Raw genomic sequence first — 72,089 nt, 5'->3', positions numbered from 1 at the left:
CTATTATTTGAACATGAATGATCCAACCTACCTAAGTTAGAGAAGGAAAGAGGATTTTACACTCTTCTTTCGTTTGTATATGTTCACCATGCCATGCATATACTCAGCCTCTTAATAATTTTACAAAAAATATCTTGGGGAAAAATGAAAAAAAATTTGTACGGATATAAGAATTAAACTCAATGTAATCCTTGCGAACGTCGTCTGTAATATATTTCTAGATATCAATGAATGTCAAACAAATCCGTGTAATGTAAATGCAAATTGCACTAATATTGATGGTTCATATAATTGTACTTGTCGCATGGGCTATGAGGGCAATGGTTACAACTGTACAGGTAACGTAAATATTATAAATTATCCGTTTATTAAAAGTATTTGTTATGTATATTTTAAAGAATATATTTTTCCCTTGTTTTCTTTGGCTAAGCCAAAATCTCAACGCAGTGATATTCCAACTGCTGTTTCGAGGACAGCTACCTTGCTCACATGATTACTTTAATTCCTTTGTTCGATCGTGTAGTTCTATTATTTGCACATGAATTATCCAACCTACCTAAGTCAGAGAAGGAAAGAGGATTTTACACTCTTCTTTCGTTTGTGTATGTTCACCATGCCATGCATATATTCAGCCTCTTAATAATTATATAAAAAAAATCTTCGGGAAAAGTGCAAAAAAATGTGTACAAATTATAAGAATTAAACTCAATGTAATATATTTCTAGCTATGAATAAATGTGAAACAAATCCTTGTGATGTGAATGCAAATTGTACCAATATTGATGGTTCATATAATTGTACTTGTCACATGGGCTATGAGGGCAATGGTTACAACTGCACAGGTAACGTAGAAATAGAAAAAACCGCATATTCAACATTATTTGTTTTATCCATTGTCAAGATATATTTCTCTCTGGTTCCCTATCGCAAAGCCAACATCTGAACCTGTGCGATATTTCTACTCCTGTTTCCCCGACAGTTACATAGACCACAGATTACTTTAATTTCCTTGTTTTCTCCTGTAGTCTTTTTATTGTACATTCATTAGACTTTTTTTTCCAATACGCCTACGTTAAAGAAGGAAACAGGAATTTACATTCTTTTTTCATTTGCATTTGTTTATACCGCGCCATATTTTCAGCTGATTAATAATTATTTAAAAAAGTCATTTTTGGGAAAAGTGCAAAGAGATTTGTAGGGATTATCAAAATTAAACTGAATTTAATCCTTCCGAACGTAATCTGTAACGTCTTTCTAGATATCAATGAATGTCAAAAAAATCCTTGTGATGTAAATGCAAATTGTACCAATTCTGATGGTTCATATAATTGTACTTGTAACATGGGCTATGAGGGAAATGGTTACAACTGTACAGGTAAGATGAAGACAGACTATCGCAATTATTTGTTCTATGCACAGTCAAAATGTATTTTTGTTTCCAGTATGCCTGTAAGTTGAAGATTGAAAGAGGATTTTAGATTCTTTTTCATTTGGAAATGTTCACGATACCATATACTCACTTGTTAATTATTATTTGATAAAATATTTTATTTTCGAGAAAAGTACAAAAAGATTTGTACAGATTATCAAAATCAAACTCAATGTTCTCCTTGCCAACGTCATCTGTACTATGTTTCTAGATATCAATGAATGTCAAACAAATCCTTGTAATGCAAATGCAAATTGTACCAACACTGAAGGTTCATATAATTGTACTTGTCACATGGGCTATGAGGGGAATGGTTACAACTGTACAGGTAACGTAAATGTTATAGAATATCTTTTTATTAAAAACTATTTGTTATGTCATATGTAAAAAATATATTTTCCCCTTGTTTTCTTTCGCTAAGCCAAAATCTCAGCGCATTGATATTCCAACTGCTGTTTCCAGGACAGCTACCTTGCTCACATGATTACTTTAATTCCTTTGTTTTAACTTGTAGTTGTATTATTTGCACATGAATTATCCAACTTACCTAAGTTAAAGAAGGAAAGAGGATTTTACACTATTCTTTCATTTGTAATTGTTCACCACGCCATGCATATACTCAGCCTCTTAATAATTATACAAAAAATATCTTGGGGAAAAGTGCAAAAAAAATTTGTACGGATTATAAGAATTAAACTTAATGTTATCCTTGCGAAACGTCGTCTGTAATATATTTCTAGATATCAATGAATGTCAAACAAATCCGTGTAATGTAAATGCAAATTGCACTAATATTGATGGTTCGTATAATTGTACTTGTCGCATGGGCTATGAGGGCAATGGTTACAACTGTACAGGTAACGTAAATATAATAGAATATCCGTTTATTAAAAACTATTTGTTATGTCCATGTTAAAGAATATATATTTCCCTTGTTTTTTTCGCTAAGCCAAAATCTCAACGCAGTGATATTCCAACTGCTGTTTCGAGGACAGCTACCTTGCTCACATGATTACTTTAATTCTTTTGTTTGATCGTGTAGTTCTATTATTTGCACATGAATTATCCAACCTACCTAAGTTAGAGAAGGAAAGAGGATTTTACACTCTTCTTTCGTTTGTATATGTTCACCATGCCATGCATATATTCAGCCTCTTAATAATTATAGAAAAAAAATCTTCGGGAAAAGTGCAAAAAATATGTACAAATTATAAGAATTAAACTCAATGTAATCTTTGCGAACGTCGTCTGTAATATATTTCTAGCTATGAATAAATGTGAAACAAATCCTTGTGATGTGAATGCAAATTGTACCAATATTGATGGTTCATATAATTGTACTTGTCACATGGGCTATGAGGGCAATGGTTACAACTGCACAGGTAACGTAAAAATAGAAAAAACCGCATATTCAACATTATTTGTTTTATCCATTGTCAAGATATATTTCTCTCTGGTTCCCTATCGCAAAGCCAACATCTGAACCTGTGCGATATTTCTACTCCTGTTTTCCCGACAGTTACATAGACCACAGATTACTTTAATTTCCTTGTTTTCTCCTGTAGTCTTATTATTTGTACATTCATTAGACTTTGTTTTCCAATGCGCCTACGTTAAAGAAGGAAAGAGGAATTTACATTCTTTTTTCATTTGCATTTGTTTATACCGCGCCATATTTTCAGCTGATTAATAATTATTTAAAAAAGTCATTTTTGGGAAAAGTGCAAAGAGATTTGTAGGGATTATCAAAATTAAATTGAATTTAATCCTTCCGAACGTCATCTGTAACGTCTTTCTAGATATCAATGAATGTCAAAAAAATCCTTGTGATGTAAATGCAAATTGTACCAATTCTGATGGTTCATATAATTGTACTTGTAACATGGGCTATGAGGGAAATGGTTACAACTGTACAGGTAAGATGAAGACAGACTATCGCAATTATTTGTTCTATGCACAGTCAAAATGTATTTTTATTTCCAGTATGCCTGTAAGTTGAAGATTGAAAGAGGATTTTAGATTCTTTTTCATTTGGAATTGTTCACGATACCATATACTCACTTGTTAATTATTATTTGATAAAATATTTTATTTTCGAGAAAAGTACAAAAAGATTTGTACAGATTATCAAAATCAAACTCAATGTTCTCCTTGCCAACGTCATCTGTACTATGTTTCTAGATATCAATGAATGTCAAACAAATCCTTGTAATGCAAATGCAAATTGTACCAACACTGAAGGTTCATATAATTGTACTTGTCACATGGGCTATGAGGGGAATGGTTACAACTGTACAGGTAACGTAAATGTTATAGAATATCCGTTTATTAAAAACTATTTGTTATGTCAATTGTAAAAAATATATTTTCCCCTTGTTTTCTTTCGCTAAGCCAAAATCTCAGTGCAGTGATATTCCAACTGCTGTTTCCAGGACAGCTACCTTGCTCACATGATTACTTTAATTCCTTTGTTTTAACTTGTAGTTGTATTATTTGCACATGAATTATCCAACCTACCTAAGTTAAAGAAGGAAAGAGGATTTTACATTCTTTCATTTGTAATTGTTCACCACGCCATGCATATACTCAGCCTCTTAATAATTATCCAAAAAGATCTTGGGGAAAAGTGCAAAAAAAATTTGTACGGATTATAAGAATTAAACTTAATGTTATCCTTGCGAACGTCGTCTGTAATATATTTCTAGATATCAATGAATGTCAAACAAATCCGTGTAATGTAAATGCAAATTGCACTAATATTGATGGTTCGTATAATTGTACTTGTCGCATGGGCTATGAGGGCAATGGTTACAACTGTACAGGTAACGTAAATATTATAAATTATCCGTTTATTAAAACTATTTGTTATGTCCTTTTTAAAGAATATATTTTTCCCTTGTTTTCTTTCCTAAGCCAAAATCTCAACGCAGTGATATTCCAACTGCTGTTTCGAGGACAGCTACCTTGCTCACATGATTACTTTAATTCCTTTGTTTGATCGTGTAGTTCTATTATTTGCACATGAATTATCCAACCTACCTAAGTTAGAGAAGGAAAGAGGATTTTACACTCTTCTTTCGTTTGTATATGTTCACCATGCCATGCATATATTCAGCCTCTTAATAATTATATAAAAAAATCTTCGGGAAAAGTGCAAAAAATGTGTACAAATTATAAGAATTAAACTCAATGTAATCCTTGCGAACGTCGTCTGTAATATATTTCTAGCTATGAATAAATGTGAAACAAATCCTTGTGATGTGAATGCAAATTGTACCAATATTGATGGTTCATATAATTGTACTTGTCACATGGGCTATGAGGGCAATGGTTACAACTGCACAGGTAACGTAAAAATAGAAAAAACCGCATATTCAACATTATTTGTTTTATCCATTGTCAAGATATATTTCTCTCTGGTTCCCTATCGCAAAGCCAACATCTGAACCTGTGCGATATTTCTACTCCTGTTTCCCCGACAGTTACATAGACCACAGATTACTTTAATTTCCTTGTTTTCTCCTGTAGTCTTTTTATTTGTACATTCATTAGACTTTTTTTTCCAATACGCGCTACGTTAAAGAAGGAAACAGGAATTTACATTCTTTTTTCATTTGCATTTGTTTATACCGCGCCATATTTTCAGCTGATAATAATTATTTAAAAAAGTCATTTTTGGGAAAAGTGCAAAGAGATTTGTAGGGATTATCAAAATTAAACTGAATTTAATCCTTCCGAACGTCATCTGTAACGTCTTTCTAGATATCAATGAATGTCAAAAAAATCCTTGTGATGTAAATGCAAATTGTACCAATTCTGATGGTTCATATAATTGTACTTGTAACATGGGCTATGAGGGAAATGGTTACAACTGTACAGGTAAGATGAAGACAGACTATCGCAATTATTTGTTCTATGCACAGTCAAAATGTATTTTTATTTCCAGTATGCCTGTAAGTTGAAGATTGAAAGAGGATTTTAGATTCTTTTTCATTTGGAATTGTTCACGATACCATATACTCACTTGTTAATTATTATTTGAAAATATTTTTTTTCGAGAAAAGTACAAAAAGATTTGTACAGATTATCAAAATCAAACTCAATGTTGTCCTTGCCAACGTCATCTGTACTATGTTTCTAGATATCAATGAATGTCAAACAAATCCTTGTAATGCAAATGCAAATTGTACCAACACTGAAGGTTCATATAATTGTACTTGTCACATGGGCTATGAGGGGAATGGTTACAACTGTACAGGTAACGTAAATGTTATAGAATATCCGTTTATTAAAAACTATTTGTTATGTCAATTGTAAAAAATATTTTCCCCTTGTTTTCTTTCGCTAAGCCAAAATCTCAGTGCAGTGATATTCCAACTGCTGTTTCCAGGACAGCTACCTTGCTCACATGATTACTTTAATTCCTTTGTTTTAACTTGTGGTTGTATTATTTGCACATGAATTATCCAACCTACCTAAGTTAAAGAAGGAAAGAGGATTTTACATTCTTTCATTTGTAATTGTTCACCACGCCATGCATATACTCAGCCTCTTAATAATTATCCAAAAAGATCTTGGGGAAAAGTGCAAAAAAAATTTGTACGGATTATAAGAATTAAACTTAATGTTATCCTTGCGAACGTCGTCTGTAATATATTTCTAGATATCAATGAATGTCAAACAAATCCGTGTAATGTAAATGCAAATTGCACTAATATTGATGGTTCGTATAATTGTACTTGTCGCATGGGCTATGAGGGCAATGGTTACAACTGTACAGGTAACGTAAATATTATAAATTATCCGTTTATTAAAACTATTTGTTATGTCCTTTTTAAAGAATATATTTTTCCCTTGTTTTCTTTCCCTAAGCCAAAATCTCAACGCAGTGATATTCCAACTGCTGTTTCGAGGACAGCTACCTTGCTCACATGATTACTTTAATTCCTTTGTTTGATCGTGTAGTTCTATTATTTGCACATGAATTATCCAACCTACCTAAGTTAGAGAAGGAAAGAGGATTTTACACTCTTCTTTCGTTTGTATATGTTCACCATGCCATGCATATATTCAGCCTCTTAATAATTATATAAAAAAAATCTTCGGGAAAAGTGCAAAAAATGTGTACAAATTATAAGAATTAAACTCAATGTAATCCTTGCGAACGTCGTCTGTAATATATTTCTAGCTATGAATAAATGTGAAACAAATCCTTGTGATGTGAATGCAAATTGTACCAATATTGATGGTTCATATAATTGTACTTGTCACATGGGCTATGAGGGCAATGGTTACAACTGCACAGGTAACGTAAAAATAGAAAAAACCGCATATTCAACATTATTTGTTTTATCCATTGTCAAGATATATTTCTCTCTGGTTCCCTATCGCAAAGCCAACATCTGAACCTGTGCGATATTTCTACTCCTGTTTCCCCGACAGTTACATAGACCACAGATTACTTTAATTTCCTTGTTTTCTCCTGTAGTCTTTTTTTTGTACATTCATTAGACTTTTTTTTCCAATGCGCCTACGTTAAAGAAGGAAACAGGAATTTACATTCTTTTTTCATTTGCATTTGTTTATACCGCGCCATATTTTCAGCTGATTAATAATTATTTAAAAAAGTCATTTTTGGGAAAAGTGCAAAGAGATTTGTAGGGATTATCAAAATTAAACTGAATTTAATCCTTCCGAACGTCATCTGTAACGTCTTTCTAGATATCAATGAATGTCAAAAAAATCCTTGTGATGTAAATGCAAATTGTACCAATTCTGATGGTTCATATAATTGTACTTGTAACATGGGCTATGAGGGAAATGGTTACAACTGTACAGGTAAGATGAAGACAGACTATCGCAATTATTTGTTCTATGCACAGTCAAAATGTATTTTTATTTCCAGTATGCCTGTAAGTTGAAGATTGAAAGAGGATTTTAGATTCTTTTTCATTTGGAATTGTTCACGATACCATATACTCACTTGTTAATTATTATTTGATAAATATTTTATTTTCGAGAAAAGTACAAAAAGATTTGTACAGATTATCAAAATCAAACTCAATGTTGTCCTTGCCAACGTCATCTGTACTATGTTTCTAGATATCAATGAATGTCAAACAAATCCTTGTAATGCAAATGCAAATTGTACCAACACTGAAGGTTCATATAATTGTACTTGTCACATGGGCTATGAGGGGAATGGTTACAACTGTACAGGTAACGTAAATGTTATAGAATATCCGTTTATTAAAAACTATTTGTTATGTCAATTGTAAAAAAATATTTTCCCCTTGTTTTCTTTCGCTAAGCCAAAATCTCAGTGCAGTGATATTCCAACTGCTGTTTCCAGGACAGCTACCTTGCTCACATGATTACTTTAATTCCTTTGTTTTAACTTGTGTTGTATTATTTGCACATGAATTATCCAACCTACCTAAGTTAAAGAAGGAAAGAGGATTTTACATTCTTTCATTTGTAATTGTTCACCACGCCATGCATATACTCAGCCTCTTAATAATTATCCAAAAAGATCTTGGGGAAAAGTGCAAAAAAAATTTGTACGGATTATAAGAATTAAACTTAATGTTATCCTTGCGAACGTCGTCTGTAATATATTTCTAGATATCAATGAATGTCAAACAAATCCGTGTAATGTAAATGCAAATTGCACTAATATTGATGGTTCGTATAATTGTACTTGTCGCATGGGCTATGAGGGCAATGGTTACAACTGTACAGGTAACGTAAATATTATAAATTATCCGTTTATTAAAACTATTTGTTATGTCCTTTTAAAGAATATATTTTTCCCTTGTTTTCTTTCCCTAAGCCAAAATCTCAACGCAGTGATATTCCAACTGCTGTTTCGAGGACAGCTACCTTGCTCACATGATTACTTTAATTCCTTTGTTTGATCGTGTAGTTCTATTATTTGCACATGAATTATCCAACCTACCTAAGTTAGAGAAGGAAAGAGGATTTTACACTCTTCTTTCGTTTGTATATGTTCACCATGCCATGCATATATTCAGCCTCTTAATAATTATATAAAAAAAATCTTCGGGAAAAGTGCAAAAAATGTGTACAAATTATAAGAATTAAACTCAATGTAATCCTTGCGAACGTCGTCTGTAATATATTTCTAGCTATGAATAAATGTGAAACAAATCCTTGTGATGTGAATGCAAATTGTACCAATATTGATGGTTCATATAATTGTACTTGTCACATGGGCTATGAGGGCAATGGTTACAACTGCACAGGTAACGTAAAAATAGAAAAAACCGCATATTCAACATTATTTGTTTTATCCATTGTCAAGATATATTTCTCTCTGGTTCCCTATCGCAAAGCCAACATCTGAACCTGTGCGATATTTCTACTCCTGTTTCCCCGACAGTTACATAGACCACAGATTACTTTAATTTCCTTGTTTTCTCCTGTAGTCTTTTTATTTGTACATTCATTAGACTTTTTTTTCCAATGCGCCTACGTTAAAGAAGGAAACAGGAATTTACATTCTTTTTTCATTTGCATTTGTTTATACCGCGCCATATTTTCAGCTGATTAATAATTATTTAAAAAAGTCATTTTTGGGAAAAGTGCAAAGAGATTTGTAGGGATTATCAAAATTAAACTGAATTTAATCCTTCCGAACGTCATCTGTAACGTCTTTCTAGATATCAATGAATGTCAAAAAAATCCTTGTGATGTAAATGCAAATTGTACCAATTCTGATGGTTCATATAATTGTACTTGTAACATGGGCTATGAGGGAAATGGTTACAACTGTACAGGTAAGATGAAGACAGACTATCGCAATTATTTGTTCTATGCACAGTCAAAATGTATTTTTATTTCCAGTATGCCTGTAAGTTGAAGATTGAAAGAGGATTTTAGATTCTTTTTCATTTGGAATTGTTCACGATACCATATACTCACTTGTTAATTATTATTTGATAAAATATTTTATTTTCGAGAAAAGTACAAAAAGATTTGTACAGATTATCAAAATCAAACTCAATGTTGTCCTTGCCAACGTCATCTGTACTATGTTTCTAGATATCAATGAATGTCAAACAAATCCTTGTAATGCAAATGCAAATTGTACCAACACTGAAGGTTCATATAATTGTACTTGTCACATGGGCTATGAGGGGAATGGTTACAACTGTACAGGTAACGTAAATGTTATAGAATATCCGTTTATTAAAAACTATTTGTTATGTCAATTGTAAAAAATATTTTTCCCCTTGTTTTCTTTCGCTAAGCCAAAATCTCAGTGCAGTGATATTCCAACTGCTGTTTCCAGGACAGCTACCTTGCTCACATGATTACTTTAATTCCTTTGTTTTAACTTGTGGTTGTATTATTTGCACATGAATTATCCAACCTACCTAAGTTAAAGAAGGAAAGAGGATTTTACATTCTTTCATTTGTAATTGTTCACCACGCCATGCATATACTCAGCCTCTTAATAATTATCCAAAAAGATCTTGGGGAAAAGTGCAAAAAAAATTTGTACGGATTATAAGAATTAAACTTAATGTTATCCTTGCGAACGTCGTCTGTAATATATTTCTAGATATCAATGAATGTCAAACAAATCCGTGTAATGTAAATGCAAATTGCACTAATATTGATGGTTCGTATAATTGTACTTGTCGCATGGGCTATGAGGGCAATGGTTACAACTGTACAGGTAACGTAAATATTATAAATTATCCGTTTATTAAAACTATTTGTTATGTCCTTTTTAAAGAATATATTTTTCCCTTGTTTTCTTTCCCTAAGCCAAAATCTCAACGCAGTGATATTCCAACTGCTGTTTCGAGGACAGCTACCTTGCTCACATGATTACTTTAATTCCTTTGTTTGATCGTGTAGTTCTATTATTTGCACATGAATTATCCAACCTACCTAAGTTAGAGAAGGAAAGAGGATTTTACACTCTTCTTTCGTTTGTATATGTTCACCATGCCATGCATATATTCAGCCTCTTAATAATTATATAAAAAAATCTTCGGGAAAAGTGCAAAAAATGTGTACAAATTATAAGAATTAAACTCAATGTAATCCTTGCGAACGTCGTCTGTAATATATTCTAGCTATGAATAAATGTGAAACAAATCCTTGTGATGTGAATGCAAATTGTACCAATATTGATGGTTCATATAATTGTACTTGTCACATGGGCTATGAGGGCAATGGTTACAACTGCACAGGTAACGTAAAAATAGAAAAAACCGCATATTCAACATTATTTTTTTATCCATTGTCAAGATATATTTCTCTCTGGTTCCCTATCGCAAAGCCAACATCTGAACCTGTGCGATATTTCTACTCCTGTTTCCCCGACAGTTACATAGACCACAGATTACTTTAATTTCCTTGTTTTCTCCTGTAGTCTTTATTTGTACATTCATTAGACTTTTTTTTCCAATACGCCTACGTTAAAGAAGGAAACAGGAATTTACATTCTTTTTTCATTTGCATTTGTTTATACCGCGCCATATTTTCAGCTGATTAATAATTATTTAAAAAAGTCATTTTTGGGAAAAGTGCAAAGAGATTTGTAGGGATTATCAAAATTAAACTGAATTTAATCCTTCCGAACGTCATCTGTAACGTCTTTCTAGATATCAATGAATGTCAAAAAAATCCTTGTGATGTAAATGCAAATTGTACCAATTCTGATGGTTCATATAATTGTACTTGTAACATGGGCTATGAGGGAAATGGTTACAACTGTACAGGTAAGATGAAGACAGACTATCGCAATTATTTGTTCTATGCACAGTCAAAATGTATTTTTATTTCCAATATGCCTGTAAGTTGAAGATTGAAAGAGGATTTTAGATTCTTTTTCATTTGGAATTGTTCACGATACCATATACTCACTTGTTAATTATTATTTGAGAAAATATTTTATTTTCGAGAAAAGTACAAAAAGATTTGTACAGATTATCAAAATCAAACTCAATGTTCTCCTTGCCAACGTCATCTGTACTATGTTTCTAGATATCAATGAATGTCAAACAAATCCTTGTAATGCAAATGCAAATTGTACCAACACTGAAGGTTCATATAATTGTACTTGTCACATGGGCTATGAGGGGAATGGTTACAACTGTACAGGTAACGTAAATGTTATAGAATATCCGTTTATTAAAAACTATTTGTTATGTCAATTGTAAAAAATATATTTTCCCCTTGTTTTCTTTCGCTAAGCCAAAATCTCAGTGCAGTGATATTCCAACTGCTGTTTCCAGGACAGCTACCTTGCTCTCATGATTACTTTAATTCCTTTGTTTTAACTTGTGGTTGTATATTTGCACATGAATTATCCAACCTACCTAAGTTAAAGAAGGAAAGAGGATTTTACATTCTTTCATTTGTAATTGTTCTCACCACGCCATGCATATACTCAGCCTCTTAATAATTATCCAAAAAGATCTTGGGGAAAAGTGCAAAAAAAAATTTGTACGGATTATAAGAATTAAACTTAATGTTATCCTTGCGAACTCGTCTGTAATATATTTTCTAGATATCAATGAATGTCAAACAAATCCGTGTAATGTAAATGCAAATTGCACTAATATTGATGGTTCGTATAATTGTACTTGTCGCATGGGCTATGAGGGCAATGGTTACAACTGTACAGGTAACGTAAATATATAAATTATCCGTTTATTAAACTATTGTTATGTCCTTTTAAAGAATATATTTTTTCCCTTGTTTTCTTTCCTAAGCCAAAATCTCAACGCAGTGATATTCCAACTGCTGTTTCGAGGACAGCTACCTTGCTCACATGATTACTTTAATTCCTTTGTTTGATCGTGTAGTTCTATTATTTGCACATGAATTATCCAACCTACCTAAGTTAGAGAAGGAAAGAGGATTTACACTCTTCTTTCGTTTGTATGTTCACCATGCCATGCATATATTCAGCCCTTAATAATTATATAAAAAAAATCTTCGGGAAAGTGCAAAAAAATGTGTACAAATTATAAGAATTAAACTCAATGTAATCCTTGCGAACGTCGTCTGTAATATATATTTCTAGCTATGAATTAAATGTGAAACAAATCCTTGTGATGTGAATGCAAATTGTACCAATATTGATGGTTCATATAATTGTACTTGTCACATGGGTATGAGGGCAATGGTTACAACTGCACAGGTAACGTAAAAATAGAAAAAACCGCATATTCAACATTATTTGTTTTATCCATTGTCAAGATATATTTCTCTCTGGTTCCCTATCGCAAAGCCAACATCTGAACCTGTGCGATATTTCTACTCCTGTTTCCCCGACAGTTACATAGACCACAGATTACTTTAATTTCCTTGTTTCTCCTGTAGTCTTTTATTTGTACATTCATTAGACTTTTTTTCCAATACGCCTACGTTAAAGTAGGAAACAGGAATTTACATTCTTTTTTCATTTGCATTTGTTTATACCGCGCCACATTTTCAGCTGATTAATAATTATTTAAAAAGTCATTTTTGGGAAAAGTGCAAAGAGATTTGTAGGGATTATCAAAATTAAACTGAATTTAATCTTTCCGAACGTCATAACGTCTTTCTAGATATCAATGAATGTCAAAAAAATCCTTGTGATGTAAATGCAAATTGTACCAATTCTGATGGTTCATATAATTGTACTTGTAACATGGGCTATGAGGGAAATGGTTACAACTGTACAGGTAAGATGAAGACAGACTATCGCAATTATTTGTTCTATGCACAGTCAAAATGTATTTTTATTTCCAATATGCCTGTAAGTTGAAGATTGAAAGAGGATTTTAGATTCTTTTTCATTTGGAATTGTTCACGATACCATATACTCACTTGTTAATTATTATTTGAGAAAATATTTTATTTTCGAGAAAAGTACAAAAAGATTTGTACAGATTATCAAAATCAAACTCAATGTTCTCCTTGCCAACGTCATCTGTACTATGTTTCTAGATATCAATGAATGTCAAACAAATCCTTGTAATGCAAATGCATGAATTGTACCAACACTGAAGGTTCATATAATTGTACTTGTCACATGGGCTATGAGGGGAATGGTTACAACTGTACAGGTAACGTAAATGTTATAGAATATCCGTTTATTAAAAACTATTTGTTATGTCAATTGTAAAAAAATATTTTCTCCCCTTGTTTTCTTTCGCTAAGCCAAAATCTCAGTGCAGTGATATTCCAACTGCTGTTCCAGGACAGCTACCTTGCTCACATGATTACTTTAATTCCTTTGTTTTAACTTGGTGGTATTATTTGCGACATGAATTATCCAACCTACCTAAGTTAAAGAAGGAAAGAGGATTTTACATTCTTTCATTTGTAATTGTTCACCACGCCATGCATATACTCAGCCTCTTAAAATTATCCAAAAAGATCTTGGGGAAAAGTGCAAAAAAAATTTGTACGGATTATAAGAATTAAACTTAATGTTATCCTTGCGAACGTCGTCTGTAATATATTTCTAGATATCAATGAATGTCAAACAAATCCGTGTAATGTAAATGCAAATTGCACTAATATTGATGGTTCGTATAATTGTACTTGTCGCATGGGCTATGAGGGCAATGGTTACAACTGTACAGGTAACGTAAATATTATAAATTATCCGTTTATTAAAACTATTTGTTATGTCCTTTTTAAAGAATATATTTTTCCCTTGTTTTCTTTCCCTAAGCCAAAATCTCAACGCAGTGATATTCCAACTGCTGTTTCGAGGACAGCTACCTTGCTCACATGATTACTTTAATTCCTTTGTTTGATCGTGTAGTTCTATTATTTGCACATGAATTATCCAACCTACCTAAGTTAGAGAAGGAAAGAGGATTTTACACTCTTCTTTCGTTTGTATATGTTCACCATGCCATGCATATATTCAGCCTCTTAATAATTATATAAAAAAATCTTCGGGAAAAGTGCAAAGAAATGTGTACAAATTATAAGAATTAAACTCAATGTAATCCTTGCGAACGTCGTCTGTAATATATTTCTAGCTATGAATAAATGTGAAACAAATCCTTGTGATGTGAATGCAAATTGTACCAATATTGATGGTTCATATAATTGTACTTGTCACATGGGCTATGAGGGCAATGGTTACAACTGCACAGGTAACGTAAAAATAGAAAAAACCGCATATTCAACATTATTTTGTTTTATCCATTAAGTATATATTTCTCTCTGGTTCCCTATCGCAAAGCCAACATCTGAACCTGTGCGATATTTCTACTCCTGTTTCCCCGACAGTTACATAGACCACAGATTACTTTAATTTCCTTGTTTTCTCCTGTAGTCTTTCTATTTGTACATTCATTAGACTTTTTTTTCCAATGCGCCTACGTTAAAGTAGGAAACAGGAATTTACATTCTTTTTTCATTTGCATTTGTTTATACCGCGCCATATTTTCAGCTGATTAATAATTATTTAAAAAAGTCATTTTTGGGAAAAGTGCAAAGAGATTTGTAGGGATTATCAAAATTAAACTGAATTTAATCCTTCCGAACGTCATCTGTAACGTCTTTCTAGATATCAATGAATGTCAAAAAAATCCTTGTGATGTAAATGCAAATTGTACCAATTCTGATGGTTCATATAATTGTACTTGTAACATGGGCTATGAGGGAAATGGTTACAACTGTACAGGTAAGATGAAGACAGACTATCGCAATTATTTGTTCTATGCACAGTCAAAATGTATTTTTATTTCCAATATGCCTGTAAGTTGAAGATTGAAAGAGGATTTTAGATTCTTTTTCATTTGGAATTGTTCACGATACCATATACTCACTTGTTAATTATTATTTGAGAAAATATTTTATTTTCGAGAAAAGTACAAAAAGATTTGTACAGATTATCAAAATCAAACTCAATGTTCTCCTTGCCAACGTCATCTGTACTATGTTTCTAGATATCAATGAATGTCAAACAAATCCTTGTAATGCAAATGCAAATTGTACCAACACTGAAGGTTCATATAATTGTACTTGTCACATGGGCTATGAGGGGATGGTTACAACTGTACAGGTAACGTAAATGTTATAGAATTTCCGTTTATTAAAAACTATTTGTTATGTCAATTGTAAAAATATATTTTCCCCTTGTTTTCTTTCGCTAAGCCAAAATCTCAGTGCAGTGATATTCCAACTGCTGTTTCCAGGACAGCTACCTTGCTCTCATGATTACTTTAATTCCTTTGTTTTAACTTGTAGTTGTATTATTTGCGCATGAATTATCCAACCTACCTAAGTTAAAGAAGGAAAGAGGATTTTACATTCTTTCATTTGTAATTGTTCACCACGCCATGCATATACTCAGCCTCTTAATAATTATCCAAAAAGATCTTGGGGAAAAGTGCAAAAAAAATTTGTACGGATTATAAGAATTAAACTTAATGTTATCCTTGCGAACGTCGTCTGTAATATATTTCTAGATATCAATGAATGTCAAACAAATCCGTGTAATGTAAATGCAAATTGCACTAATATTGATGGTTCGTATAATTGTACTTGTCGCATGGGCTATGAGGGCAATGGTTACAACTGTACAGGTAACGTAAATATTATAAATTATCCGTTTATTAAAACTATTTGTTATGTTCTTTTTAAAGAATATATTTTTCCCTTGTTTTCTTTCCCTAAGCCAAAATCTCAACGCAGTGATATTCCAACTGCTGTTTCGAGGACAGCTACCTTGCTCACATGATTACTTTAATTCCTTTGTTTGATCGTGTAGTTCTATTATTTGCACATGAATTATCCAACCTACCTAAGTTAGAGAAGGAAAGAGGATTTTACACTCTTCTTTCGTTTGTATATGTTCACCATGCCATGCATATATTCAGCCTCTTAATAATTATATAAAAAATCTTCGGGAAAAGTGCAAAGAAATGTGTACAAATTATAAGAATTAAACTCAATGTAATCCTTGCGAACGTCGTCTGTAATATATTTCTAGCTATGATAAATGTGAAACAAATCCTTGTGATGTGAATGCAAATGTACCAATATTGATGGTTCATATAATTGTACTTGTCACATGGGCTATGAGGGCAATGGTTACAACTGCACAGGTAACGTAAAAATAGAAAAAACCGCATATTCAACATTATTTGTTTTATCCATTGTCAAGATATATTTCTCTCTGGTTCCCTATCGCAAAGCCAACATCTGAACCTGTGCGATATTTCTACTCCTGTTTCCCCGACAGTTACATAGACCACAGATTACTTTAATTTCCTTGTTTTCTCCTGAAGTCTTTTTATTTGTACATTCATTAGACTTTTTTTTTCCAATGCGCCTACGTTAAAGAAGGAAACAGGAATTTACATTCTTTTTTCATTTGCATTTGTTTATACCGCGCCATATTTTCAGCTGATTAATAATTATTTAAAAAAGTCATTTTTGGGAAAAGTGCAAAGAGATTTGTAGGGATTATCAAAATTAAACTGAATTTAATCCTTCCGAACGTCATCTGTAACGTCTTTCTAGATATCAATGAATGTCAAAAAAATCCTTGTGATGTAAATGCAAATTGTACCAATTCTGATGGTTCATATAATTGTACTTGTAACATGGGCTATGAGGGAAATGGTTACAACTGTACAGGTAAGATGAAGACAGACTATCGCAATTATTTGTTCTATGCACAGTCAAAATGTATTTTTATTTCCAGTATGCCTGTAAGTTGAAGATTGAAAGAGGATTTTAGATTCTTTTTCATTTGGAATTGTTCACGATACCATATACTCACTTGTTAATTATTATTTGATAAATATTTTATTTTCGAGAAAAGTACAAAAAGATTTGTACAGATTATCAAAATCAAACTCAATGTTGTCCTTGCCAACGTCATCTGTACTATGTTTCTAGATATCAATGAATGTCAAACAAATCCTTGTAATGCAAATGCAAATTGTACCAACACTGAAGGTTCATATAATTGTACTTGTCACATGGGCTATGAGGGGAATGGTTACAACTGTACAGGTAACGTAAATGTTATAGAATATCCGTTTATTAAAAACTATTTGTTATGTCAATTGTAAAAAATATATTTTCCCCTTGTTTTCTTTCGCTAAGCCAAAATCTCAGTGCAGTGATATTCCAACTGCTGTTTCCAGGACAGCTACCTTGCTCACATGATTACTTTAATTCCTTTGTTTTAACTTGTGGTTGTATTATTTGCACATGAATTATCCAACCTACCTAAGTTAAAGAAGGAAAGAGGATTTTACATTCTTTCATTTGTAATTGTTCACCACGCCATGCATATACTCAGCCTCTTAATAATTATCCAAAAAGATCTTGGGGAAAAGTGCAAAAAAAATTTGTACGGATTATAAGAATTAAACTTAATGTTATCCTTGCGAACGTCGTCTGTAATATATTTCTAGATATCAATGAATGTCAAACAAATCCGTGTAATGTAAATGCAAATTGCACTAATATTGATGGTTCGTATAATTGTACTTGTCGCATGGGCTATGAGGGCAATGGTTACAACTGTACAGGTAACGTAAATATTATAAATTATCCGTTTATTAAAACTATTTGTTATGTCCTTTTTAAAGAATATATTTTTCCCTTGTTTTCTTTCCTAAGCCAAAATCTCAACGCAGTGATATTCCAACTGCTGTTTCGAGGACAGCTACCTTGCTCACATGATTACTTTAATTCCTTTGTTTGATCGTGTAGTTCTATTATTTGCACATGAATTATCCAACCTACCTAAGTTAGAGAAGGAAAGAGGATTTTACACTCTTCTTTCGTTTGTATATGTTCACCATGCCATGCATATATTCAGCCTCTTAATAATTATATAAAAAAAATCTTCGGGAAAAGTGCAAAAAATGTGTACAAATTATAGAATTAAACTCAATGTAATCCTTGCGAACGTCGTCTGTAATATATTTCTAGCTATGAATAAATGTGAAACAAATCCTTGTGATGTGAATGCAAATTGTACCAATATTGATGGTTCATATAATTGTACTTGTCACATGGGCTATGAGGGCAATGGTTACAACTGCACAGGTAACGTAAAAATAGAAAAAACCGCATATTCAACATTATTTGTTTTATCCATTGTCAAGATATATTTCTCTCTGGTTCCCTATCGCAAAGCCAACATCTGAACCTGTGCGATATTTCTACTCCTGTTTCCCCGACAGTTACATAGACCACAGATTACTTTAATTTCCTTGTTTTCTCCTGTAGTCTTTATTTGTACATTCATTAGACTTTTTTTTCCAATGCGCCTACGTTAAAGAAGGAAACAGGAATTTACATTCTTTTTTCATTTGCATTTGTTTATACCGCGCCATATTTTCAGCTGATTAATAATTATTTAAAAAAGTCATTTTTGGGAAAAGTGCAAAGAGATTTGTAGGGATTATCAAAATTAAACTGAATTTAATCCTTCCGAACGTCATCTGTAACGTCTTTCTAGATATCAATGAATGTCAAAAAAATCCTTGTGATGTAAATGCAAATTGTACCAATTCTGATGGTTCATATAATTGTACTTGTAACATGGGCTATGAGGGAAATGGTTACAACTGTACAGGTAAGATGAAGACAGACTATCGCAATTATTTGTTCTATGCACAGTCAAAATGTATTTTTATTTCCAGTATGCCTGTAAGTTGAAGATTGAAAGAGGATTTTAGATTCTTTTTCATTTGGAATTGTTCACGATACCATATACTCACTTGTTAATTATTATTTGATAAATATTTTATTTTCGAGAAAAGTACAAAAAGATTTGTACAGATTATCAAAATCAAACTCAATGTTCTCCTTGCCAACGTCATCTGTACTATGTTTCTAGATATCAATGAATGTCAAACAAATCCTTGTAATGCAAATGCAAATTGTACCAACACTGAAGGTTCATATAATTGTACTTGTCACATGGGCTATGAGGGGAATGGTTACAACTGTACAGGTAACGTAAATGTTATAGAATATCCGTTTATTAAAAACTATTTGTTATGTCAATTGTAAAAAATATATTTTCCCCTTGTTTTCTTTCGCTAAGCCAAAATCTCAGTGCAGTGATATTCCAACTGCTGTTTCCAGGACAGCTACCTTGCTCACATGATTACTTTAATTCCTTTGTTTTAACTTGTAGTTGTATTATTTGCACATGAATTATCCAACCTACCTAAGTTAAAGAAGGAAAGAGGATTTTACATTCTTTCATTTGTAATTGTTCACCACGCCATGCATATACTCAGCCTCTTAATAATTATCCAAAAAGATCTTGGGGAAAAGTGCAAAAAAAATTTGTACGGATTATAAGAATTAAACTTAATGTTATCCTTGCGAACGTCGTCTGTAATATATTTCTAGATATCAATGAATGTCAAACAAATCCGTGTAATGTAAATGCAAATTGCACTAATATTGATGGTTCGTATAATTGTACTTGTCGCATGGGCTATGAGGGCAATGGTTACAACTGTACAGGTAACGTAAATATTATAAATTATCCGTTTATTAAAACTATTTGTTATGTCCTTTTTAAAGAATATATTTTTCCCTTGTTTTCTTTCCCTAAGCCAAAATCTCAACGCAGTGATATTCCAACTGCTGTTTCGAGGACAGCTACCTTGCTCACATGATTACTTTAATTCCTTTGTTTGATCGTGTAGTTCTATTATTTGCACATGAATTATCCAACCTACCTAAGTTAGAGAAGGAAAGAGGATTTTACACTCTTCTTTCGTTTGTATATGTTCACCATGCCATGCATATATTCAGCCTCTTAATAATTATATAAAAAAAATTCGGGAAAAGTGCAAAGAAAATGTGTACAAATTATAAGAATTAAACTCAATGTAATCCTTGCGAACGTCGTCTGTAATATATTTCTAGCTATGAATAAATGTGAAACAAATCCTTGTGATGTGAATGCAAATTGTACCAATATTGATGGTTCATATAATTGTACTTGTCACATGGGCTATGAGGGCAATGGTTACAACTGCACAGGTAACGTAAAAATAGAAAAAACCGCATATTCAACATTATTTGTTTTATCCATTGTCAAGATATATTCTCTCTGGTTCCCTATCGCAAAGCCAACATCTGAACCTGTGCGATATTTCTACTCCTGTTTCCCCGACAGTTACATAGACCACAGATTACTTTAATTTCCTTGTTTTCTCCTGTAGTCTTTTATTTGTACATTCATTAGACTTTTTTTTCCAATGCGCCTACGTTAAAGAAGGAAACAGGAATTTACATTCTTTTTTCATTTGCATTTGTTTATACCGCGCCATATTTTCAGCTGATTAATAATTATTTAAAAAAGTCATTTTGGGAAAAGTGCAAAGAGATTTGTAGGGATTATCAAAATTAAACTGAATTTAATCCTTCCGAACGTCATCTGTAACGTCTTTCTAGATATCAATGAATGTCAAAAAAATCCTTGTGATGTAAATGCAAATTGTACAATTCTGATGGTTCATATAATTGTACTTGTAACATGGGCTATGAGGGAAATGGTTACAACTGTACAGGTAAGATGAAGACAGACTATCGCAATTATTTGTTCTATGCACAGTCAAAATGTATTTTATTTCCAGTATGCCTGTAAGTTGAAGATTGAAAGAGGATTTTAGATTCTTTTCATTTGGAATTGTTCACGATACCATATACTCACTTGTTAATTATTATTTGATAAAATATTTTATTTTCGAGAAAAGTACAAAAAGATTTGTACAGATTATCAAAATCAAACTCAATGTTGTCCTTGCCAACGTCATCTGTACTATGTTTCTAGATATCAATGAATGTCAAACAAATCCTTGTAATGCAAATGCAAATTGTACCAACACTGAAGGTTCATATAATTGTACTTGTCACATGGGCTATGAGGGGAATGGTTACAACTGTACAGGTAACGTAAATGTTATAGAATATCCGTTTATTAAAAACTATTTGTTATGTCAATTGTAAAAAATATATTTCCCCTTGTTTTCTTTCGCTAAGCCAAAATCTCAGTGCAGTGATATTCCAACTGCTGTTTCCAGGACAGCTACCTTGCTCACATGATTACTTTAATTCCTTTGTTTTAACTTGTGGTTGTATTATTTGCACATGAATTATCCAACCTACCTAAGTTAAAGAAGGAAAGAGGATTTTACATTCTTTCATTTGTAATTGTTCACCACGCCATGCATATACTCAGCCTCTTAATAATTATCCAAAAAGATCTTGGGGAAAAGTGCAAAAAAAATTTGTACGGATTATAAGAATTAAACTTAATGTTATCCTTGCGAACGTCGTCTGTAATATATTTCTAGATATCAATGAATGTCAAACAAATCCGTGTAATGTAAATGCAAATTGCACTAATATTGATGGTTCGTATAATTGTACTTGTCGCATGGGCTATGAGGGCAATGGTTACAACTGTACAGGTAACGTAAATATTATAAATTATCCGTTTATTAAAACTATTTGTTATGTCCTTTTTAAAGAATATATTTTTCCCTTGTTTTCTTTCCCTAAGCCAAAATCTCAACGCAGTGATATTCCAACTGCTGTTTCGAGGACAGCTACCTTGCTCACATGATTACTTTAATTCCTTTGTTTGATCGTGTAGTTCTATTATTTGCACATGAATTATCCAACCTACCTAAGTTAGAGAAGGAAAGAGGATTTTACACTCTTCTTTCGTTTGTATATGTTCACCATGCCATGCATATATTCAGCCTCTTAATAATTATATAAAAAAAATCTTCGGGAAAAGTGCAAAAAAATGTGTACAAATTATAAGAATTAAACTCAATGTAATCCTTGCGAACGTCGTCTGTAATATATTTCTAGCTATGAATAAATGTGAAACAAATCCTTGTGATGTGAATGCAAATTGTACCAATATTGATGGTTCATATAATTGTACTTGTCACATGGGCTATGAGGGCAATGGTTACAACTGCACAGGTAACGTAAAAATAGAAAAAACCGCATATTCAACATTATTTGTTTTATCCATTGTCAAGATATATTTCTCTCTGGTTCCCTATCGCAAAGCCAACATCTGAACCTGTGCGATATTTCTACTCCTGTTTCCCCGACAGTTACATAGACCACAGATTACTTTAATTTCCTTGTTTTCTCCTGTAGTCTTTTTATTTGTACATTCATTAGACTTTTTTTCCAATGCGCCTACGTTAAAGAAGGAAACAGGAATTTACATTCTTTTTTCATTTGCATTTGTTTATACCGCGCCATATTTTCAGCTGATTAATAATTATTTAAAAAAGTCATTTTTGGGAAAAGTGCAAAGAGATTTGTAGGGATTACAAAATTAAACTGAATTTAATCCTTCCGAACGTCATCTGTAACGTCTTTCTAGATATCAATGAATGTCAAAAAAATCCTTGTGATGTAAATGCAAATTGTACCAATTCTGATGGTTCATATAATTGTACTTGTAACATGGGCTATGAGGGAAATGGTTACAACTGTACAGGTAAGATGAAGACAGACTATCGCAATTATTTGTTCTATGCACAGTCAAAATGTATTTTATTTCCAGTATGCCTGTAAGTTGAAGATTGAAAGAGGATTTTAGATTCTTTTTCATTTGGAATTGTTCACGATACCATATACTCACTTGTTAATTATTATTTGATAAAATATTTATTTTCGAGAAAAGTACAAAAAGATTTGTACAGATTATCAAAATCAAACTCAATGTTCCTTGCCAACGTCATCTGTACTATGTTTCTAGATATCAATGAATGTCAAACAAATCCTTGTAATGCAAATGCAAATTGTACCAACACTGAAGGTTCATATAATTGTACTTGTCACATGGGCTATGAGGGGAATGGTTACAACTGTACAGGTAACGTAAATGTTATAGAATATCCGTTTATTAAAAACTATTTGTTATGTCAATTGTAAAAAATATATTTTCCCCTTGTTTTCTTTCGCTAAGCCAAAATCTCAGTGCAGTGATATTCCAACTGCTGTTTCCAGGACAGCTACCTTGCTCACATGATTACTTTAATTCCTTTGTTTTAACTTGTGGTTGTATTATTTGCACATGAATTATCCAACCTACCTAAGTTAAAGAAGGAAAGAGGATTTACATTCTTTCATTTGTAATTGTTCACCACGCCATGCATATACTCAGCCTCTTAATAATTATCCAAAAAGATCTTGGGGAAAAGTGCAAAAAAATTTGTACGGATTATAAGAATTAAACTTAATGTTATCCTTGCGAACGTCGTCTGTAATATATTTCTAGATATCAATGAATGTCAAACAAATCCGTGTAATGTAAATGCAAATTGCACTAATATTGATGGTTCGTATAATTGTACTTGTCGCATGGGCTATGAGGGCAATGGTTACAACTGTACAGGTAACGTAAATATTATAAATTATCCGTTTATTAAAACTATTTGTTATGTCCTTTTAAAGAATATATTTTTCCCTTGTTTTCTTTCCCTAAGCCAAAATCTCAACGCAGTGATATTCCAACTGCTGTTTCGAGGACAGCTACCTTGCTCACATGATTACTTTAATTCCTTTGTTTGATCGTGTAGTTCTATTATTTGCACATGAATTATCCAACCTACCTAAGTTAGAGAAGGAAAGAGGATTTTACACTCTTCTTTCGTTTGTATATGTTCACCATGCCATGCATATATTCAGCCTCTTAATAATTATATAAAAAAATCTTCGGGAAAAGTGCAAAGAAATGTGTACAAATTATAAGAATTAAACTCAATGTAATCCTTGCGAACGTCGTCTGTAATATATTCTAGCTATGAATAAATGTGAAACAAATCCTTGTGATGTGAATGCAAATTGTACCAATATTGATGGTTCATATAATTGTACTTGTCACATGGGCTATGAGGGCAATGGTTACAACTGCACAGGTAACGTAAAAATAGAAAAAACCGCATATTCAACATTATTTTTTTATCCATTGTCAAGATATATTTCTCTCTGGTTCCCTATCGCAAAGCCAACATCTGAACCTGTGCGATATTTCTACTCCTGTTTCCCCGACAGTTACATAGACCACAGATTACTTTAATTTCCTTGTTTTCTCCTGTAGTCTTTTTATTTGTACATTCATTAGACTTTTTTTTCCAATGCGCCTACGTTAAAGAAGGAAAGAGGAATTTACATTCTTTTTTCATTTGCATTTGTTTATACCGCGCCATATTTTCAGCTGATTAATAATTATTTAAAAAAGTCATTTTTGGGAAAAGTGCAAAGAGATTTGTAGGGATTATCAAAATTAAACTGAATTTAATCCTTCCGAACGTCATCTGTAACGTCTTTCTAGATATCAATGAATGTCAAAAAAATCCTTGTGATGTAAATGCAAATTGTACCAATTCTGATGGTTCATATAATTGTACTTGTAACATGGGCTATGAGGGAAATGGTTACAACTGTACAGGTAAGATGAAGACAGACTATCGCAATTATTTGTTCTATGCACAGTCAAAGTATTTTTATTTCCAGTATGCCTGTAAGTTGAAGATTGAAAGAGGATTTTAGATTCTTTTTCATTTGGAATTGTTCACGATACCATATACTCACTTGTTAATTATTATTTGATAAAATATTTTATTTTCGAGAAAAGTACAAAAAGATTTGTACAGATTATCAAAATCAAACTCAATGTTGTCCTTGCCAACGTCATCTGTACTATGTTTCTAGATATCAATGAATGTCAAACAAATCCTTGTAATGCAAATGCAAATTGTACCAACACTGAAGGTTCATATAATTGTACTTGTCACATGGGCTATGAGGGGAATGGTTACAACTGTACAGGTAACGTAAATGTTATAGAATATCCGTTTATTAAAAACTATTTGTTATGTCAATTGTAAAAAATATATTTTCCCCTTGTTTTCTTTCGCTAAGCCAAAATCTCAGTGCAGTGATATTCCAACTGCTGTTTCCAGGACAGCTACCTTGCTCACATGATTACTTTAATTCCTTTGTTTTAACTTGTTTGTATTATTTGCACATGAATTATCCAACCTACCTAAGTTAAAGAAGGAAAGAGGATTTTACATTCTTTCATTTGTAATTGTTCACCACGCCATGCATATACTCAGCCTCTTAATAATTATCCAAAAAGATCTTGGGGAAAAGTGCAAAAAAAATTTGTACGGATTATAAGAATTAAACTTAATGTTATCCTTGCGAACGTCGTCTGTAATATATTTCTAGATATCAATGAATGTCAAACAAATCCGTGTAATGTAAATGCAAATTGCACTAATATTGATGGTTCGTATAATTGTACTTGTCGCATGGGCTATGAGGGCAATGGTTACAACTGTACAGGTAACGTAAATATTATAAATTATCCGTTTATTAAAACTATTTGTTATGTCCTTTTTAAAGAATATATTTTTCCCTTGTTTTCTTTCCCTAAGCCAAAATCTCAACGCAGTGATATTCCAACTGCTGTTTCGAGGACAGCTACCTTGCTCACATGATTACTTTAATTCCTTTGTTTGATCGTGTAGTTCTATTATTTGCACATGAATTATCCAACCTACCTAAGTTAGAGAAGGAAAGAGGATTTTACACTCTTCTTTCGTTTGTATATGTTCACCATGCCATGCATATATTCAGCCTCTTAATAATTATATAAAAAAATCTTCGGGAAAGTGCAAAAAATGTGTACAAATTATAAGAATTAAACTCAATGTAATCCTTGCGAACGTCGTCTGTAATATATTTCTAGCTATGAATAAATGTGAAACAAATCCTTGTGATGTGAATGCAAATTGTACCAATATTGATGGTTCATATAATTGTACTTGTCACATGGGCTATGAGGGCAATGGTTACAACTGCACAGGTAACGTAAAAATAGAAAAAACCGCATATTCAACATTATTTGTTTTATCCATTGTCAAGATATATTTCTCTCTGGTTCCCTATCGCAAAGCCAACATCTGAACCTGTGCGATATTTCTACTCCTGTTTCCCCGACAGTTACATAGACCACAGATTACTTTAATTTCCTTGTTTTCTCCTGTAGTCTTTTTATTTGTACATTCATTAGACTTTTTTTTCCAATGCGCCTACGTTAAAGAGGAAACAGGAATTTACATTCTTTTTTCATTTGCATTTGTTTATACCGCGCCATATTTTCAGCTGATTAATAATTATTTAAAAAAGTCATTTTTGGGAAAAGTGCAAAGAGATTTGTAGGGATTATCAAAATTAAACTGAATTTAATCCTTCCGAACGTCATCTGTAACGTCTTTCTAGATATCAATGAATGTCAAAAAAATCCTTGTGATGTAAATGCAAATTGTACCAATTCTGATGGTTCATATAATTGTACTTGTAACATGGGCTATGAGGGAAATGGTTACAACTGTACAGGTAAGATGAAGACAGACTATCGCAATTATTTGTTCTATGCACAGTCAAAATGTATTTTTATTTCCAGTATGCCTGTAAGTTGAAGATTGAAAGAGGATTTTAGATTCTTTTTCATTTGGAATTGTTCACGATACCATATACTCACTTGTTAATTATTATTTGATAAAATATTTTATTTTCGAGAAAAGTACAAAAAGATTTGTACAGATTATCAAAATCAAACTCAATGTTGTCCTTGCCAACGTCATCTGTACTATGTTTCTAGATATCAATGAATGTCAAACAAATCCTTGTAATGCAAATGCAAATTGTACCAACACTGAAGGTTCATATAATTGTACTTGTCACATGGGCTATGAGGGGAATGGTTACAACTGTACAGGTAACGTAAATGTTATAGAATATCCGTTTATTAAAAACTATTTGTTATGTCAATTGTAAAAAATTTTTCCCCTTGTTTTCTTTCGCTAAGCCAAAATCTCAGTGCAGTGATATTCCAACTGCTGTTTCCAGGACAGCTACCTTGCTCACATGATTACTTTAATTCCTTTGTTTTAACTTGTAGTTGTATTATTTGCACATGAATTATCCAACCTACCTAAGTTAAAGAAGGAAAGAGGATTTTACATTCTTTCATTTGTAATTGTTCACCACGCCATGCATATACTCAGCCTCTTAATAATTATCCAAAAAGATCTTGGGGAAAAGTGCAAAAAAAATTTGTACGGATTATAAGAATTAAACTTAATGTTATCCTTGCGAACGTCGTCTGTAATATATTTCTAGATATCAATGAATGTCAAACAAATCCGTGTAATGTAAATGCAAATTGCACTAATATTGATGGTTCGTATAATTGTACTTGTCACATGGGCTATGAGGGCAATGGTTACAACTGTACAGGTAACGTAAATATTATAAATTATCCGTTTATTAAAACTATTTGTTATGTCCATTTTAAAGAATATATTTTTCCCTTGTTTTCTTTCGCTAAGCCAAAATCTCAACGCAGTGATATTCCAACTGCTGTTTCGAGGACAGCTATACCTTGCTCACATGATTACTTTAATTCCTTTGTTTGATCCTGTAGTTCTACTATTTGCAAATGAATTATCCAACCTACCTAAGTTTGAGAAGGAAAGAGGATTTTACACTCTTCTTTCGTTTGTATATATTCACCATGCCATACATATACTCAGCCTCTTAATAATTATATGAAAAAATCTTCGGGAAAAGTGCAAAAAAATGTGTACAAATTATAAGAATTAAACTCAATGTAATCCTTGCGAACGTCGTCTGTAATATATTTCTAGCTATGAATAAATGTGAAACAAATCCTTGTGATGTGAATGCAAATTGTACCAATATTGATGGTTCATATAATTGTACTTGTCACATGGGCTATGAGGGCAATGGTTACAACTGCACAGGTAACGTAAAAATAGAAAAAACCGCATATTCAACATTATTTGTTTTATCCATTGTCAAGATATATTTCTCTCTGGTTCCCTATCGCAAAGCCAACATCTGAACCTGTGCGATATTTCTACTCCTGTTTCCCCGGCAGTTACATAGACCACAGATTACTTTAATTTCCTTGTTTTCTCCTGTAGTCTTTTTATTTGTACATTCATTAGACTTTTTTTTCCAATGCGCCTACGTTAAAGAAGGAAACAGGAATTTACATTCTTTTTTCATTTGCATTTGTTTATACCGCGCCATATTTTCAGCTGATTAATAATTATTTAAAAAAGTCATTTTTGGGAAAAGTGCAAAGAGATTTGTAGGGATTATCAAAATTAAACTGAATTTAATCCTTCCGAACGTCATCTGTAACGTCTTTCTAGATATCAATGAATGTCAAAAAATCCTTGTGATGTAAATGCAAATTGTACCAATTCTGATGGTTCATATAATTGTACTTGTAACATGGGCTATGAGGGAAATGGTTACAACTGTACAGGTAAGATGAAGACAGACTATCGCAATTATTTGTTCTATGCACAGTCAAAATGTATTTTTATTTCCAGTATGCCTGTAAGTTGAAGATTGAAAGAGGATTTTAGATTCTTTTTCATTTGGAATTGTTCACGATACCATATACTCACTTGTTAATTATTATTTGATAAAATATTTTATTTTCGAGAAAAGTACAAAAAGATTTGTACAGATTATCAAAATCAAACTCAATGTTGTCCTTGCCAACGTCATCTGTACTATGTTTCTAGATATCAATGAATGTCAAACAAATCCTTGTAATGCAAATGCAAATTGTACCAACACTGAAGGTTCATATAATTGTACTTGTCACATGGGCTATGAGGGGAATGGTTACAACTGTACAGGTAACGTAAATGTTATAGAATATCCGTTTATTAAAAACTATTTGTTATGTCAATTGTAAAAAATATATTTTCCCCTTGTTTTCTTTCGCTAAGCCAAAATCTCAGTGCAGTGATATTCCAACTGCTGTTTCCAGGACAGCTACCTTGCTCACATGATTACTTTAATTCCTTTGTTTTAACTTGTGTTGTATTATTTGCACATGAATTATCCAACCTACCTAAGTTAAAGAAGGAAAGAGGATTTTACATTCTTTCATTTGTAATTGTTCACCACGCCATGCATATACTCAGCCTCTTAATAATTATCCAAAAAGATCTTGGGGAAAAGTGCAAAAAAAATTTGTACGGATTATAAGAATTAAACTTAATGTTATCCTTGCGAACGTCGTCTGTAATATATTTCTAGATATCAATGAATGTCAAACAAATCCGTGTAATGTAAATGCAAATTGCACTAATATTGATGGTTCGTATAATTGTACTTGTCGCATGGGCTATGAGGGCAATGGTTACCAACTGTACAGGTAACGTAAATATTATAAATTATCCGTTTATTAAAACTATTTGTTATGTCCTTTTTAAAGAATATATTTTTCCCTTGTTTTCTTTCCCTAAGCCAAAATCTCAACGCAGTGATATTCCAACTGCTGTTTCGAGGACAGCTACCTTGCTCACATGATTACTTTAATTCCTTTGTTTGATCGTGTAGTTCTATTATTTGCACATGAATTATCCAACCTACCTAAGTTAGAGAAGGAAAGAGGATTTTACACTCTTCTTTCGTTTGTATATGTTCACCATGCCATGCATATATTCAGCCTCTTAATAATTATATAAAAAATCTTCGGGAAAAGTGCAAAAAATGTGTACAAATTATAAGAATTAAACTCAATGTAATCCTTGCGAACGTCGTCTGTAATATATTTCTAGCTATGAATAAATGTGAAACAAATCCTTGTGATGTGAATGCAAATTGTACCAATATTGATGGTTCATATAATTGTACTTGTCACATGGGCTATGAGGGCAATGGTTACAACTGCACAGGTAACGTAAAAATAGAAAAAACCGCATATTCAACATTATTTGTTTTATCCATTGTCAAGATATATTTCTCTCTGGTTCCCTATCGCAAAGCCAACATCTGAACCTGTGCGATATTTCTACTCCTGTTTCCCCGACAGTTACATAGACCACAGATTACTTTAATTTCCTTGTTTTCTCCTGTAGTCTTTTTATTTGTACATTCATTAGACTTTTTTTCCAATGCGCCTACGTTAAAGAAGGAAAGAGGAATTTACATTCTTTTTTCATTTGCATTTGTTTATACCGCGCCATATTTTCAGCTGATTAATAATTATTTAAAAAAGTCATTTTTGGGAAAAGTGCAAAGAGATTTGTAGGGATTATCAAAATTAAACTGAATTTAATCCTTCCGAACGTCATCTGTAACGTCTTTCTAGATATCAATGAATGTCAAAAAAATCCTTGTGATGTAAATGCAAATTGTATCAATTCTGATGGTTCATATAATTGTACTTGTAACATGGGCTATGAGGGAAATGGTTACAACTGTACAGGTAAGATGAAGACAGACTATTGCAATTATTTGTTCTATGCACAGTCAAAATGTATTTTTATTTCGAGTATGCCTGTAAGTTGAAGATTGAAAGAGGATTTTAGATTCTATTTCATTTGGAATTGTTCACGATACCATATACTCACTTGTTAATTATTATTTGATAAAATATTTTATTTTCGAGAAAAGTACAAAAAGATTTGTACAGATTATCAAAATCAAACTCAATGTTGTCCTTGCCAACGTCATCTGTACTATGTTTCTAGATATCAATGAATGTCAAACAAATCCTTGTAATGCAAATGCAAATTGTACCAACACTGAAGGTTCATATAATTGTACTTGTCACATGGGCTATGAGGGGAATGGTTACAACTGTACAGGTAACGTAAATGTTATAGAATATCCGTTTATTAAAAACTATTTGTTATGTCAATTGTAAAAAATATATTTTCCCCTTGTTTTCTTTCGCTAAGCCAAAATCTCAGTGCAGTGATATTCCAACTGCTGTTTCCAGGACAGCTACCTTGCTCACATGATTACTTTAATTCCTTTGTTTTAACTTGTGGTTGTATTATTTGCACATGAATTATCCAACCTACCTAAGTTAAAGAAGGAAAGAGGATTTTACATTCTTTCATTTGTAATTGTTCACCACGCCATGCATATACTCAGCCTCTTAATAATTATCCAAAAAGATCTTGGGGAAAAGTGCAAAAAAAATTTGTACGGATTATAAGAATTAAACTTAATGTTATCCTTGCGAACGTCGTCTGTATATATTTCTAGATATCAATGAATGTCAAACAAATCCGTGTAATGTAAATGCAAATTGCACTAATATTGATGGTTCGTATAATTGTACTTGTCGCATGGGCTATGAGGGCAATGGTTACAACTGTACAGGTAACGTAAATATTATAAATTATCCGTTTATTAAAACTATTTGTTATGTCCTTTTTAAAGAATATATTTTTCCCTTGTTTTCTTTCCCTAAGCCAAAATCTCAACGCAGTGATATTCCAACTGCTGTTTCGAGGACAGCTACCTTGCTCACATGATTACTTTAATTCCTTTGTTTGATCGTGTAGTTCTTATTTGCACATGAATTATCCAACCTACCTAAGTTAGAGAAGGAAAGAGGATTTTACACTCTTCTTTCGTTTGTATATGTTCACCATGCCATGCATATATTCAGCCTCTTAATAATTAATAAAAAAAATCTTCGGGAAAAGTGCAAAAAATGTGTACAAATTATAAGAATTAAACTCAATGTAATCCTTGCGAACGTCGTCTGTAATATATTTCTAGCTATGAATAAATGTGAAACAAATCCTTGTGATGTGAATGCAAATTGTACCAATATTGATGGTTCATATAATTGTACTTGTCACATGGGCTATGAGGGCAATGGTTACAACTGCACAGGTAACGTAAAAATAGAAAAAACCGCATATTCAACATTATTTGTTTTATCCATTGTCAAGATATATTTCTCTCTGGTTCCCTATCGCAAAGCCAACATCTGAACCTGTGCGATATTTCTACTCCTGTTTCCCCGACAGTTACATAGACCACAGATTACTTTAATTTCCTTGTTTTCTCCTGTAGTCTTTTTATTTGTACATTCATTAGACTTTTTTTTCCAATGCGCCTACGTTAAAGAAGGAAACAGGAATTTACATTCTTTTTTCATTTGCATTTGTTTATACCGCGCCATATTTTCAGCTGATTAATAATTATTTAAAAAAGTCATTTTTGGGAAAAGTGCAAAGAGATTTGTAGGGATTATCAAAATTAAACTGAATTTAATCCTTCCGAACGTCATCTGTAACGTCTTTCTAGATATCAATGAATGTCAAAAAATCCTTGTGATGTAAATGCAAATTGTACCAATTCTGATGGTTCATATAATTGTACTTGTAACATGGGCTATGAGGGAAATGGTTACAACTGTACAGGTAAGATGAAGACAGACTATCGCAATTATTTGTTCTATGCACAGTCAAAATGTATTTTTATTTCCAGTATGCCTGTAAGTTGAAGATTGAAAGAGGATTTTAGATTCTTTTCATTTGGAATTGTTCACGATACCATATACTCACTTGTTAATTATTATTTGATAAATATTTTATTTTCGAGAAAAGTACAAAAAGATTTGTACAGATTATCAAAATCAAACTCAATGTTGTCCTTGCCAACGTCATCTGTACTATGTTTCTAGATATCAATGAATGTCAAACAAATCCTTGTAATGCAAATGCAAATTGTACCAACACTGAAGGTTCATATAATTGTACTTGTCACATGGGCTATGAGGGGAATGGTTACAACTGTACAGGTAACGTAAATGTTATAGAATATCCGTTTATTAAAAACTATTTGTTATGTCAATTGTAAAAAATATATTTTCCCCTTGTTTTCTTTCGCTAAGCCAAAATCTCAGTGCAGTGATATTCCAACTGCTGTTTCCAGGACAGCTACCTTGCTCACATGATTACTTTAATTCCTTTGTTTTAACTTTGGTTGTATTATTTGCACATGAATTATCCAACCTACCTAAGTTAAAGAAGGAAAGAGGATTTTACATTCTTTCATTTGTAATTGTTCACCACGCCATGCATATACTCAGCCTCTTAATAATTATCCAAAAAGATCTTGGGGAAAAGTGCAAAAAAAATTTGTACGGATTATAAGAATTAAACTTAATGTTATCCTTGCGAACGTCGTCTGTAATATATTTCTAGATATCAATGAATGTCAAACAAATCCGTGTAATGTAAATGCAAATTGCACTAATATTGATGGTTCGTATAATTGTACTTGTCGCATGGGCTATGAGGGCAATGGTTACAACTGTACAGGTAACGTAAATATTATAAATTATCCGTTTATTAAAACTATTTGTTATGTCCTTTTTAAAAATATATTTTTCCCTTGTTTTCTTTCCCTAAGCCAAAATCTCAACGCAGTGATATTCCAACTGCTGTTTCGAGGACAGCTACCTTGCTCACATGATTACTTTAATTCCTTTGTTTGATCGTGTAGTTCTATTATTTGCACATGAATTATCCAACCTACCTAAGTTAGAGAAGGAAAGAGGATTTTACACTCTTCTTTCGTTTGTATATGTTCACCATGCCATGCATATATTCAGCCTCTTAATAATTATAAAAAAAATCTTCGGGAAAAGTGCAAAAAATGTGTACAAATTATAAGAATTAAACTCAATGTAATCCTTGCGAACGTCGTCTGTAATATATTTCTAGCTATGAATAAATGTGAAACAAATCCTTGTGATGTGAATGCAAATTGTACCAATATTGATGGTTCATATAATTGTACTTGTCACATGGGCTATGAGGGCAATGGTTACAACTGCACAGGTAACGTAAAAATAGAAAAAACCGCATATTCAACATTATTTGTTTTATCCATTGTCAAGATATATTTCTCTCTGGTTCCCTATCGCAAAGCCAACATCTGAACCTGTGCGATATTTCTACTCCTGTTTCCCCGACAGTTACATAGACCACAGATTACTTTAATTTCCTTGTTTTCTCCTGTAGTCTTTTTATTTGTACATTCATTAGACTTTTTTTTCCAATGCGCCTACGTTAAAGAAGGAAACAGGAATTTACATTCTTTTTTCATTTGCATTTGTTTATACCGCGCCATATTTTCAGCTGATTAATAATTATTTAAAAAAGTCATTTTTGGGAAAAGTGCAAAGAGATTTGTAGGGATTATCAAAATTAAACTGAATTTAATCCTTCCGAACGTCATCTGTAACGTCTTTCTAGATATCAATGAATGTCAAAAAAATCCTTGTGATGTAAATGCAAATTGTACCAATTCTGATGGTTCATATAATTGTACTTGTAACATGGGCTATGAGGGAAATGGTTACAACTGTACAGGTAAGATGAAGACAGACTATCGCAATTATTTGTTATATGCACATTAAAAATGTATTTTTATTTCCAGTATGCCTGTAAGTTGAAGATTGAAAGAGGATTTTAGATTCTTTTTCATTTGGAATTGTTCACGATACCATATACTCACTTGTTAATTATTATTTGAAATATTTTATTTTCGAGAAAAGTACAAAAAGATTTGTACAGATTATCAAAATCAAACTCAATGTTGTCCTTGCCAACGTCATCTGTACTATGTTTCTAGATATCAATGAATGTCAAACAAATCCTTGTAATGCAAATGCAAATTGTACCAACACTGAAGGTTCATATAATTGTACTTGTCACATGGGCTATGAGGGGAATGGTTACAACTGTACAGGTAACGTAAATGTTATAGAATATCCGTTTATTAAAAACTATTTGTTATGTCAATTGTAAAAAATATATTTTTCCCTTGTTTTCTTTCGCTAAGCCAAAATCTCAGTGCAGTGATATTCCAACTGCTGTTTCCAGGACAGCTACCTTGCTCACATGATTACTTTAATTCCTTTGTTTTAACTTGTAGTTGTATTATTTGCACATGAATTATCCAACCTACCTAAGTTAAAGAAGGAAAGAGGATTTTACATTCTTTCATTTGTAATTGTTCACCACGCCATGCATATACTCAGCCTCTTAATAATTATCCAAAAAGATCTTGGGGAAAAGTGCAAAAAAAATTTGTACGGATTATAAGAATTAAACTTAATGTTATCCTTGCGAACGTCGTCTGTAATATATTTCTAGATATCAATGAATGTCAAACAAATCCGTGTAATGTAAATGCAAATTGCACTAATATTGATGGTTCGTATAATTGTACTTGTCGCATGGGCTATGAGGGCAATGGTTACAACTGTACAGGTAACGTAAATATTATAAATTATCCGTTTATTAAAACTATTTGTTATGTCCTTTTTAAAGAATATATTTTTCCCTTGTTTTCTTTCCCTAAGCCAAAATCTCAACGCAGTGATATTCCAACTGCTGTTTCGAGGACAGCTACCTTGCTCACATGATTACTTTAATTCCTTTGTTTGATCGTGTAGTTCTATTATTTGCACATGAATTATCCAACCTACCTAAGTTAGAGAAGGAAAGAGGATTTTACACTCTTCTTTCGTTTGTATATGTTCACCATGCCATGCATATATTCAGCCTCTTAATAATTATATAAAAAAAATCTTCGGGAAAAGTGCAAAAAAATGTGTACAGATTATAAGAATTAAACTCAATGTAATCCTTGCGAACGTCGTCTGTAATATATTTCTAGATATCAATTTATGTGAAACATATCCTTGTGATGTAAATGCAAATTGTATCAATATTGATGGTTCATATAATTGTACTTGTCACATGGGCTATGAGGGCAATGGTTACAACTGCACAGGTAACGTAAAAATAGGAATAACCGCATATTCAACATTATTTGTTTTATCCATTGTCAAGATATATTTCTCTCTGGTTCCCTATCGGAAAGCCAATATCTGAACCTGTGCGATATTTCTACTCCTGTTTCCCCGACAGTTACATAGACCACAGGATTACTTTAATTTCCTTGTTTTCTCCAGTAGTTTTATTATTTGTACATTCATTAGACTTTGTTTTCCAATGCGCCGACGTTAAAGAAGGAAAGAGGAATTTACATTCTTTTTTCATTTGCATTTGTTTATACCGCGCCATATTTTCAGCTGATTAATAATTATTTAAAAAAGTCATTTTTGGGAAAAGTGCAAAGAGATTTGTAGGGATTATCCAAATTAAACTGAATTTAATCCTCCCGAACGTCATCTGTAACATCTTTCTAGATATCAATGAATGTGAAAGAAATCCTTGTGATGTAAATGCAAATTGTACCAATTCTGATGGTTCATATAATTGTACTTGTAACATGGGCTATGAGGGCAATGGTTACAACTGTACAGGTAAGATGAACACAGAATATCGGCATAAAATTATTTGTCGCTTCCCTTCATTAGCTTCATATCTAAAAGATACCTTGTCATGACGAGCTCTGTTTTCTGTGTTCTAGATCTCGCACAAAAACAACTCAGACACAGAGTTGAAATAATTTTGGCAATGTGCGTAATTGTCTAACGCACATGCCGATTTATTAATTTTTATTTAACAACAAATTAATTATTAATCAAGAAACAATAAATTCAATTACTAAACAATTCGCACAGAAAAGGTGGGGCTAATTTAAACGCCCTACCGAATATACTAATCCCCGAGCGGGCGCTGAGCGCCAGCGAGGGTACTAATTCCGCTCGGAGATTAGGAATTACACCCGGAACCCGGTAGAACATAGGCGAATCCAAAGTTTTCCAAATTCTTTGTCATGGACGGTCGACGTTGGGTGGTTTTGTAAGTTATGCGCATGCGCTAGTAACGTCTGGTAATCAACGAACGTTCTGATTATCTAAAACAGAAAGTTTGTATTTCAATGAGAACGTCAGCAATTTAACGGTCATTTCGTAAACATTTTTGTAAAAGCGTTTCATAAACTTTGTGCAAAGAAGGTAAAACGAGATGAAACAAGATATATGATTAAGCATGACAGATAGCAAAGATGAACGTATATACATTTAAGACAAAGCCGTGTAAGAGGAATAATTCATAATCTGCAAGCTTATAAATGTTTTCAAAGACAAGGGGTACTACGTGTTTACTTTGTTTATTTCGTATTTGTTTCGCGGTAAGGATGAGCTGTATTTGTATGCTTTTCAGCTTTGTATGCTGTTTATTTGTTAAATTTTCAGCTGTCTATGCAAACGCATAAACCTGTGAAAGGCTATTACACCTTTGCTTTAACTTCAAAAAGTGTTTTTGAAAGTGTAATTTGAATTTTGGTATGAAAAATACACACAATATTCATAAAGTATAAAGCTTTTAGCCGCCGGCGTCGACTGCATGTACAGAATAAAATAACATTTGAAGTTTTTTTCTTTGTCTGTGAAGATTTTGTACTGTTTTAATCGTTTTAAACTTCGATTTTAACCGTCACCTAATTGCTGGCATGGTGTAATGCAGCAAAATTGAATGGGAAATGTCTACACTAGATTTTATGTGATTATTTTTGTATTGAATGAATGAAACATTAGCTATAATATACTTGGTAAAATATAATAAGACTGATTTGAGTCTTGTGTCATTTCATAAAATAAGTTTAGGTCAGGTTAACTCAAGAATTTTTGTACTTGGTTCAAAATAGCGAGGGGTTGATGCATGCATGTATTTCTAGTCTACCTTTACATAATTACTTTGTCGAAGCGAGGAGCAGAATGAATAGCCTTCTGAAGTGCTTACGTCACACAGTTTTCTAGCTATACAATTTTGTCCCACTTGTTTCCCAGATTGCATTGCGATTCATTGTTCGAGACCGACATGATGTAAGCACCTCAAAGGTCTATTGGCAGGACATTCTGCTCTTTATCTATACTGACCCTCATCTCCGCTCTCCCACGCGTTACCTATATGTCATCAGAATTCCAGGGAAATTACCTGCGCGTCAAACTAAAGTATTTAATCTACTTTAAGTCTCAAGTGCAGGAAGCAATAAATTCTTTATTGGTATGCCAATAATTCCTTTATCGCTTCCCTTCATTAGCTTCATATCTAAAAGATACCTTGTCATGACGAACTCTGTTTTCTGTGTTCTAGATCTCGTACAAAAACAACTCAGACACAGAGTTGGAATAATTTTGGCAATGTGCGTAATTGTCTAACGCACATGCCGATTAATTAATTTTTACTTAACAACAAATTAATTATTAATCAACAAACAATAAATTCAATTACTAAACAATTTGCACAGAAAAGGTGGGGCTAATTTAAACGCCACAAGGCTCCTTGGGTAAAGGAGACAAACCCCACCCCGTCATGACAAGGTATCCACAGACAGACTTGTAAAATCAGCAAAACAAATAATATATAAAACATGCATATAAGAAACCCACATATAAGAATCGCGGTAAGGAAAAGGTACAGACCTCCAACCAGTCGTGCCCCTGCGTTGACCGGCCGAGTATCTGCAACCGGAGTCGCTAATATGAAATGGTGACATGAGGTTGAGGAGCGCTAGCTTTACCCCTGTATCAGCATTGCGCCCGATTACCAATGAGTCACATCGTAGTTATCGTAGTTGCAACTAATGTGGTATATAACGAAATAAGTATACGAACTAAGAAGTGTGCAGTTAAGGTCAACCCCCGCCAGGCACGGCAATAAATGACTCATGTCGACATGGGATGCGACATAGGTCGCGAAGATAAGTTCGGACTACGAATGTACTTGCGGAATGCGTCGGATTTCCACCTACCCATTACTCTAATTTGGGCGTCAGAAAAACCGCATTCCGCAGCGAAAGTAGCTGCACCAATTCGAAAACTATGCCCCTTATACTTAGTAGGGTCAAGACCACATGCACGAAAAATAAATGCCAAATGCTCAGTAAATAGTCTGCGTGTTACTGCGCGCCCATCGAGAGTGCGAAATAGTGGGCCATCGGATAAACCGTGACGCGCAAAATAGTCTAGTAATGTCTGCACAGGGCAAATATCGGAACGGCGATGAAGTGTAAGAGAAACACGAGGTTGATTGTAGGAATGTTTGAAGTTCGCAAAATTGATTTTCAAACCGGAAATATTACCAAATTATCAACAAAGTGAACCACTTGAGATAATTGAAGCACGCCTGGAGACCGTGGGCAACTCGTTATTTCACCAACCCGCAAAAAGGCAAAAAAGGCTGTCGTACACATTGCCCTAAATAAAAGTGCGCGATATTCACTAGATGCAACGAGAGAAGTCTGTTGCAAAATTGTGCGGAGGATAGAAATAGTGATTGGAAGGCGTGCATCAACACCGGAGCCAAGCTTACCATATCCTTTCAACATTTCGAGAACCCAAAATACCTTTGTAGGGTCATTCACGCCCGTTAAACGGTGACAATAACCTAATGCAGAAACATGTGTATTCGCGGTCGAGGCTGCATAATGGAGCTGAAACATCAATGCGATAAATAAACCCAAGTCTGAAGACGATATGGGCAGTTTGACTGAAGCAGATTGAAAAACTGCAGATGAAAACTGATTGTAGAGTTTCCATGCCCTGCGATAGTAGGGATTGACGAAGGCTGCAAACTAGATTGAATTAACCGCGAGGTAATAGCGGCCAATTGTGTGGGAGAAGGTGAGGCGGTATGACTGTCGGTGTTGGCCGAACGCCCACCGGAGCTAGCCGTTTGAACTTCGAAACCTGCAAGCGAGATAAGGAGTCAGCCAAAACATTTGTAACCCCCGCTACATGGCGAGCGCGAAAGAGAATATTAAATTGCAAACAAGCCAGCACCAGGCGTCGAACAAACACCATAACAGTCACATCACGAGAAGTAGCCTTATTTATAATATCAACCAATGCCGCATTATCGGTGAAAAAAGTTATACGCTGGTTACGCATCTGGTCTCCCCATAGAAGAACGCTTAATACGATTGGGTAGAATTCCAAAATCGTTATGTTAAAAGTTTTCCAATTGTCGGGCCAGGCACCCTAACACGACTCAAAACCAAAAAGCGCGCCATAGCCGAGGCTAGCCGCAGAATCGTTGTACAGGTTAAGGCTAGCAGAGTCATGCCACATGTCATTGAGAAAAAAACGATCGGCCATTAAAATTGGCTAAAAATGACTGCCAAATTTCGAGATCAGCCTTTACCGATTTAGTTAGGCGAATGAAATGATGAGCACACCGTACGCCCTTAGTTAAATCAATAAGACGTCGGAGAAAGGCCCGCCCAGGGACAACGACTGAACAAGCAAAATTGAGTAAACAGGTTAAAGATTGTATCTCGCGTGATGTGACCTTTTTGCGACAAAGAAAAGCCGATATCAATATTGCTTGCATTTGTCAGTTTTATCCAAAGGTAAGCGGGCTTCCATGTGCAAAGTATCTAATTCAATGCCGGCAAAGGAAAGAATTGTTTTTTCTGGAGCGATTGGCACGCCTACGTGTTTACAGAGAGACAAAAAGCGAACAAGATCAATGCGACATTGGTGATAAGTAGGTGCGGCCATTAGATAATCATCGAGAATGTGGATTAGATGTGCGATTGACAAGTGTGTCTTAGCAACCCATTCGATAGCAGTGCTAAACATCTCGAAAGTGCGACATGACGACGCACAGCCCATAGGCATAACTCGATCATAATAATATTTGCCTTGCCAAAAAATACCCAAGAGATCGTAATCGGCGGGGCGTATGGGAATAATACGAAATGCGCTTTTGATATCTGTCTTCGCAAGAAAACAGCCGCGCCCAAGCTGCCATATCATGGAAACTGCTGCATCATCGACACGAGCATAGTTCACAGAGGTATGCTCGGGGGCAATCCCATCGTTAACAGAAGCACCGTTCAGAAATGACAAATAGTGAATCAAACGGTACTCCCCTGGAGTTTTCTTAGGAACAACGCCTAACGGAGAGACTCGAAAATTGGGAAAAGGGGGATTGTCAAAGGGCCCAGCAATGCGATTCGCCGCTAATTCTTTCGAAAGTTTAGCACTAACGATTTCCGGGTTCTGCAGGGCCGAAACGAGATTTGTTGCAAAAAACGATATACGAATGCCTTCAAAATGAAGGGGAAAACCAAATTGAAAACCATTATATAACATAGATGTCAATCGCACATATGCCTAACATCTGCCCCATGTCATTCCAATGCTACGTGCAATAACACAGATGGATCTTATATCTGCACATGTAATATACTGGGTATACCGGAGACGGGTTTAACTGCACAGGTTATACAACGGAAATAATATTTTAAAAATACTTTTTAGTTAAAAATAGCAAATGAAAATGCTGAACTGTCATTTCAGATCACAATTACAAAGCAAATATAATTGCTATAAATACACACAATGATAATTTAGCATAAACATAACCTTACTCAAGTATAAAATGTGCCTTGCCGATTTATCCCTCCATTACTACACGGTACAAAGACCTCGATTAATATAGTTTACGCAAATACAACGTTAAAGATTAGCAATGTTCGCAGTGTTCACTGGGCTCTAGTTCGCATACTAAATACTTTACATAAAGTTTCGCAATCGCACTTACACCGCCTTAGTCGCTGGCTATGTGTTCTCTTCGTTGGCCGGACCGAAGCCGGAAGCGAGTCCGCGGAGAACGAGTTCACGTGCGACCTACGCAAACACTACAAAACCGAGGCAAACGAAAAGCTCCCTGTACCTTCAGTGCTACCGTCGTTCCTACAAGAAGTCCAAAAACGACTGGATCAACTCCTTAATACGCCAATAAAAAGCGTGAGACAAACTAAGACATTGGCGTCTATGTCGATTATCTTTTATCTTGGCAGCAGCCAGCAGCATTTTGTCTCATTCCATTTCGTTTCATTTCTTAAATAACACATCAACGCATAGATATGAATTCAGAATGTGTTTTAGCTACAAAAAAAATTTACAAGTAAAAATTATTTTTACAATAATATCAAGCTATATTACAAGAATTTTTAAAAACGTTTTTAACTATTTAACCATTAACATATAAAGCTATATACTAAAATTACTTATTTGAAGTCTAATCATGCACTTAGAAAAGCTATTTCGGAACCTGTCAGTTTCATTTTAAAAGACGAACTAGAAGACGAACCATCTTACGCTTACCCAAGATCGTCTAAACACTAAACGGATGTTCCGTCTCCAGTACAATCATCGCAATATGTTCACACCACCTGAGATCATCCTGGACATGCAATCAAACCAATTATAATCGACAAGTCGTACGCCGTAACGGAGACCAAGGAATGGATGAAAAAATGATTATTGCAAAAAAAAATTCGAGATATTTCTCATTGTCTCTCAAAATCCAGATGCGGGATCACATCGATCGAGCATATAAAAATCTCCATCATCATGCAGGGAGATTTACTGAACAACTACACCATCTTTACAATTTAATTATTCGCCGAAAGCGGGATGAAAATCGTTGAATAAAACCAAGACGAAGTCAAGTTTTTTTCAGCGATATTCACCGAGCCTGAGTATTTTAAAGAAACAAGTCTGTTGTAGTAAATACAAACGTAAGCAAATACCTCGGCAGTTTTACGGCGATTCAAATGAAAAGAATGTTTTTGCAAAATAAAGTTAAAAAGTTTTCTACAAAGTACCTTTTACCTTAAAAACAATTTTATGCCTAAATTTTTCACTTCTTTTGTGCTTTCAGGTACAGTATTTTTGTAAAAATAACGTCTCTCTTTCTCTGCACTTTGGCAAAAACAACTAGCCGCCATTTTGAAAAATCCGCTTAGATGATTATGCAAGAATTTTCAATACTCACCTTTGTAATTATACCAATACCACTTAAATACTAACCATGGCCTGACCCTGATGAGTTAACTTTCTGCCCCGAATATAGGTATTCCGGTTAAGAAACTGACCGGTTTACATCGATATTTATTATTCATTACTTTTAAAGATGTTGATGAATGCGCACTTGGGAATCACACCTGTCACAGTCAGGCAACGTGCAGTAATACCAATGGGTCGTTCACTTGTACCTGCAAGGAAGGCTATACAGGAAATGGAACCACGTGTGAAGGTACGCAAATTGCAATACAACTTTGCTACCGCTGGCACATGAATTTGGCCGTTTTCTCTGGCACGAAAAGTCGCTTAGTCGCTTTTCGTTGCCCTCCTTCGGGTACTACTTGAAAACACGATAGAAAATTAGGAAAAATTATAGAAAGTCTATCTATAACTTCACTTGTTTTCACCTTCACAAACCTGCAGTTTTGGAGCATTTCATCTTCGAAAAATCAGTGAATTTGCATGTTTTGCAATACATCCACGCCATTTTGATTCAGAAAATGCTTGAGCGATACTTGGTGTAATATACAACATATGTAGCAGATTCAGCAGTTTTATACTGGTATTTAAACGAAGTTTCAGGCATTTTTACTCTCCAAGCAGGTTTCAACAAGGAAGCTTTGAGTGGAGTTTTACGAAGTTTTCACAGCTTTTCAAAACTAAATTAGTCAGAGAAGACTTAGACAATTAATCGGATAAACATCCCACAAGTTTGCTTACACGCATCAAAATCATGCAAGAGCGTTTTGTTTCTAATCAAGTTATATAATATAATTACTACAAAGAATTGCCAAAATTTAATTCTAAGAAGAAAAAGAAGTGTTGGCTTTTAGCCTGCAAAAGCGTTGCTGCAGCATGGGAGGGAGAACACGTTACAGGTTTTTCCTGGTTTTCGTGTCCGGCTCAGCAACATTAAAACATTAGGCTGATATCAACTTTGGTATGCGTGTTTAATATTTTAACATGTACTGTAGTTGTACGTTGCAAATCACGTATTAAATAGATGTTGGCGTTGGTAATTAACTTTGGCAAAAAAACTGAGAGGTTGTAAATAGTTTGGTTGAGAAAACATGTATATTTAAAAAGTAGTTAATATAAAAACAAAGGGTATGCTGGAAAAGAGTTATTTTATACATAAATTGACTAGAAACAAAACGCTCTTGGGTGATTTTGATGCGTGTAAATCAAGTTATTTTATTTGTAAATTCCAAGAGCAGAATGCCTTAAAAAAATCGCAAATTGTCGGATGTTTTTTCGATTAATTGTTGTCTTCTCTGACTAATTTAGTTTTGAAAAACTATGAAAATTTGTGAAAAACCTCGTAAAACTCCACTCAAAGCTTCCTTGTTGAAACTTGCTTGCACAGCAAAAATGCGAGAAACTTCATTTAATACTGCTGAATCTGCTATATATGTCGTATATTACACCAAGTATTCGAAACATTTCCTGAATCAAAATGGCGTCGGTGTATTGCGAAACATGCAAATTCACTGATTTTTCGAAAATGAAATGCTCAAAAACTGCAGGTTTCTGAAGTTGAAAAGAAGTGAAATTAGACTTTCTATAATTTGTCCTAATTTTCTATAGTGTTTTCAAGTAGTGCCCGGGGGGGGGAGAAACTGAACGATAATCGGCCACAGAATACGGCCTAAATTGCTAACAGTCCGTTGCTCATTTTATATCTAATTATATGAACGCAGTTTGCCAGCAAGTTTGTTGCCACGATTTGTTCCGCTATGCTGATATTTTAGTGTTCATTGACTGTGAAAACAATAAATTTCTAAAGAAATGAAAAATTATAATAGTATGAAATTTACATGGCGTATAGTACGATCGTATCGTCAAGGCTGTTTTCCACATACGCATTTTTCATACGCACATACACCCACGTAAAAGTTACCTGTTACCTTTGAAAAACTAAGTGAATAAATCAAAGGAACTTAGTTTTCTGTATAATTTACTATGCATTTGTTGACCTAGATGTTAAATAATAAAAATTTAAAAGCATTTAAAACTTTTCGTACGTGTACGTGCGTATAAAAAACGCGTAAGTGAAAAGGATGTTCAAAGGCTGTTGAAAGATTGTCAAAGCAACATTTATAATCAGGGCAGTGCAATGCGGTCGGTTTGTTTTTTTATTTTTTGTCGTCGCAAGTGTGTAATGGCGCGAAATATACTAGTATTTGAAATGTGTATGTGACCTTATTTATCTACGTCCCAGTCTTATCTCCCAAGAGTTGTGGTGCACAGCTTTGGCTGATTTTCCGATGCGCGATTCGATTTCGCTCGCATGAGACGGCAATTCCTCCAAGAGGAACAAATAAACCGTTCTTTCATGCCGTTCAATTAAGTTTAGATTTGAATTGGGGTAAGAATATATTTAATACATGTAGATTCTGGTCCTATTTTAATAATATCGCTGCTATTTCTCCGTTTAACAAGATGTGGTCATGTATGGGCGCGTTGACACGTCGTATTTTGCACAGGATTGAAGATTTAATATATCTATATAAGTGCGAATTCCAAAGGCAAAGTGTAAGACAAAGCGAGTATGTCACGCGGTTTATTTACATTTTTGAACAATTGAACTTTTATACTTTTTAAGTACGATGTGCTTCTGAATTTCGCGATCGAACATTTAGGCTCGCAAGGCATCTAAATGAATATGAACTGTATTGTTTATGTTTAGAAGCTTTATATTGAAGACTGGCACGTGCGCCGGAGTTAACGCCAGAACTGGCGTCTTGTTGTTTTAAATTTCGCGTGCTTTGTGTATCAGGAGTGGAAATTGTGCTAAATTGTCGATCACGCGACATTTTGCACTGAAAAGAAATCCACCTTAGGGGATATTTCCGATCAAAGTCTATATAGATACATTATTACAGCGAAAAGATTTTATATTGGAAACGAAATGTTGATTTTCAATACCTGTATTATTTATTAGTACCTGATGTAAGTATATCATTTCGGTCAATGGAGCTTTTTTGCATATTTAAATCGTTCATAGTCATCACCACCACTCACTTCCTTTTTCCCAAATAGTAAGAGCGATATGGCATAAAAATTGCGTTAAGAAAGTGACCGGTTTACATCAATATTTAGCTATCATTCATTACTTTTAAAGATGTTGATGAATGCACACTTGGGAATCACACCTGTCACAGTCAAGCAACGTGCAGTAATACCAATGGGTCGTTCAATTGTACCTGCAATGTAGGTTATACAGGAAATGGAACCACGTGTGAAGGTACGCAATTTGCAATACAACTTTGCTACCGTTGGCACATGAATTGCTCCAGCACCTGTTGCCCATTTATCCCCGAGCCGGTGCGGAGCACCGTGCGAGGGTACTAATTCCGCTGGGATATTTACACCCACGATGTGCAAATGCGAAATCAAAATCGTCCGCCATTATGCAATGGACCTCACGCCATGGACGGTCTTCTACGTTATGCGCGATTGATTGGTCGAGACAAAAATCTGTATTTTCAAACGTCAGTGAATAACTGTCATTTCGCAAAATTTTGATGAAATTTTTAAATTTATCGCTTCCGTTTCAACTACAAACCCTATAGGAAGTGCCGGCGGTTTCCGAGACTGGTGAGCTCTGTTTTCTGGGCAAATTAAAGGCATGCAACTGCAATAAACAATGACACTTTTTGGATAAAATAATGGCAATGTGCCAGAGCACATGCCGATTTAATTAAACCAAAAGTAACAAATTATAGCTAATTGTTACAATGTTCGTATTTTAGTACAGCACAGAAAAGGTGGGGTGATAAAAAATGCCCCCACCATCATAATTACATAGAAATTATCGTAGCTCACAACCTAGAGAAAGGGAGGGAGGGTCGGGTGAAAACTTCCGAAATTGCTTCGACAAAAACAAATATAGAATGACCTTGAGCCTTTCGGATCTCTTTATATAGGTATGCTGACTGTGCACGTGAAACATGCTCCATGCACGTGAGGGGAATATTACTTAACTGTAGCAAAGTGCGAATAGTCTTGAACTTTCTCATTCCGCTAGGAATAAATCAGGAGAGCACGTTTTCCACAACGTCACAAAGTTTCCCTGTACTCAAATCTATAGATAGGCCAGTTTACAAACGAGTTTCCCTCCATTGCTCTACGCGTGCGCTACCATATATAGCTATAACGTTATCTACAAACTACAAATAAACTAAGAATAATACACGCAAGCAATAAACTTATTATTCGCTACGGCAAATAACTCCTTTATGTTTTCATATATATGGAATATACGTATTTTTAATTAAATTAGAAGGAAACTTGAATGTGGTAAGGACTTTTCACGGTTTAACAAATAACAAGACGAAATTTTCGAGTTTCGACCGAATTCACAGTGTATAATGAAGTTGGAAGATTTTCCACTTGATAATATTTCATGCGGCACAGCTTTAAAAAGTCATTCTTTTGTGGTAAACACAACGTTAATATTTTCAAATGTATTTCACTATAAATCTGAATGTTTTATATGATATACAATATGTAATTTCATTTATAAACTTCGTTTTCATAATGAAAAAAACCGTGCAAAAACCGGTCGAAGCGTAACATAAAACTTCGGAAGTTGTATGAGACGTCTCATGTTATATTTCATGGTAATTAATAATTAAACTTTGATTCTTTAAAAATATACGGCCGTCGCGAGTTGCTATGACTACAGTGTTTCCACGTGCAGAAAAATATTTCCATACTTCTCTCAATTTCTTTTTCTCTCTATACGATGTACCCTCCAAAACCCCAACCACATAAATTTTCTAACAATCATGTTACCATCCCTATGCTTAACTGATTTCGTTCAACCGAGGCGAGGGGTTGCTGCATGCATTCATTTCTAGTTTTTATGTTATATTAACTGTTGCTCACTTTTTTCTCCTTTATTTCTCATATGCCATCCAAATTGTAATCGTAGCTCTAGAATAATGTACAGTTGCTCCAAACGTGCGAATTTTCAGTATTTATGACCTTAAAGGCTTAATTCAGTATGTTGACGAACATATATCGCAGCTATATAATATAAACTGCTTAGGAAGATAATAAGCTGTTAACAGTTAAATTTAAAATTATTATAACTGTTAAAGAGATATTAAACCGACAACAGTTGAAAAATTCAATATTCTACTAGGATTGTCAAAGCATGCAACATTTATAATCAGGGTAGTGCAATGCCGGTCGTTTATCTTCAATTTTATTATTTTCATGTTGCTGAATGCACACTTGACGATGTACACTTGGGACTCACAACTGTCACATGCAGTGCAGAAACGCTGGAAAGCAGCAGCAAATGCAGCGTTATAGTTTGTCGATTTAAAAGTAAAGGAAAAAATCCGTGGTGCGCCTCGGGCAACAGTAACCGGTTGAGAATCAGAAAAACACACTTTTTTCCTGAGATGTCAGTAAATAAGCGATTTGGTTTTATATCAGTGTCAAAATGAAAAAAAAAGGTCTCTAAGGGAGAACAAATTTTAAAACTTCACGGATTAGAATAATACAAGTATACAATGATAAAACGTTAACTTTAAAAACGATAGGAAAGCAAGTATAATGTCTACTGAGAATAAAAAACGTCAATGGCAACAGTTTACTGGATGAAATTGAGTTTTTGCTGTGTAAGATTTCCCAGGGTCGCGTTGCTAGGGAAATCATAGCAATAGACAGAGGTATAACAACTGCCTAAAATAGACAAAATACATCTCGACGTTTCAACCGAGGGCCTTCGTCAAGAGAATTAGTATGAAAAGCTAACTCTCCTGAAATACTAATACTAACTTTCCTGACGAAGGTCCTCGAGTCGAAACGTCGAGAAGTGCTTTGTCTATTTTAGGGAGTTGTTACACCACATTTGATGCCAACTTTTAGTTAATTCTGCTTTTCTACAATATTAGGCTAAATGGATTTCTAATTTCTATCTTTGCAGACATAAACGAATGCGTTGGAGCATCGCGAAAATGTTCAGGTGCAGGTCAAAAATGTGTCAACTACCCTGGAGCATTCCTTTGTTATTGTAATAGTCCAGGAGAGCAAATTATTGATGGAGAATGTACTGGTAGGTCTTGCGTACATTGAAGCATAACATCGTTGGCAACCTCAGCCAGCTCCATGTGCCTGCAATTCCTCTTAGTTTCATTACCTTATAACGAGATATGGACACCGGGGTTCTGAATGTAATACAAAAATAACCAATCTAGGTGCTACTAATTACAATTTCCGTTCATATTTCGCCCATGCGCCTAATCAACTAAAACGACCAACTAGACCATCTAATGTCAACCATACACTGTTCATAAAATTTGAATTTAAACAACTTTTGGTTCTGTGCGTTGTGCGACACAATACCCGGGTGTAATTAAAATATCTAGGCAGAATTAGTACCTCGCGTTCCGTCACGTGGTTAACGAGTATTTTCACTAGGTGCAAAATGTAACGCGATCGACTTTTTGCGATCGCTTTTCTAATGGACCTTTCCGCACGCGGCGCGTTGGTTTTGGGTAGAGAGATTTGATTGGCTAATTTTCAGTGCGGGAAAAAGTTCAGACAAGCAAACCATTAAAAACAATATATATTACAAACCAAACAATAAATATCAAGACAATAACAGATGTAACCTTGAATGTGTATAATTTGAGAAACTTTTTCCTAAACACAGGAGTAACAGCAGCGAACTACCAAAAGGCAAATTTGTTGTTGTTTGCAAAGGCAGCCCTAAAAATGAAGCTTTCAACCAAAGTTTGATTTCCAAAGATAAGCTTCACCTGAAAAATCGATTGCAAATTACCTGATGCTTTCAGTTTACAAGCGTCAGAAATGTCTGAACCTCTTGAAAATATTCCACGTTCATCGAAGATATATTCAGCTTTTTTATTTAAATCAAGCGAATACGAATAATTTGAGTTATGAGATGAAATACTTAATAAAAAGTTATATTTCGTGTAGAAATTTCGAGAGTTTAGCTTAAAGGGAAATATCTAAAAAATATTGGAAATTTCTCGAGTTTTTGCCGTTTGGTAATTGTTTTTTTTATATAAATTATACTTCCTCTGTAGTTTAAATCTTTAAATTTCCAAATAAATTGTAACTTTTCAATAGCTTTAATTTGACATACAGCCCAACATCTGACGTCAAGTATTTCAGCTCATAACTCAGAAAAACTATTTTCGCTTCAAGCTAAAATAGGGATATTTGTCAGGAGTTAGCGTTCCAGTTTACCTACAGTTTAATGAATACAATCCGTCTGACAATGGCAACCATTTTGAATTGTTGTTTTAAATTTTGCGTGCTTTGTATACATAAAAATAATAGACATAGAATGCGTACTTATCACGAATACGTGTCCCACATTTTTTCATGCTGTGCCCTTATAAATGCGCCATTTTGAATCTCGCGAGGAGTGAGAAATCTTTCAAAAAAACATTTAATTCAAAACTTTAATTTTGGGTAAAAGCATATTTTACAGTCAATTATTAGCACACAGAGGTTAAAAATGCCAAACCCAGTTCGGCGTTAAGTTGCAGAACAGAAAGAAAAACAGAAAAAGCGATAATCGAGAAAGAGTCGATTTTCACCGTTGAGCACACAACTGAAAAACCACCGGCCTATCGCCTTATATATTTATTGTTATGTAGGAAATATAGTTGGTAGAGAATAATGTTTATTGTAATAGGTTGTCAGTTACCATTGTCTAGCGAATTTTTCAACTGTGCTTTGTTTTTTGAGGATTTTCGCGTTTTTTATATGCAACAGTTTGTTTACATAAATTGTTAATTGGCTTGAACTTGATTATTTGTCCGATGACCTTGCTTTGATGCAACGATAAATGGTTAAAAACCTTTTTGTCTAGCTACGAAAAACATATCACTCTGTATAGATTTTTAACAGGTTTTCACGTAAAAACGAGCGATTTCTGCATAAATAATTGAAGCCGTGGGAAGAGAAATGACTATGACTATATTTTATTTCGCTTCTCGTGCATTTCGTGAATAAATAAGAACACATAAAACGAGTTTAATAAAATCAAAAACATCATTTAGCGTACCTCAGTACCAGAGGAGATCAAGTGTTAATTATGTACCCCACATTTTAAAAGTTATACCTTGTCTTTGTGTAGGTAATTTTCATTTTTCCCACTATAAAAGACAGCGTTATAATGTCGACAGTGAAGCAGGATTCCATTTTTTCCGTATTATGACTTATGTACGCTTGAAAAAAGATTGATCGAAAGCTAGGAACAGCTATCACACTAGCTCCATCAATCAATTCATGAAACAATGTAGTCAAAACCAAAACCAATTGATGCTCCAGTGCGTGACAAAAACAAAAATAAGCTTTTCTCTTAAACTCACTCATATTTGTATCTCGCTCGTCGCGACCGTGCACAAAAAACTCCTCGCAGGAGTCTGAGACGAGGAAAAATGCCCTTATAAATCCGCCATCTTTGGAGACAAATTTTGTAAGGGAAGAGGTATCAGTACGCATTCTATGTCTATTATTTCTATGTTTGTATATCAGGATTGAAAATTGACCTAAATTGTCGATCACGCGACATTTTGTACTGAATAGAAATCCACCTTAAGGGATTTGCGATCAAAAGTCTATATAAATACATTATGACAACGAAAAGATCTTGTATTGGAAAACGAAATGTTGATTTTACAATGCCTGTATAACTTATTAGTACCTGATGTAGGTATATCATTTCGGTCGATGTTTTAAAATTTTAATAAAGTTGGACGAGCCGCTCAAATCCCACTCCTGTTAGCCAATGATAATACAGTATTTGCCGATGATTACAAAATGTAATAATCAACGAAATGTATCATTACTGAAATAAATCGGCCAATTAGCACGCCGTAATTTCAACATTACATTAATAACATTATACAATTAAAATTTTACAGTACATGACTGTCCTACCCCACCTAAACGATCAAACAACAACTTTCATGCGTCTTCTCTTCCTCTTAGATATTGAGGCCTCTGTCGAAGGTCGATTTGTGATTATAAATTACGTCTACATCCCTGCTTATAATAATACGCAAAGTTTGGAGTACTTTCAAATTATTCAACGGTTAAAAAAGGAGGTATGTACAACTACGACATTCTGATAAATATTCATGGAATCGCTTTGTGCTTTTTGCTTCGATTTTTTGTTTTTGTATTCCATTCATCAACACTCATATACATATTCAGTAAAATTGGCAGTGGCAATGGCGTCTGAACACTTCATGTCGAAACTGTAAAAAATTAAAAATCGTTTTAGTTGAATCATCCATCATATTTCGTACCTCCAATCGTTAGTTGGACTTATATGCTTTAGTTATTTGACTAGTATATCATTATAAGTGCTGTGAATAGAAAAAGTGTTCTGAATTCGGATCATTAGCCTCTTTTCCGAAATAACACAATGTTTAAACCCATGATTGTAAGTAATCGATTATAAGGTTTACAGTGCTGGAGGTATAGCTAAGTTTGGTCCTTGCAATGCGTTTATACCAATTAAAATTTCCTGTAAAGGATGTTAAAATCAAAGAACCGACGTCATGCATGAACAACGAAATAATTATGATGTTAATAGCTACATTTGAGAAATTTCCTTTTTTAAAAAAATACTAAAAAGTTTTTTTTACTAAAATCGTCAATTTGTGAACAACACCATATAAGCAGAGCGCTTTCTATCTTTTACCCGGGCCCGTGTCAGTGCAATATTCACCATTGCACTGCATAAGCCCCAGGGTAACGGACCGAAAGCAAATTGATAATTCATCATGTATTGATTCACCATCAAAATATCAAGAATGTTATTAATATTAACAAGAATATTATTAATGTATGCATAATTATGTAAACAGTTTATATTTTGTCTTTGTATAGCTTACGTCTCTCTACACGGGAACAGCGAAGCTACGTTCTACCTTTCAGGCAGTCATCATTGTACGACTATTGTAAGTTTTAACAGCCTTTGAAATTTTCTTCAACTCTTTGTTCACGGCCGTAGCTAAAAGGTGTAAAGGTGTCACAAAAAAACACAAAATTTTGAAATCACCGGCATTTTGAATGACCCTAAATTTTTTTACAGTGGGGATTAAAGACAAGTTATTAAATTCTAGTTACAAAAATATAACGTAAAATCTGCCAGAGAAGAGGGACATGTTGAAGGTCGTAGTCATTGAGTTGTAGTCTATAAATTAATTTTTTCCATATTTTTGTATTGTAATAAATATTTTGTTAAAAAAGGTCATTTTTGGCTAGGTATTCAAACTCTAATTATTACATTGTGCGATTTCAATTTTGAGTTTTTTTGGGACTGTTTTTTTGAACGGATTTTACGTATCATAAAACATGATATCGTTGAAAAATGGGTCAACTATAGGTCCTCCGGTTCAATGCTCTTGCCACTGAGCTACAGAGGTAGCTGACAAGAGCAAGCGCAATTATGATTTTTGGCACTTCACTCGATGCAGGAAGATTTAAAAATCATAATTGATTTACCCTCACCTATTTCCGGCATTACCATCATATACACATTAACCGCGCTTGCTCTTGTCAGCTACCTCTGTAGCTCATTGACAAGAGCATTGCACCGGCATCGCAAAAGCGTAGGTTCGATTCCTGCCGGAGGACCTATGGTTGAATTTGCAGTGTGTATAATACCACTCGAAATTAAGACTCTTTAAACCTCTAGAATATTCCTGCATCGAGTGAAGTGCCAAAAATCATAATTGATTTACAATAAACTTGGTTTACTTCATATGATTTTATTCACTACAAATTTGTTTCGTATAACAAGCACTGCTTATTAGCCCTATACTTTGGTATATCGAACACTACTCATATATGATTCTAAACACATATTTGTTGAAATTGTGAATATGATTACATTTAAATTAGCCTTGTTATTGCTTCGAAAGAAAATAGTACAGCTGACCGCGGAACAACGAGTGTTTATTGTGATATTATCCCAACAGAGTTCTTAGGCATTAAACTCTAACAACTGACATTGTTATGGGTGATTTCAATAGTTTTCGGGTTTTTTGAGACACCCCGTATATTTTATGTAAGCATGGCAGCGCAACTTTAAACAAAAGAATCCAATTAATCAGTGAATGCAGGCACAAAGATATATTCTTACTAAGATTTGTAAAATAGCTTTATTATATGTGTATAGAGATTTATGCACAGCAGAATGATGAAATAAAAATCGTATTTCACTGTGCAAATTAATTTCATGCAATTTGATTGGACGTACGATGTTTTTCACGTGTGAAAAAATGCCATACACGGCTTTTGATTGGACGTACGATAGTCTTCACACGTGAAAAATTGTCGTATGTCATTTTGGCGGCAATTTGTTTACATTTTCTTTCAAGATGGCGTCGAAATATAGGAGTGATATTCAAAACATAATTCTCATATTCAAGATATTTTCACATTCAGCACATTCTTTCCGAAAGAATGTCTAACTTCTATTGAACTAAATTACAAAGAAACTGAACGATAGTAAATATGTTTTCATGCATAAAGTTTCGATTTTGTTGCTCGCTGTGTTTTGGTATATTAAAAGCGTGTCGTTGTCAAATTGATCTCTATACACATTTAATAAACAAATTACTTCATGGTTGGCTCGTTTGTACGATTTTATTATGCACTCGTTGCGAAGGATCGCAAACTCACTCGTTCGCTGCGCTCACTCGTTCGTATTGCGATCCTTCACAACTCGTGCATAAAAATCGTACGCACTCGCCAACCATGAAGTAATCTCTATTTAGCCAATTAAGACGTTTATATAGGATGTATGGATATTTTAATTTGTCAATTTTTAATACACTTTAAACGTTCGTAGTAGCGAGCCTGACGATTTTGTCCCGCTATACGTAAATTTCGAGTTATTATAATTATTCATGCATGTCTTTAGAAATTTATGGTTTTCACGCTACTGATCCCCAGTGGCGCAGCCAGCCCGACAATTTAGATGCTAATGAATTTCTAAGCAATAAGAAATAAGCAATAAATGTATAATGATAATGAATAATGAATAAAAGCAATAAATGAATAATAATAATAACATAAAATTTTCATAGCATGACTAAATCGTCAGGTCAGGCTGGCTACGCCACAGAGTATCCCGTTACCACATATTTTCGGGCAAAAATATCCTTTCGCAAATGGCGAAAAGATCACGAGTTTCAAAGTATCATTTGTAAGGAACAAAAGTTTCTGGCGGTAAACGTCAAGACACGAATCTTGCATTATATATCTAGTAAAGTCTGATTTCTCTTTTTACGATTTCAGCCCAGGATCTGTTGGTTTTGATTACGTTGCAGCATTCAATGATTCCGCTGGAATAAGCAATGAAAATATTCAAGAAGAGTTAGTCAAGTCAATGAATGTAACGCAGAACGGCACATTTCTTGGAGCAGATTTCCAAATCAGCGAGAGCACAAATCTCACTGAAGTAATAAGGCAATTTAGTGTGCAAGGTATTTAACTCCCAAATATATTAACGTTTTATCCAATATTTTCGCTAACATATAACAAAAGCATTGCTAAATGGGTTGCCGAATGAAACACCAGCTCGTTCAATAAAGGAATTTTTGTTGTCTTAAAAGACTTTCCATGCAGTAACAATCAACTACCCTCGTCCGCAGAGGCGTTTGGTCATGTAAAAGTATTAAGATTGATAGGGGGTGGCAGTCGCGGGCAGGCTCAAGTTTTAAGAAAAAAACTCTGTCATATAATCTTTCTAATATTGCTTTAAATTACAAGATATTGCGTTTCTATAGAATGATGTAATTAGGTTGAAGCAATTAGTAAGATGAATATGATACATAATTTCATATGGCTGATGTAAATTCAAAAGAAAATTTGCAGGGGCAACTGCCCCCCCGCCCCCTTTACCAGCCGGGCAATTGGGGCTAAGGTGCCCTAACACGACCTAATTTCGTTTGATCCAATTCACTTTTGACGTATGGGATGTAGCCTATTATCGATGAAGCAATACTGAATTGGCTTCAGTGTATTTGCTGCCCATATTCATTGCAAGTCAACAAACTATTAAACGACTATCAGAAGTGAATGGGATCTAACAAAATTGGATCGTGCATGTGAACAGAGCTCTAAGTAGAAATTTCACGAACGAGTATCAAGAATATCACAATAGTCTAAACACGATGACACGAGATTTAATAAGTCAGACAATGCTTTGCAAACATTCTGTATTACGCATTGCTACAGGAGTGCCTTTTTACCAAAATTTGTCCCTTTTCACCTCGCATCGTTCCGGGGTCCCTGCTCATATAGTCCAAAGTTTCAGTATTGTGGTGAGTGGAAAAAATTCAAACGGCCATTTTGCATGAACAACTAAAATACAATTCAATAATGACAACATTGTGCCTAACGTACATTTGATTATCCTGGATTCCTTGATTGTGATTTTTCCAAACACTCTACTAGTAAATTTTCACAGTCCAGGTACATACAGGCATCGAAATACTATCTCATTAGTTCACATGCAACTATACAACCAACGAGATAATTTGGAATTACAATTGTAATCTAGCCTGGTAAATAAAGCGTACAAAGTTCACGATAATTTTAAGAGCAATCGAAATATTGAAAATGAACTGTCTGCTTGAATAAGGGTTTTGTTAAACCGGGTTCTTTAGACAGACGACACGTTGCTCAGGCATTAGGGGGCATGAAACTTTGCACTATCTATGGATTCCTATAGTTTGAAAATCATGACCAAAGAGACAAAGAGTACATATAAAAGGTTTACACTGGTGAAGGAATTCCGCTCATTATTTGCTGAACTTGGTGCCGAGACAGAGAAAATAGTTTATCTTAAGAATATCACCGAGACAATATTGATTTAAAATTCTCAGAGCCAAAAATTATGGATTAGGCGCAAAATACCTTTATGTAATGTGATTTATTTCCGCATAGATATATTGCCAGCCATGAATTTTGCATACCCTTTCCGCTAGCTCAGTTTTCAGAGCATTAATAACGACACATTAAATTTTACGCCGTTTTGGGATAATATTGGCTAGGAGTGATGGTTCTCCTAGCCGCTTTATTTCTGTCAAACAAACAAAACGATATTTATTAATACATTCCCTTAAGTTTCCAAATATTCACGCTCAGAAAAGGGTAAGCGTAAGGTAAGTAGAGGCAAACTACCGCCAGTACATGTTTACATATATACACCTACTAACATCACTTATTGAGATATAACAGTCCTCTCTCTATATATATCAGCTACTGTAAATCATCCAATGTACCTAATTGTTAGTGGAGGCTTTAGGGAGGAGGTGGGTTTAACTTTAAACGAGCTCTGTCTTTTGCGATGTCACGCTTAAACTGACCGTTTGTGGCTTGGGTATTCGGTCATTGTTAGTTTTCAAATTGCTGCTGGCCATTTGCCACCTTTCCCATATTGCTTGCACTCAATTACCTGACGGTCTTTTAGATAGGGCGACAAGCCCATCATAGAAGAGTTATTATCGTCGCTAAGGCGTATCCTCTTGGGGGTACACCTTTCCTCTGTAGTCTATTTATAATCACATTACATAAATTTCTTATTTTCTTCGTAAATATTTTGTTTTTCACTAAAGCTTTTATTATTATTAATTAGCACAGGCGTGCGATGGCGACTACAATTCGGGATTAAAATACGAGTGATGTTTAAAATTTTGCTAAAATAGGACTAACCGTCCTATCCCAAACTGTACGAGCAACATTACTTGTTTATTATTATCATAAGAAAATCCTACAACTTTGGTAGCTTTGTTGTGAATTTCGTTTACCTTTTTGTCCTTTTTATTTCCTCCAGGGATGTTTAGTTTGTTTGCAAAAAACTTTCTGCCATTTTATTCATTTTACGATCGTTAAAATTAATGGGATAATACTTTTTTTTCCTCCCAGATTATGACGAGTGCAATCCACAGAATAGTATCCATACTACTGACTGTGGCAACAACGCGTTATGTATAAACACATACACAAGTTATAAATGTATTTGTCTTCCTGGATATGAAAAAAATAACACAGGCTGTACTGGTAAGCATAAACACGTTCCACTACAGGGTTCGATATTTTTTTTTATTTATTTAATTCGCCCAACAACAAAAAAATATGACATTTACAAAGAATAGATATATACAAGAAATGGGCTAGGAGCCTACTAGAAACCACATGGCTTTTGCTTTAGGCCCCTAGGTTTATTAAGCTATATCAATAAATTTAAGCTCGTGTCAGTTCAAGTGTTTTTCAGATAATAAGGAAAAGAAAAGAAGTATTTTATGATACATATAAATACATACATACATTCATACATACACATACATACACATACATACATACACATACATACATATACATAATTATATTTACAAAAACATGTTATATTGTTAAATCTAGTTGTAAAAAGTACTTTTTAATTATTGATTTGAAGGAAGCATAAGACCTAGGTTCTTTATATTTTGTGGGAAGATTATTCCATACTTCTATGCCTTTATTGGCAAGGGTATGTTTGGTATAGTTTGTTCTATTATTCTTTTTGTGTATCAATGAAGAATTTCTTGTGTTATGATTATGAATTTGCTTATTTGTCAAAAAATAGTTTATGAATACTTCTGGTAGATTCTGTAGATGAAAATACCGGAACATGAATAAACTTGTTAAATAATCATTTATTTTATATAAATTGAGTATTTGTAAGTCATTAAAAATTTGATATCTTATGCAGTGAAATCGAGACTTACCAACCTGCGTGGTATATGGTTTATACATAAGTGTTCCACGTTTTAAATATAGAAGCGTGATAGTTCACGCGATGTAAATTGGAATATTTCTTCAGTCCCTCTTGTTTCTCCAATCTTTTCATTTGCTATCCAATTACTATTCCCAGCTCGAAAATAGTGTTCTGAACCGAATGTGCGCATTCATCGAAACTACCCGTCTTCTTCGCCAAATATTCATGATTTATTACCTTTAAAGATGTTGATGAATGCGCAATTGGGAAGGACAACTGTGACAATCAAGCAACGTGTAAAAACACCAATGGGTCGTTCTCTTGTACCTGCAATGAAGGGTATACAGGAAACGGAACTATGTGCGAAGGTATGTGCTTTTTATTACTATTTTTGTTTTTCATAAAATAATTTTTTTTCATAAAAAGAAGAATTATAACTTCTACAGTCTATTTGGACGTTACTGTATGAACGCGCATTAAATATTCAATCTTTGCTACCTTAGAAGATGCTGACGAATGCAAACTTTGAACTCGTAATTAATTGTCACTGATGAGATTGTCAAAGCAACAGTCATAATTATGACAATGAAATTTGACACTGCTATATGAGCAAAATATGCACATCGAGTTATTAAACAGTGTCCGTCGTTTAATGTTCAATTGTATTACCTTTCAAGATGTTGACGAATGCACACTTGGAACTCATAATTGCGACAGTAAGGCAACGTGCAGTAATACCACCGGTTCTTTCATTTGTACCTGCAACGACGGTTATACAGGAAATGGTACTACATGCGAAAGTATGTGCTCTGCATTACTACTATTTTGTTATAGTTTTGGTCTAAATTTAAAATCTAAATTTCTGGAATCGGAATGCGAACAACACTAACAACACTGCTGCTTTGGAACACCTGTAACTATAATAATTATAAACTGCTCAGCAAGATTATTAATAACCCGTTAACAGTTAATCATTAAAGAAAACCAACTCCTTCGTTAAATATTCAATTTTATTACCTTTGAAGATGTTGACGAATGCACAGTTGGGACTCACAATTGCCACAGTCAGGCAACGTGCAATGATACCACTGGGTCGTTCAATTGTACCTGCAATAAAGGTTACACAGGAAATGGAACCATGTGTGAAGGTATGAAATTAACAATACAACTTTGCAACCACTGGCACGACAATTATGCCGTTCGTTGATCATCTTGAATACAGAGCCGTAACTAGAAGCTTAATTGCGCGCGGAATGTATATTCATATATTACACCTATTCTACACTGATTTATTTTCTACGCTATTGTTCCTATGATATATAAACGTGGATATATAAATTTATGACGGTCCCCCAATTAAACAGTCTAGCTAAGATCCTGATTTTATAAACGAAGTTTTCCATTAAATTTTCGTTATATGTATGCAAGTCAACCACATTTATTTCAGCTATAAATTTATCTTCATTTGCAATAAAGATTTATTTAATTCAAAAGAAACCTAAGATCATATAATTATTTGGAACTCGTTTTAATTACAAAAACTTTTTCAGTCCTTCTTATTTCTCAATTATTTCTCAATTGCTATCCAATTTGTAATCCCAGCTGCCCGGAATGTACGCATTCATCGAAACTGCCCGCCTTTTTTGCCAAATATTCATGATTTATTACCTTTAAAGATGTTGATGAATGCGTACTTGACACTGACAACTGTGACAATCTAGCAACGTGTAAAAACACCAATGGGTCGTTCACTTGTACCTGCAATGAAGGGTATACAGGAAACGGAACTACGTGCGAAGGTATGTACTTTTTATTACTATTTTTGTTTTTCATAAAATAATTTTTTTTCATAAAAAGAAGAATTATAACTTCTACAGTCTATTTGGACGTTACTGTATGAACGCGCATTAAATATTCAATCTTTGCTACCTTAGAAGATGCTGACGAATGCAAACTTTGAACTCGCAATTAATTGTCTCTGATGAGATTGTCAAAGCAACAGTCATAATTATGACAATGAAATTTGACACTGTTATATGAGCAAAATATGCACATCGAGTTATTAAACAGTGTCCGTCGTTTAATGTTCAATTGTATTACCTTTCAAGATGTTGACGAATGCGCACTTGGAACTCATAATTGCGACAGTAAGGCAACGTGCAGTAATACCACCGGTTCTTTCATTTGTACCTGCAACGACGGTTATACAGGAAATGGTACTACATGCGAAAGTATGTGCTCTGCATTACTACTATTTTGTTATAGTTTTGGTCTAAATTTAAAATCTAAATTTCTGGAATCGGAATGCGAACAACACTAACAACACTGCTGCTTTGGAACACCTATAACTATAATAATTATAAACTGCTCAGCAAGACTATTAATAGCCCGTTAACAGTTAATCATTAAAGAAAACCAGCTCCTTCGTTAAATATTCAATCTTTATTACCTTTGAAGATGTTGACGAATGCACAGTTGGGACTCACAATTGCCACAGTCAGGCAACGTGCAATGATACCACGGGGTCGTTCACTTGTACCTGCAATGAAGGTTATACAGGAAATGGAATCATGTGTGCAGGTATGGAATTAACAATACAACTTTGCAACCACTGGCACGACAATTATGCCGTTCGTTGATCATCTTGAATACAAAGCCGTAACTAGAAGCTTAATTGCGCGGGGAATGTATATTCATATATTACACCTATTCTACACTGATTTATTTTCTACGCTATTGTTCCTATGATATATAAACGTGGATATATAAATTTATGACGGTCCCCAATTAAACAGTCTAGCTAAGATCCTGATTTTATAAACGAAGTTTTCCAACAAATTTTCGTTATATGTATGCAAGTCAACCACATTTATTTCAGCTATAACTTTATCTTCATTTGCAATAAAGATTTATTTAATTCAAAAGAAACCTAAGATCATATAATTATTTGGAACTCGTTTTAATTACAAAAACTTTTTCAGTCCTTCTTATTTCTCAATTATTTCTCAATTGCTATCCAATTTGTAATACCAGCTGCCCCGAATGTACGCATTCATCGAAACTGCCCGCCTTTTTTGCCAAATATTCATGATTTATTACCTTTAAAGATGTTGATGAATGCGCACTTGACACTGACAACTGTGACAATCAGCACGTGTAAAAACACCAGTGGGTCGTTCACTTGTACCTGCAATGAAGGGTATACAGGAAATGGAACTACGTGCGAAGGTATGTATTTTTTATTACTATTTTTGTTTTTCATAAAATAATTTTTTTTCATAAAAAGAAGAATTATAACTTCTACAGTCTATTTGGACGTTACTGTATGAACGCGCATTAAATATTCAATCTTTGCTACCTTAGAAGATGCTGACGAATGCAAACTTTGAACTCGTAATTAATTGTCACTGATGAGATTGTCAAAGCAACAGTCATAATTATGACAATGAAATTTGACACTGTTATATGAGCAAAATATGCACATTGAGTTATTTAACAGTGTCCGTCGTTTAATGTTCAATTGTATTACCTTTCAAGATGTTGACGAATGCACACTTGGGACTCATAATTGCGACAGTAAGGCAACGTGCAGTAATACCACCGGTTCGTTCATTTGTACCTGTAACGACGGTTATACAGGAAATGGTACTACATGCGAAGGTATGTGCTTTGCATTACTATTTTGTTATAGTTTTGGTCTAAATTTAAAATCTAAATTTCTGGAATCGGAATGCGAACAACTCTAACAACACTGCTGCTTTGGAACACCTGTAACTATAATAATTATAAACTGCTCAGCAAGACTATTAATAGCCCGTTAACAGTTAATCATTAAAGAAAACCAGCTCCTTCGTTAAATATTCAATCTTTATTACCTTTGAAGATGTTGACGAATGCACAGTTGGGACTCACAATTGCCACAGTCAGGCAACGTGCAATGATACCACGGGGTCGTTCACTTGTACCTGCAATGAAGGTTATACCGGAAATGGAATCATGTGTGCAGGTATGGAATTAACAATACAACTTTGCAACCACTGGCACGACAATTATGCCGTTCGTTGATCATCTTGAATACAGAGCCGTAACTAGAAGCTTAATTGCGCGGGGAATGTATATTCATATATTACACCTATTCTACACTGATTTATTTTCTACGCTATTGTTCCTATGATATATAAACGTGGATATATAAATTTATGACGGTCCCCCAATTAAACAGTCTAGCTAAGATCCTGATTTTATAAACGAAGTTTTCCAACAAATTTTCGTTATATGTATGCAAGTCAACCACATTTATTTCAGCTATAACTTTATCTTCATTTGCAATAAAGATTTATTTAATTCAAAAGAAACCTAAGATCATATAATTATTTGGAACTCGTTTTAATTACAAAAACTTTTTCAGTCCTTCTTATTTCTCAATTATTTCTCAATTGCTATCCAATTTGTAATACCAGCTGCCCGGAATGTACGCATTCATCGAAACTGCCCGCCTTTTTTGCCAAATATTCATGATTTATTACCTTTAAAGATGTTGATGAATGTGCACTTGACACTGACAACTGTGACAATCAAGCCACGTGTAAAAACACCAGTGGGTCGTTCACTTGTACCTGCAATGAAGGGTATACAGGAAATGGAACTACGTGCGAAGGTATGTACTTTTTATTACTATTTTTGTTTTTCATAAAATAATTTTTTTTCATAAAAAGAAGAATTATAACTTCTACAGTCTATTTGGACGTTACTGTATGAACGCGCATTAAATATTCAATCTTTGCTACCTTAGAAGATGCTGACGAATGCAAACTTTGAACTCGTAATTAATTGTCACTGATGAGATTGTCAAAGCAACAGTCATAATTATGACAATGAAATTTGACACTGCTATATGAACAAAATAAGCACATCGAGTTATTAAACAGTGTCCGTCGTTTAATGTTCAATTATATTACCTTTGAAGATGTTGACGAATGCACACTTGGGACTCATAATTAATTGTCACTGATGAGATTGTCAAAGCAACAGTCATAATTATGACAATGAAATTTGACACTGTTATATGAGCAAAATATGCACATTGAGTTATTTAACAGTGTCCGTCGTTTAATGTTCAATTATATTACCTTAGAAGATGCTGACGAATGCAAACTTTGAACTCATAATTAATTGTCACTGATGAGATTGTCAAAGCAACAGTCATAATTATGACAATGAAATTTGACACTGTTATATGAGCAAAATATGCACATTGAGTTATTTAACAGTGTCCGTCGTTTAATGTTCAATTGTATTACCTTTCAAGATGTTGACGAATGCACACTTGGGACTCATAATTGCGACAGTAAAGCAAAGTGCAGTAATACCACCGGTTCGTTCATTTGTACCTGTAACGACGGTTATACAGGAAATGGTACTACATGCGAAGGTATGTGCTTTGCATTAATATTTTGTTATAGTTTTGGTCTTAATTTAAAATCTAATTTTCTGGAATCGGAATGCGAAAAACACTAACAACACTGCTGCTTTGGAACACCTATAACTATAATAATTATAAACTGCTCAGCAAGACTATTAATAGCCCGTTAACAGTTAATCATTAAAGAAAACCAGCTCCTTCGTTAAATATTCAATCTTTATTACCTTTGAAGATGTTGACGAATGCACAGTTGGGACTCACAATTGCCACAGTCAGGCAACGTGCAATGATACCACGGGGTCGTTCACTTGTACCTGCAATGAAGGTTATACAGGAAATGGAATCATGTGTGCAGGTATGGAATTAACAATACAACTTTGCAACCACTGGCACGACAATTATGCCGTTCGTTGATCATCTTGAATACAGAGCCGTAACTAGAAGCTTAATTGCGCGGGGAATGTATATTCATATATTACACCTATTCTACACTGATTTATTTTCTACGCTATTGTTCCTATGATATATAAACGTGGATATATAAATTTATGACGGTCCCCCAATTAAAAAGTCTAGCTAAGATCCTGATTTTATAAACGAAGTTTACCAACAAATTTTCGTTATATGTATGCAAGTCAACCACATTTATTTCAGCTATAACTTTATCTTCATTTGCAATAAAGATTTATTTAATTCAAAAGAAACCTAAGATCATATAATTATTTGGAACTCGTTTTAATTACAAAAACTTTTTCAGTCCTTCTTATTTCTCAACTATTTCTCAATTGCTATCCAATTTGTAATCCCAGCTGCCTCGAATGTACGCATTCATCGAAACTGCCCGCCTTTTTTGCCAAATATTCATGATTTATTACCTTTAAAGATGTTGATGAATGCGCACTTGACACTGACAACTGTGACAATCAAGCAACGTGTAAAAACACCACTGGTTCGTTTACTTGTACCTGTAATGAAGGTTATACAGGAGATGGTGTCACGTGCGAAGGTACGTACTTTGCATTCATTTAACTGCTTATGATGTAAATTCATCAGTTCTTTGGGAACAGCGTCTAAAGTTCCAAGATCCAAAGACTGGGAAAGGCACGACGAACACGCACAAAACACTGTCTTTGGCCACAAACAGGCATATATAAGCTGTTGAAGAAGACAATAATAATTATTACACAATATTGCAAATTAATTTACTATATTATGTGCACGTATCTCTAAAAAAGACGACTCGGTGGTTTAAAATTCATCATTTATTACCTTTAAAGATGTTGATGAGTGCGCTCTTGGTAGTGACAATTGTGACAATCACGCAACGTGTAAAAACACCACTGGCTCGTTCACTTGTACCTGTAATGAAGGTTATACAGGAGATGGAACCACGTGCAAAGGTACGTAGTTTGCATTACAATTTTATAATTTTGCTCTAAGTTTAAAATCTAAATTCTGGAATCGGACGAGACCACTAACAGGCATGCAAGACTGTCTTTGGCACACCTATAATTATACTATAAACTGCTCAGCAAGAAAATAACCATTAATAGTTAATCATAAAAAGCATTTATACTTCAAAAAGAGACAATTATAAATAAGTTATAGTTATTACAGTCTAATTGCACGTTATCATATAAACACACGTGCATTAAGGAAAACCAACTCAGTTGTTTAATATTCAATCTTTATTGCCTTTGAAGATGTTGACGAATGCTCACTTGGGACTCATAATTGTCACAGTCAGGCAACTTGCAGTAATACCACTGGGTCGTTCAATTGTACCTGCAATAAAGGTTATACAGGAAATGGAACCATGTGTGAAGGTATGCAATTAACAATACAACTTTGCAACCGCTCCCACAACAATTGCACCCGTTCGTTGCTCATCTTTTGTCTAAACGCTGTTTGCCAACAAATTTACATTATATGTATATGAAAGTAGTCAACATTTATTTGCGTTTAAAATATTAACAGTTAATCATAAAAGACATTTATACTTCACTGAAAGTGACAATAATGACTTATACAGTCTAATTGGACGTTATTATTGGACCAGGAACTGGTCCCTAACCGCTGCTAATCTTGTTGTTGTTGTTGTTGTTGTTGTTGTTGTTGTTGTTGTTGTTGTTGTTGTTGTTGTTGTTAGGGGGCGACGCTCTTTAAAAAAACCCTAAGGCTCTTTCATTACTTGTTTGATCGGAATGAAACTTGGCACAATTATTCTAAGCATTATTCTAAGCATTATTCCGCATCGATTGACGGAGTTCGAATTTTTACTTTTGACCTTTGAAGCAAGTTACAAGCAATTCTTGATATATTTGCAGCAAATAATATATACATATCATTAATATTCAGCCTATATACAGGGTGTCCCCAAAAAACCGAAAACTATTGAAATCCCCTAAAACAATGTAATTGTTAGAGTTTGAATGCCTAAGCACTCTGTTGGGACCCACAAGTGTGTAAATGTTTTCCATAAGCATTTTTATGCATGCATATGATGCAGTAAAATTTGCTCGTACGCAAAAATGATATTTATCAACAATACTGAAATGTGCATCTCAATCACCATGACCTTCGATATGTCCCCTTTCTCTAGCAAGACAAAGCATTTAGCATTTTACTGAGTTGCATTAAATCCCCATCGGCTAAAATTCGTGCACACGGCATTCAAATTTTAACAATGAGTGATTTCAATAGTTTTCGTTTTTTTGGGACACCCTGTATAAGTAAACGGAAACGATTAGAAATACATTGTCCTCTCCATTGTTATAAATACGATGCAGTTCAGAAATTAAACTCGGTTACGCAGTTCCTGGTCCCTATAGTACGATCGTACTTGTTTAAAGAAAACCAACTTTGATCGCCTAAAGTGCATATACCATGTTGTGGATTTTGAATATATAAATAGTTTAAGGAATTATAAAAAAAATACAATATATTTTGTTATAGAAAAATCTTGATGGATTTATTAGCCGTAAAAGTTAACAGGATATGACCTCAAATCGGGGTTTCCAAATCAGTTTTCTTTTGCATTGTTTCACCCGGCCAATAAATCCATCAAGACAAAATTTTTCAAAAATAACAAAATGTATTGCAAAGTTTTTTAAAATAATTTGAACTTTTGATGTATTCAAAATCTACAACAATGGTATGGGCAATTTAATATTCATAATTTATTATTTGGCTGTTAAAAATCATCCATTCTGATTGGTTGACGAGCGTTCCGTAAAACCCATATCCGAACCGTGGTCCGTATATTCCGTACCAGGACTAGTTCAGCCATATAATAAACAGATTATTGAGCTCGCTTGTTCAATGTGTGCTGTCAAAGTTCAGACCGAGGTTTTTGCATAGAATATTCATTGACTATTTACGTTTAAGATGTTGAAACTTAATCGTGAGAGGCATTTATACTTCTCTAAAAGTAACATTTATAACTACAGCCTAATTGGACGTTATTATATGAACATGCATTAAAGAAAACCAACTCGGTTGTTTAATATTCATGATTTATTACCTTTGAAGATGTGGACGAATGCACACTTAAAACGCATAATTGTCACAGCCAAGCAACGTGTAAAAACACCGCTGGTTCGTTCAATTGTACCTGTAATGAAGGTTATACAGGAGATGGAACCACGTGCAAAGGTACGTAGTTTGCATTACAATTTCGTCATAATTTTGCTCTAAATTCAAAATCTAAAATTCTGGAATCGGCCGAGACCACTAACAGGTTTGCAACACTGTCTTTGGCACACCTATAATTATACAAAAACTGCTCAGCAAGATAATAACCATTAATAGTTAATCATAAAAAGCATTTATACTTCAAAAAGTTACAATTATAAATTAATTATAATGTCTAATTGGACGTTATTATATGAACGCACGTGAATTAAGGTAAACTAACTCGGTCGTTTAATATTCAATCTTTATTGCCGTTGAAGATGTTGACGAATGCACACTTGGGACTCATAATTGTCACAGTCAGGCAACTTGCAGTAATACCACTGGGTCGTTCAATTGTACCTGCAATAAAGGTTATAAAGGAAATGGAACCATGTGTGAAGGTATGCAATTAACAATACAACTTTGCAACCGCTCCCACAACATGCAATTGCACCCGTTCGTTGCTCATCTATTGTCTAAACGCGGTTTGCCAACAAATTTAAATTATATGTGTGCAAGTCGTCAACATTTACTGTATTTCCGTTTAAAATATTAACAGTTAATCATAAAAGACATTTATACTTCACTGAAAGTGACAATAACGACTTATACAGTCTAATTGGACGTTACTATTTAAAAAAAAACAACTTTGATTGCTTAAAGTGCATATACCATGCATGTTGTGGATTTTCAATATATAAATAGTTTAAGGCATTATAAAAAAAATACAATACATTTTGTCATAGAAAAATCTTGATGGATTTATTAGCCGTAAAAGTTAACCAGACATGACCTCAAATCAGGAATTGCAAATCAGTTTTCTTTTGTTTCATCGATTTGAACCCACATCCGGCAAATGTAAGGGTTAAAGTGCCTATATCACTTGCGGGATCTTTACGGAATTGTATAGAGCTTTAAAAATTACTTTATAAGTTCTACCACCCTTTTTGATATAATTAAATAGTTTCGAGAATATGTCGGTTGGGGGGACTGGGACTCAGAAATGATTTGCAAACACGCCGTCTTTTATAATGTCAACATGAAGAGTTTCACTGGCGATATAGTTTGCGCTTTTCAAGAAAAAAATGCGAGAACGGTGCGTTGTGTATGGCTCTAGCAACTGGGCGAGTTTTTCCCAAAATATTTACGCTATTGGAAGATCAAAGTAAAATTATAATTGATTATATTATTTTTGACAAGAACTCGGTTTCCTGAGTCCCAGGCCCCAGACTACGACGGAAATTTAGGCAAATCGTCATGTTTAGATAAGAATATTTCCGAAACTATTTAATTATATTAAAAAGGGTTGTAGAACTTATAAACGAATTTTTCAAGCTCTATTCAAATCCGTAAAGATCCCATGCACAAGTGATATAGGCACTTTAATAAATCCATCAAGACAATTTTTTTCAATTAAAACAAAATGTATTGCAATGTTTTTTGAAATAACTTGAACTTTTGATGTATTCAAAATCTACAACAATGGTATGGGCAGTTTAATATTCATAATTTATTTTTGGCTGTTAAAAATCGTCCATTCTGATTGGTTGACGAGCGTTCCGTAAAACCCATATCCGGACCGTGGTCCGTATATTCCGTACCAGGACCAGTTCAGCCGTATAATAAACAGATTATTGAGCTCGCTTGTTCAATCTGTGCTGTGAAATTTTAGACCGAGGTTTTTGCATAGATTATTCATTGTCTATTTACGTTTAAGATGTTAAAAGTTAATCATAAGAGGCATTTATACTTCATTAAAAGTAACAATTATAACTACAGTCTAAATGGACGTTATTATATAAACATTCATTAAAGAAAATCAACTCGTACTATGTTTAATATTCATGATTTATTACCTTTGAAGATGTGGACGAATGCACACTTAATACGCATAATTGTCACAGCCAAGCAACGTGTAAAAACACCGCTGGCTCGTTCAATTGTACCTGCCATGAAGGTTTTACAGGAGATGGAACCACGTGCAAAGGTACGTAGTTTTCATTAAAATTTCGTCATAATTTTGCTCTAAATTTAAAATCTAAAATTCTGGAATCGGACGAGACCACGAACAGGCATGCAAGACTGTCTTTGGCACACCTATAATTATACTATAAACTGCTCAGCAAGATAATAACCATTAATAGTTAATCATAAAAAGCATTTATACTTCATAAAGTGACAATTATAAATTAATTATAATGTCTAACTGGACGTTATTATATGAACGCACGTGCATTAAGGAAAACCAACTCGGTCGTTTAATATTCAATCTTTATTGCCTTTCAAGATGTTGACGAATGCACAGTTGGGGCTCATAATTGTCACAGTCAGGCAACGTGCAGTAATACCACTGGGTCGTTCAATTGTACCTGCAATGAAGGTTATACAGGAAATGGAACCATGTGTGAAGGTATGCAATTAACAATACAACTTTGCAACCGCTCCCACAACAATTGCACCCGTTCGTTGCTCATCTATTGTCTAAACGCAGTTTGCCAACAAATTTACATTATATTTATCAAGTCATCAACATTTATTTCAGATAATTTATTTGCAACAATATTTCCTGATAATTATTCCTTATTTATTTCCGCTTAAAATGTTCACAGTTAATCATAAACGACATTTATACTTCACTGAAAGTGACAATAATGACTTATACAGTCTAATTGGACGTTATTATTTAAAGAAAACCAACTCGATCGCTTAAAGTGTCTATAACATTTTGTGGATTTTGAATATGTAAAACGTTTAAGGCATTATAAAAAAGATACAATACGTTTTGTTATAGAAAAATCTTGATGGATTTATGAACCTTTAAAGTTACTGGACAAGACCTCAAATAGGGAATTGCAAATCAATTTTCTTTTGTTTAACCGAGTTGACCCCAGGTCTTTAAAGGCTAATAAACCCATCAAGACGACTAACAGGCATGCAAAACTGTCTTTGGCACACCTATAATTATACTATAGACTGCTCAGCAATATAATAACCATTAATAGTTAATCATAAAAGGCATTCATACTTCATAAAGTGACAATTATAGATAAACAGTCTAATTGGACTTTAGTATATGAAAATACAATAAAAAAACAACTCGAATGTTAATATTCATGATTTATTACCTTTGAAGATGTGGACGAATGCATACTTAGAACGCATAATTGTCACAGCCAAGCAACGTGTAAAAACACCATTGGTTGGTTCACTTGTACCTGCAATGAAGGTTATACAGGAAATGGAGCTACATGCGAAGGTATTTTTCATTGCAACTTTGCTAATGCTACTGCGACCATTGCTCGCGTTGGCTGCTGATCATTTGTGAATCCTGGTGGCACCGTCTTCAATTTACGGAGCATTAATCCACCGGCTATAAATACGCTTTTAATAAATACGCTTGAATTTACCGGGTATTAAAAGCTTCATGTAACTTTTATTTATCAGGAACCATAGTTATGACCACGCCTTTGCACAGTCTAGTCTTGCATTGTATACTCTTGAAAATGCCGCATTAGTTTGTCGATTTGAAAGTAAAGCATTTTTCAGGCAAACCTCATCACTTTAAGAACAAATTGCTTGTTTTTTTTTCGCATATATAGTGTTTGCTTCACAACTAAATCATTCATGGGATTATCCAAAACGATTTTGATATCATGATCTGGTTAAACCTTTCGTATATATAAAAAGGCATTATACCCTAGCCGGCTGAACAATGAATTAGTTAAAGAAGTAGTAAAATTTTAATTTTATGTCCAGACTCATCTCTTTCCACAATAATGGGGTGTTGTTCCAGTTCAACAGGATATGGTGGGAAGACTGCCTCGTGCATGTGTTGAGGAAGAATGTTTTGTATCTTTGCCCCTGACTCGTGAAAGTAAAACTTGAAATCCGTCTGATTTAACTAAGGTGGTTCCAAATTTAAAACGATAATGTTGTGACGTAATTACCGATTGGATTTCCCATTTCTATCTTTGCAGACATAAACGAATGTGTTGGAGCATCGCGAAAATGTTCAGGTGCAGGTCAAGAATGTTTCAACTTTCCTGGAGCATACCGTTGTAATTGTATGAGTCCAAGACAGCAAATT

At 33.9% G+C, this 72,089-nt stretch overlaps 1 protein-coding gene across 1 annotated transcript; it reads left to right on the top strand.

Annotated features, from left to right (window-relative positions):
* Positions 1-36,632: 36,632 nt before the first annotated feature.
* Positions 36,633-72,082, top strand: LOC114542546 (fibrillin-1-like; the record flags this gene model as incomplete). Its single annotated transcript, XM_028562067.1, has 26 exons — positions 36,633-36,668; positions 43,240-43,362; positions 46,255-46,377; positions 49,075-49,203; positions 52,119-52,234; positions 53,025-53,095; positions 55,443-55,630; positions 58,077-58,211; positions 59,151-59,273; positions 59,583-59,705; positions 59,931-60,053; positions 60,582-60,704; positions 62,443-62,565; positions 62,789-62,911; positions 63,440-63,562; positions 64,214-64,336; positions 64,560-64,682; positions 65,211-65,333; positions 65,605-65,727; positions 66,031-66,153; positions 67,859-67,981; positions 68,281-68,403; positions 69,867-69,989; positions 70,290-70,412; positions 71,136-71,258; positions 71,980-72,082. Coding segments are annotated over exons 1-26 (3,113 nt in total), but the record flags the coding sequence as incomplete, so codon positions are not given.
* Positions 72,083-72,089: the final 7 nt, after the last annotated feature.

Source organism: Dendronephthya gigantea, unplaced genomic scaffold, assembly GCF_004324835.1.
Source record: "Dendronephthya gigantea isolate DGI-Jeju-01 unplaced genomic scaffold, DenGig_1.0 000361F, whole genome shotgun sequence".
Classification (NCBI taxonomy): Eukaryota; Metazoa; Cnidaria; class Anthozoa; order Malacalcyonacea; family Nephtheidae; genus Dendronephthya; species Dendronephthya gigantea.
This window is presented reverse-complemented; position numbering and strand designations above follow the sequence as displayed.